A 64,026-nucleotide genomic window follows, 5' to 3' on the forward strand; every position below is an offset into this window, starting at 1 on the left:
CCCCACGGACGAAGGGCCCCAGCGCCGCGGACGAGGGGAGCCCCAAACTCCGCGGGAACGTAGAGGGCGCCGAAGTAGGAACAACACCAGCTGGCAGGCCGCCGGGGCCTCACAGATTGATGTACGTGTGAAAGCGGCCGCGCGAAATATCGCGCAGTGCCGGGCTCATTGTGCGGCGCGTCGCCGCCGGCAGATTCATGCGAGCGCGCCCCGCCTGGGGACTCTCATCTGAGCATGCGGTAAATTTACCTCCTGTCAAAACAAAGCTAAAGGCCGGGCTGCCCTTTCCACTTCCTTTAACTCTGTTGAGGAGCTCCTGCTGAGACACAAACTAACCGCAGGGGGGGGGTCCCACCATACACCGCTTTGTTGTTACACGATCTACAGTCACATGGAAACACGATATACACTTCCTGGAAAACTTATTATTTACTATCTCTTAAAGTGCAGCAATTAAAATCACACCGAAGTTAACATTTCAAACTAAAAGAATTTATCTAAGAGTAAAAAAAAAGAGATTAAAACCCTAAATAGACACGATAATCATCAAGTGTTTTCGTGTAGATGCAGAGAACCTGACTGTTGAGCTGGATTGTTATCACGGTGACTGTCAAAATAAAAGCACCAAGTCCCAGGAGAATGTGGACTCATGACACTCTGGAGGAAAACATTGCTGTTATTGTGCATCTACTGAGCACGTGCAGAAGAATCATTTCATGCATGGCGCACAAGTGCAGCAGCAGCGTTTCAGAAAAAGCTGCAGTTTCCTACATTCCCATTGGGGACGGAGCATTTTCGAAAAGTTGCATTTTGTCTCGTTTCCACGGATTCTGAGCGTTTTTCAAAAAGTTGCATTCTTCCCCCAATTTCCATGGCGATGGAGCGTCTTCGAAAAGTTGTGTTTTCGGCCATTTCTACGGAGATGGAGCATTTTCAAAATGTTTGCGGGAGTGTTCTGGAAAAGTTGTGTTTTCGCTCGGTTTTTCCAACGAACACGCAGCGTTTTGAAAAAAGATGCGTTTTCTCCCGTTTCCATGGAGACGGAGCGTTTTCGAAAAGTTCCGCCCCGGGAGCCATTCTCAGTGTTTTCAGTGACTCCGAGCACCGGCGCTGCGGAAACAGAACCCCCCCCCCAGAACGCTACAAGACTTTACCAACTGTGTAAACGGAGCTTCTATAAAGTAACTCGCCACCACTGAACTTAACCTCCCTCACCTCCATGAAGGACATTTTGCATTTGAGGTGCCAGTTTTGAACAGAACTAACGCAGCTCAAGCTGCCGTTTGCCTCTTCATTGACACCAGCGGCTAATCTCACAGTGTTTCAGTGTTTCACTGCAACATTTGGCGAATTAATTCATGCTTGTCCGTTCACAGTGGACTCGTGTGTTGCTCGCCCCTGCAGCACCACGACCCCCCCCCCCCCCACCCATCCCTCCACCCCCCCCCCCCCCCCCCCCCCTTGCAGGCTGACATGGCACGGCCTCACAGAGATGCACCGACATTATCCATTCACTGCGCAACTACGCAAAACTGCAAGTGGCCAAAAAGCCTCTTCTTCTTCTTCTCCTCCTCCTCCTCCTTCTTTTTTTTTTTTTCAGGCCCTTTGATTTGTGAATACTTCGGTTTCGGCGCAACAACTTCCAGGCGTGTATCTCGTAACCATCAAAAACATTTACATGAGAAAGTTGACAAAGGCCGGAGCAGCGGAGGAGGCCGTCGCAACAAAGAGCCCCATTTATAGCGTTACAGTGGCGGAGCGACACCGGGGAGGGAGGGTAGGAGGACAGGCTGGGAGGGGAGTCGAATTAATGAATTAAAAATGTCGGCAAACTGCGGCCATCGGAATACTTTTGGGTTGATATAGAGAGGCGTGCTGGTGGTGGCGGTTGCAGGGGGGGGGGGGTAGAGGTGAGGTAGGGGGGCCCCCGGAGGAGTGGACATCACAAGCTTCTTTAACTTCTGGACGCAGTGGTCTCTCGCTCTCTCTCTCTCTCTTTCTGCCTCACGGGCGAGAAGAAACTGTGCTCATCCCGTTACATAATGATCCAGTAACTGCGAGCCGGAACCGGTACCGCCAGTACCAGTGTGCAAGGGGGGGGACACTGGAGTGAGCGATCGCCGGGTAAAAAAAAACCGTCATCCAGGCTCTGCTTTACTTTTTTCATTTTTTTTTTTTTTTTTTTTAGAACTATAGGGGGACAACAATGTAGGAGGACCGCAACGACAGACAAACACAATGTGATGTGAGGATGAGAGGTGATGAGACACACGTGTGAGCCGTCCGCTCGTTTCCCCCGAGGAAACGTCACAGAGGCAGGTTAAAATCTCGCTTCACATGTTTGCTGGGAAAAAAACAAACAAACAAGAAAAATCCATCAGAAATCCTTGAAAAAGTTCCGGAGTGAACTTCAGCTTCGGGGTCGACGGAAAGGTAAGGGGCCGTGACGAAAGAGCTTTTATTTTGGAAGCCAGTAGTTGATGTGGATTAATCTATTTCGAACGTTCGCGTGGATCGTGGCGCTGTTTGGGATTGTGAGGACAGTGGTGAGGGCAGGCGCTCAGCCTGCAGCCACTCGTCTTGTGTTTACACTGTGGAGGGGCTTCAGTGAGCGGCGGTGAAGGCCGTCCCACCGCCCGGACCCACTCTTTCATGCCTGTATCGCCACGTTAGGGGAGCCGTCTAATAAAGTAAATTTCAGGTTATCATGCAGTTTGAATTCGCTGTTTCTCTGCAGTGTATTAAGAGTATATAAAGACGTTGATCTTCATAAGCTGAAGAAATGAATTTCTTCCTCAGACAACCTGTGATGGACTTTTTTTTTTTAATAATTCTATATTTAATTGTATATTTTAGTAAGAAACAGTAACAGTGATTCCCAACTGGGTGTGTGTGTGTGTGTGATGGCGAAGCCCTATTTATATCAAAGGGTATAAACATTTTGTCTTAGAAAATAGCCGAGTCAGCATTTATTTAATTTATGTCACACAACTGTTAATTTGAAGCACTGTTGTATCAGTCATTTAAAAAGTACTATTTAAAAGTAACAGGTAACAGGTAAGCTCGCCAAGTTGCAGAATATGACAAAGAAGCTGTATTTCACATATATTGTGTTTATGAGGTTCCTTCAGTTTGTAATAATTTTTTTTGTGTGTAGAATAGTACCCGGTGTGATGTTGGACAAACTTTCCTGAAAGTTTGTCCAACCCTAAGTGCTCCTGCCGAGACGGGAGGTCGTCCGATCACATCTCCCATGAGAGTGTATAAAACCGCCCGTTTGGAACCAAACAATCATATAACAGTTTTATTATTAAAGTCAAATCCAATTCATTTCACTTGATAAACTATAAATTAGATCGTGTTTACTTTTCACACAATTTATTTAATTGTTTAAATCATAATTATTTCTGACGGATCAGTTCAGTTTATCCTGAAGGTGAATTTGTGCTGAAATATATATAACACATAGACATACATAGAATATTTAAAAATGACAAGAGGGAGGCTGAAACATCCATTTTGTCCACATTTCGTAGAAGCTTTTATTTTGGGAGAGTCTTTTTCATCACATACTGTTTATTTTGGTGGAGAATGATTGAGCCACTTCCTGCTAATCGCCTTTTCGCTTTCACGGCAGAATTCACATTCTTTTAAATGGGACGTTGGCACCAATTGTAATTTGTTTGTGGATTTCCTGCCAATAAGGAACGATTAGATAAACAGTCCCAAAAGGCCTGAGAGTCAAAGTGTGATCAGCCAATAGAAAAACCTCCTGCCTCACCTGTAAGACGCCACTGTCAGTGATCCCATTCAGATTTTCTGGTCTTACGTGGCTCAGATCGACCTGCTAAAGCAGGAAAAAGATGCGTTCAGATATTCCGGGATTGGACACCGTCTCAAAATTGACATGTGGAAATAAAACTTGCGTCAGATATGTGCCGGAGTGTAAACAGCCTGAATGGATCTGGTCCCTCACGTCATCAAATCTGGTCTGGGGTTCAAATACCGGTCGCTGCACCAAAAACATGCATGTAAGGTTATATTGTCGACCCCAGATTGGCCCCCGGGTGAATGTGTGTGTGTGTGTGTGGGTGTCTGTCTGTGTGTGTGTGTGTGCAGATCACCGGTCGTCTGTGTCGACAAATTAAGAAACTTTAAGGAAAAACTCAATAAATCCATGGAAAAGTTGAAAGAACCTCACAACACACTAATGTACGTGTGAAATACAGTTTCTTTGTTGTCGTTGATTCTGATCAGAGGATAAACTCTTTGGGTTCACAAACCGTCTCGGGATGTTTGGTGGACTGGCGCCTCGAGCGTTTTTTTTTTTAGAAAGTCTCGTTTTCGCCCGTTCACACGACGACGGACCCCGAGCCATTTTCGAAAAGTTCCACCTTTGCAGCCGTTTCTCAAAAAAAAACCGCTCGGTTGTAGTGCAGACGGGCTCCTAAAACGCATCGCGTATTCACTTAAAGTAAAGAGGCGGTCAGATTATATTGAGGCCCCGCCCACACCACGACGCCGTTTTGTGTAACCGCATCGTTTTTGTCCGATCGTCCACACGGAGTTTTAGGAGCCTGAGAATCGGTTCCAGATCGGAGAGATTTAAAAATGCCGCCTTTGACATGTGGAGGGACAAGACACAGATCTTCTGAAAACGATGATGTCATCACCCCGCGACATCACTCGCGGACTGCATGCTCCAGGTCGAGCTGCAGAAGCTACTGATTTGTTTTAATAAGGCGATATGTTGGATTTTTCTCGATTGCAAAGATTTTTGCACGCTCCGTGTCTTCTTCTCCAGTTTTTGGTGTATTTCAGTGGCAGCGTTACAGCGCCCCCTTTAGGACTGGCATATGTACTGCATCGGTTTGAACGGATGTAGATTGCAGAAGACAGTCTGACGACGTCCTGCTCCATAAATATGAATAAAAGTAACTGTTGCTGCAGGACTGAATTAACCGAACAGCTTTAAAAAGGCAGCGTTTTTTTTTACGATGCGACGTACGCGGCAGCCCCGGCCTCACCAGCAGCACATCAGTGAGATTTACAGCACATTAAACAAAGCCCTTCTGGAGTCCAGACGGTAAAAGTCAGTCCTGAAACGATCCCCGCTGGACAACGGCCGCTGGCTTTTGTTGGCTCTCAGGTCAGAGCCGTAACTCTCCGGGCCGAGGAAGTGGGCCTAAAGGGGAGCGCTGAGATTTAGGTGGAAGCTCTCACAGGCTGCAGACACATTGAGACAAACGCCCGGTCGCCACGGCAACCATCTTACATTAGCTTCCTGTTGTCGGTTGTCCAGATGAAGATAAATCGACATGATGCAATATAAGACAGACACATTGAATGGAGTTTTAAGCAAAATCAAGAGTTCTCCTATAAGTTGCCATAAATTATAAATAAATAATAAACGATATGACTCCTGCGTAGATTTTTTGTAACTAAATGCATTAAGTCACGATGTCTTGCGCTCCGGCTGCCTGTTGTCCCAAGCTGATAATCACCTTTCTGGTTTGTTCTGATAAGATAAGAATCAATTTCAACCTATTTATAAGAATATTTTTATTCTGACTATTTCTATTTCTTGAAAACAAAAGTGTGCAAAATAGTTATATATACAAATGATCAAAAAATGAAGAATTCACCAATACTGCTTTTTTAAAGTATGAATTTTATTTTAGTTAATTGCCAATAAAGAGTACCGATATGTGTACTTATAAAATGCTATAAAGCCTAATGCATACTCCAATACACAATCGAAGATGTCCGCTGTTTAAATTCTTTAATATCAATCAGAATGAAAACAGTACGACAGACTGAGGAGGACAAAGGTCGTTCATACAACATCAGCAACTTAATGACTTAATAAGGATGAATTAGGCATTAATAAGTACTCCTATTGGTACTCGGTATTGGCAAGTAGCAAGAAGGTTAGTACTCATACTTGTACTTCATAAAAGTGTCACCGGTGAATCCCTACAGATAAGTTTGGACTTTCTTGTTTCTTGTATCTGTCTGCTGTTGACTCATTTTGTTTTGCCAGTAAAAAAAAAAAGAAAAAGAAAAGACCCCTAATGAGACTGTCTGCTGGTTTCCCCCCTGAAAGGACGGCATTGATACTGCAGCTCCCCCGTTTGTCTGGCGCTGCGCGGCGCTCCGTTTGGCTCCCGCTAAGGTTGTGGCGTTGTGTTGGCCGAAGCAGACGCCCTCTTGGCACGGCCGGTGTCGATGTTTAGACAGTCCTCCGAGTACAGTGGCCGCCGCCATTCAAGTCCTGTTGCGTGGAGTTTCTTTCAGCGCGGCGTTGCCAGCTGCTGGGGGGCTCTTTCATGGCTGTGGACAGTGGACTGGGGGGGTGGGGGGGGGTGTGGGGGGGGGATTACTATCTCCTCTGGAATACTAATGAAAAGCCTTTGTCAGCAATCCGTTTCCTTCCACCTTTACTCCACATAGCCCCTTTCCTTCACTCTCAATCCCGCCCCTCAAAACCAATTATTCTCCTCTCCTGCCCACCCGGTCTCTGCCCCCTCGCGATGTCAAGCACTGCATACTCACACACCATCAAACGCAGATCCCCCCCCCCCCCCCCCCCCCCCCCCCCCCCCTCGTCTAACTTGCTCTCTCTTTCACTTACTCGCTCACCCAGTCGTATTTTTCAATGGTGGCTTTTGTCCCTTTCATCTCGTGGAAAACAAAGGATTCTTGTGCGTGCAGGACAGAGGGAAGGAGCGGGCCTGACGGAGAGGAAGAGATCCTAACCTTGAGTGTGGTCATCCCTCCAGTGTAAAGAGTCATTCAGGAAGAGCAGGAATCCAGCCGCGGGACTCAGCGGGAGAAATACCCGTCTGGCCTCGGAGTTAACTCCTTCTGCTCCTTCTAGAAGAGACACGTCCCACTGCAGGACAGCTCAAAACTACGTAGCTGCAAGTTTTAATGTACCTTAGTAGACTTTGATAGTTCATGATTTCATAATGATAAATATCCGGGTAAAGTATGAGGACTATAAGTTCTCGCTATTGCCAATACAAAGTACTGATATGGGTACTTAATAAATGCTTTAATTCATATTCCACACAGAAAAGAAATGTGTTGCCATGAACCACCACATCATTTAGTCATTCTCATTAATATCAAAGAATCTCCAAACCGCTGGTCCTCTCATGTGTACCAGCGTGAGACGTTGCTGACGCATGACGTCATGAGGTTCTGGCCGGGAGCATGCACAGTGTTGCATGTCGAAATCGTTGTACTGTACAACTCATGTTCAAAAAATAAAGTCCTCTTTGTGAGACATTGAGTAAAAATGCAATATTTCCACGTTTTTGTTTCAGGAAAGTTTTGAAGTCCGTTCACATGACCGATGTTGTTACCATGTAGGGCCACCAGTGGGCGCTGTTGATTGTTTTTGTAATGAAACCACACACACACAGCAGAGAACGATCGCTATAAACATTTACAACAACTCATGGACAGTCGACCAAGGTGGATTGTTATTACGGTGACTGTCAAAATAAAAGCACCAAGTCACAGGAGAATCTGGACTGGGAGTCGTGACACCGCGGAGGAAACTTTGTTCTTATCGTCCAGCTACTGCGCATGTGAAAGAACAACTATTGAGAAAAGTTTCATAAAAGTTATGTTTCCCTTGTTTCCATGGCAACTGAGTCGGAAGTGTTTTGAAAGGTTCCCTTTTCCCGCGTTTTCAAAATAATAAATTACAGGTTATTTTTCACATTTTGGTTGCCATACGCCTCAAATGAGTTTAGATGGTCAGAACCCCCCGAAACACAAATGACAACCCCCCCCCCCCCCCCTCGACACCAACCAGATGGGGGACATGCGAGCCGCTGCACCATGACTCCCGATGGATTTCGGTCTGTTTGATGCAGTCGATGGCACAGGGATCAAAGAAAGGGATTCTAAAATGAACAATTGTATTATTATTGGCCGCTGCTTGGTGTGTGAGGTCTCGACTCGGCAAACCAAACATTCCTGGCAACAATAAAGGGGACTGTATCGCGTCCTGAGGCTTCAGCGGGGCTATATGTCCAGTACAACAGTGTATGTTTACTGTATGTGTGGGCTGGAGCTCTGCTGGGTTCAGGGGTCAGCTGGAAGCGTACGAGGCCAATCACATGCGGACCCCGCCCTCCTCAACCCCCCCCCCCCCCCCCCCCCCCCCCCCACCCCTTCACATCTTCGTATTCATCGCGCAGCCTTCGACACAGATCTCTATTCATTCGCTCAGTGTGAGCTCTGGCTCGGAGCGAGGAGAGACGAGGGTCAGACCAGGGTTCGGGGCAGCGTTGGCTTTACAGTTTGGAGGCGGAAGTTCGCAGGTTCGATTCCCACAGAGTCACCACCGTGAGTCCCCGAGCAAGACCCCTTGACCTCCCTCCTCCATCAACTCAGTGATGTTGACACTGGGAATAGGAAAGGCAGAAAAAGTCCATTTCCACAAGGGGATTTAATAAAGTACGTAGCGGTGAGCAGGGCAGGACGGAGCGTATCGGATCACCTCGCGTCACTGCTTTTTGTGTGACTTGTTTTGTTACATTTGCTCCGGAAAGCAGAGGCAGAGCGAGACAAAAGGCCTGTTTAGCAAACAGTGAGTGAGTGCAGGAGGAAAAAAAAGAGTGAGGGAGAGGAGGATGTGGAGAAAGACAAACGAGGGTGAGACAGTGCAAGAGAGGAAACAGTACGGTGATACTAGTTGTGGGTTGGTGGTGGTGGTGGTGTGGGGAGGGTGGGGTGGGTGGGGTGGGTGGGGTGGGTGGGGGTGTCACTGAGAGTCCCCATTATTCCATGTCAACACATGATACTTGTGATATTCTTGACAAGCTCTGTGCTCGATGAGGTTTTTGAATGAATGGCCATTAATACAACTACTACAACTCAAACGCGGTGCGTTCAGGAGTAAATGGGAAAGATCAGAACAGCGTCTTCACTTTCTACCCAGACTGAGGGGCTATGGAGTGGAGCAGGTCCCAGAACCAGGCTGAACCAGGCTGAACCAGACTGAATCAGGCTGAACCAGATTAAACCAGGCTGAACCAGACTGAATCAGACTGAACCAGACTGAACCAGGCTGAACCAGACTGAACAAGGCTGAACCAGGCTGAACCAGACTGAACCAGACTGAACCAGGCTGAACCAGGCTGAATCAGACTAAACCAGGCTGAACCAGGCTGAACCAGGCTGAACAAGGCTGAATCAGACTGAACCAGATTAAACCAGGCTGAACCAGACTGAACCAGGCTGAACCAGACTGAACCAGACTGAACCAGACTGAACCAGACTGAATCAGACTGAACCAGGCTGAACCAGACTGAACCAGACTGAATCAGACTGAACCAGACTGAACCAGGCTGAACCAGACTGAACAAGGCTGAACCAGGCTGAACCAGACTGAACCAGACTGAACCAGACTGAATCAGACTAAACCAGGCTGAACCAGGCTGAACCAGGCTGAACAAGGCTGAACCAGACTGAACCAGGCTGAACCAGACTAAACCAGGCTGAACCAGGCTGAACCAGGCTGAACTGCTACAAAATCTCTTGCCAACATCTGTCAAACTGTTAAACAACCAACACTAACTGTTGGAATACATGGTGCAATGATTTCATATCTGTGCAATAGAATCTGGGTATATATATATATATATATATATATATATATATATAGTATATAATATATACTATATATACAAACACACAAGGTCTAGGTCTCTTCTGACGAGGCCGGAGTCTCCAGTGAAAAAAGAACCGGAGGACTGAACCCCTATGGACATCACTGTCCAGTTCAAGCTCTGCTCGTAATTCCATCCTTCTTCTTCTCCGTTGTGTGGCAGATTAAAAATCCAGATTAGAGTTTGACTTTAACTCCCAGGAATGGACAGTGTGCAGGGATTTGAGGCTGTTTGGTTCTTTTGTGGAAAACAATGTCGTTCATCTAATTTCTGCTACTGGAATATGATCATTTTTATTTATTCAGTTTTCTAAACTTCATAATTTGACATTTGGAAATATTTTACTATTCCTTGCTCTTCCCCATCTCCTTGTCTTCCTTCTCTTCTTCTTCTTCTTCTTGTACCTTCTTCTTTCTTCTTGTACCTTCTTCTTCTTCTTCTTGTACCTTCTTCTTCTTCTTCTTGTACCTTCTTCTTCTTCTTCTTGTACCTTCTTCTTGTACCTTCTTCTTCTTCTTCTTCTTCTTCTTCTTCTTCTTCTTCTTCTTCTTCTTCTTCTTCTTCTTCTTCTTCTTCTTCTTCTTCTTCTTCTTCTTCTTCTTCTTCTTCTTCTTCTTCTTCTTCTTCTTCTTCTTCTTCTTCTTCTTCTTCTTCTCATCCTCCTTCATCCATTCATCATTTTTCTTCTCCTTTCTGTCCTCCTCCTCCTCCTCTTTATTAATTTTCTTCTCCTCCTTTTCTTTATCCTTCTCCTTCTGGTCCTCCTCCTCCTTCTCGTCCTCACCCCCCTTCTCCCTTTTCTCCTTCTGATCTTCTTTTCCACCTTCTCCTCCCTCCCCCTCCCCGCATTCTTTTCTTTTTGCATCTTTTCATCCTGACCTCCCCCCCTGTTCACTCCTTCCTGCTGCCTTTTAGCACCCCCCTCCTCTTTGTGTCTCCATCTATGCTGCTCCTGCTCACCGGTCCACCTCTCTTCACCTCCTGCTGTCTCCTCCCTGCCTCTCCCACCCGGTCCGGCAGCGGCGGCAGCCATGACCTCGGCCACCCCTCCGTCGTCTGAAGGCTCCTCTCCTCAGAAGGTCTGCCACTCGCAGACGCAGACGGACATCACCAAGCCGCTGCTGGGCCCCGCCGGAGGAACCGGAGGTGCTGCTGCAGGCGGGGGAGCCAAAGATGCCTCGGGGCCCAACGCCCTGAGGCGGAGGCGCCGCGTCCTCTCCAAGGACGGGCGGAGCAACGTGCGCATCGAGCACGTGACCGGGCGGGGGGCGCTGTACCTCCGGGACCTCTGGACAACCTTCCTGGACATGCAGTGGCGCTACAAGTTCTTCCTCTTCTCCGCCACCTTCGCCGGGACCTGGTTCGTGTTCGGCGTGCTGTGGTACCTGGTGGCCATGGTGCACGGAGACCTGCTCGGTAAGGAGCACGGAGGCCCGAGGGGATCTGGGAAGCACAGAGAGTAAAGAACGAAAGCAGGATAAACCGTGACACCCATTAGAGCTTCTGTTTTCCCTCAACACCCTCCAGAGTTTGACCCTCCCTCCAACCACACGCCCTGCGTGATGGAGGTGAAGACCCTGACGGGGGCCTTCCTTTTCTCCCTGGAGTCCCAAACGACCATCGGCTACGGTTTTCGGTGCATCACCGAGGAGTGTCCCGTCGCCATCCTCCTCCTCATCTTTCAGCTGGTCATCACCATGGTGATGGAGATCTTCATCACCGGCACCTTCCTCGCAAAGGTAGGTCGGATGTTGATGGACGTTTCCGTTCACGTTTTCCCCGTGGACAACTCTTTTCAAAAAGAAGATAAAAATGTAAATATTCCTGTATGATTTGTCTCACAGTGTTTAAATGTAGTTGTAAAAAGTTGTTCAGTTCACGTTTATCGATTACTGCCATGAAGTAAGTGATGCAGCTCCAGTTATTATGTTTCCCGATGACAACAATTGAGAAGCTGCGGAGTTCTCTGGGTTGTCGCTCCTCGACTTCCCCTCCTTGTGTCTGATTGTTGTTCCCTGCTCTGATGTCTTTCACTTGTGCGTGATTTTGTGATTGTCTGCACCTGGTGGCGACATTATAAAGGACTGCTTACATGGCAACAATCTCAAGTGAAAATGCAAAACTTTCTTTCCATTTTGAGTGTCGGTTTTCCGACAACGGTGCTCAGGAGCGGCTCCAAAGGAGGAATTTTGGGAAAACGCTCCAACTACGTCAGTGTAGCCGTCAAAAACTAAACTAGTTCTTACGCCCAAACACGAGAATAATAACAAACATGGCGGCCTCCAGAGTGTCACAACTCCCAGTCCATATTCGCCTGGGACTTGGTAGTTTTATTTTGACATTCACCGTAATAACAATCCAACTTGGTCGTCTGTCTATTCGAGCTTCGTGTACCTGCCAATATATGTTTGTAGCGTATTGTTCTCTGTACACAAGCGTGTGTGGTTTCATTACAAAAACAGCCAACAACACCCCCGGGTGGTCAAACATGGTAACAACATAGTTTCACATAGTTTCTAGTGTTGCCGTCTAAACACGAAACTTCTCTGAAACGAAAATACAAAAACGATGCGTCCTGACTTGAAAGGTTGTCGTGTAGACGGGACCTTCTCTCAGACTTGTACAAAACTGCATGAAGTAAATATTTCTTTCGTGTACAAATGTTCTTTAAACATTGGTATTATATGTCACTTTATTTCCAAAAGTCTCGTAAATTCATCTTTTGGCATTTATATCCTAATTTACACACAAACGTGACACTGATCGATTCATGTCACTTCCAAGCTGTGCGACAGTTCCCATTATATTGTAATCAGTGTTTATGTTCTCTTATAAATAAGAAACTCAATCTACAGTTTTTGCCGCTCATTTTAGTACACAAGCTTTCCCGTCCGACGTCCATCTACACACGTTTCAGGGTAAATCAGCGTTAAATGACCACAGGAGGAGGAAACCCGTTCAGATTGTTTCTCATAGTGAGATAAATCCTGATATATGCGTTTCTCTTTGGGCTGCTTTCCTCCTCGTTTCAGGTGGCACGTCCCAAGAAGAGAGGCGAGACGGTGAAGTTTAGTCAACACGCCGTGGTGTCCAACCACGAGGGGCGACCCTGCCTCATGATCCGAGTGGCCAACATGAGGAAAAGTTTGCTCTTGGGATGTCAGGTAAGTCAAAACACCTTTCACAATCGGATTTCATCTTGTACAGTTGAAATACTGCAAGTGCATGCATCTGGCATATACTACTAATACTTAGTGTATCACCACGCTGTACTAGTGTATAGTAGTATTTTGTGGCCAGAAATGACGACTTCATTTCCACAAATTTACATTTGGCGATTTCAAATCACTATTTCAAGGCCTCAAAATACTATTTTGTGACCAATAAATATTGTGTATGTATTTTTTCTACTTGCAACTTTATGCTACAACATCTAAAACATCCGAGACAGAACTATTTCCACTGTAGGTCTTCCTGTTATTCACAATCACCTTTTATGTGTTGCAAAGAAGTTTTTTTTATGATTCATATCCTGTCACAGAAAAAATATATCACCGGGGATTTCTGCACTTCATAACTTCAGTTTTCTTTTTTTGTTTGATTGTTACGCTTCAACAAGTTAAAAAGTGACCAGAACTGCACGTTTCATGATATATCGCTCACAAATTAATACAAATTGAGAGCAATCAATAGATAAAATGTTTTCCATGAAATATATGATGTTATTTTGTGGCACAAACACCAAACTAAACTCTGATTGGATGTTTTCTAAACCAGTTATATTGATATATTTTGGGCCTCTGGAAGGTTTCACTTGTTTATTGGAGAAGATTCACTCATACATAAGCACCCTCTGTGCTTCCAGGTGACGGGGAAGCTGCTTCAGACGTCCCTGACCAAGGAGGGCGAGACGGTGCGGCTGGACCAGCGGAACGTCCCCTTCCAGGTGGACACGTCCAGCGACAGCCCCTTCCTCATCATCCCCCTGACCTTCTACCACATCATCGACGACAACAGCCCCCTCAGAGCCTGGGCCGCTAAAGGTAAAGCACCCGTCAGATTAGATTAGATTGTACTGCATTCATCCCACAGCACGTTGGATGGATTGCACTAAGGCCCTGCTTACAGAGTAAGACGTGAAAATGGAAAACTTTTGCGTTTTGTGTCTCCGTTTACATGACAATGGTGATCGAAGCCACTGAAAATGCAACTTTTTAAAAACACTTTCACTCCGACTTCATGGAAATGGTAGAAAACGCAACTTTTTAAAAACACTTCGGCTCAGACTCTGTGGAAATGGGTGGAACTGAGACCCAGACGTGACATCTGAATCAAAACTTAAAAGTTTGGCCATACATTCATATTTTGTGGCCACAAAATATTAATTTCTTGCCATGAAATAGTAATTTGTGGCCACAAACTGTATGTGTGCGTTATGTTCAGGTCAGGAGGTGAGGACTCAGAACGCTGATGTAAATGAAAGAAAATGCATTTTAATGCCAAATGCAGGTGAAACAAAAATCCCCCAAAAGTCAAAAAGTCTTTAAGGTGAAGGGAATTCGGGAGTGGAATCCTATAGAACACCGAGACACGATGACTGGAAGGAACATAGACGGACTGACAACCAGAGCAAACAAGACAAGTCCCATATGTACTGAAGTTACCAGGTGACAACAATCACACATTCAGCCACAGGTGAAACACATCAGAGTTGCAATCAGACACACGGAGTCAAAGCAAAGGAGCCTGAAACAAGAGACAAATAAAACCCTGACATTGTGGACAAAACTGTAATTTAAGGCCATGAAATATAAATTTGAGTCCATCTGTTGTTCTACTCATCAAAGGGGCACAGACGTATAGAAACAATAAAAACAATATAGAATAAATGAATAAAGACAAAGCAAAACCTGCCTTAAAGTTCTGTCATAGTTAAAGCGCCTGTTGTTAAGCAACAAAATAATACAAAATGATCATTTTTGGCCCCAATTTAAAGTTTTATTCCCGATTTCATGTCTGAGACTAAATATCAAAGATCATTTAATAAAGAGGTTTTTCGGCTGTATACATCTCAAAGGTGTCTCCATGTACATGATGTGTGTGTGTGTGTGTGTGTGTGTGTGTGTGTGTGTGTAGGTGTGCTGGTATTTCCGGTCATGTGCTGTGAGATTGTACTGCCATGTTTTGTCCCGACTCAGTCTGGTTTGGCAGGAATGTGTGTGAGAGAGATTGCCGGAGACACCCCTCATTAGAGCACAATACGGTACAGTCCGGGGTGCTGACACGAAGCCCGCAAAGATCCACTTACAGCAGCTCCGGCCTCTCAGCGCTGGGAGACACATCAGAGCCGGCCGTTATCGGAGCGGTCGCCAGTTTTTCTTTCTAAGTTCCTTTCAGGCTCGATCGGGGTCGTTTCTTGTCATAAATCCGGGCGGTGATACTGTAAAAACCCACTATTTAATGTTAGTAGGGATGTGCTGATACTGATACTAGTATAATGTATCGGGCCGATACTGCATGGAGTACACATACTCGTGAAAGCTCCCCAACAGAACCCGGTGAGTATTAGGTGGTTTGCGGCGTCGCATAGCCTCCGCATATCGTTTGCATATGGAGTATGAATTAGGTTTTATGGAATATAATAAATACTTGTATCGGTGCTCCGTATCAGTACATTAGTACTTAAACTCGTCCTTTAAAGAAGTGGTATTGGTGCATCCGTAGTGATACTATTGCAGTATTTCAAAAGTCTTTTACAGTTGCTTTTTGATATTTATCACTATATCATCTTTCAAAGGTTTATTGTTTTGATAATTATTTCTATACTGCCAATGTGATATTTATAGTCTTTAATGTTAAAAAAGAGAAAATAATTCACGTTAACTTAATACTTTCAGGGATTGTTGTTTTCTATTATGACTTTAAGACCTAAAAAAACTACAATTATTAATACAATGACTAGAATATTTATGTTTTAAATCAACAATAAAGAAAAAAAACAACGGATCCATTGTCATACTTGAATAACTTCAATTTGAGTAAAAATACATAAATCATTGTTAAAAGTGTAGATCTTTATCTGTGTGTTAAAATCTCATAAAATCTCTTGTGTGTGTGTGAAACAGCATCTTTATCAAAAGTGTGTACTCATGTGGCTCTTCAGCTCCTCTGTAGTGGCTCCCTGAAGCTTTCAGAAAATGTCGCTTTCGTTTACCACACTATTTTTCAGAAATGGTTTAATCTCCAGTCTAAAAATTGCTGAAGAAGCCAGGAATATTAAAAACAGACAAAAAATAAATAAATAAATAAATAAAATAAAAAATAAAAATAAAATAAAAATACGGGACAAACAGCTAAAAACATTCAAAACGTGTTTTCTTTTATTTTATTGCTAATGCAGCTAAAAATGTTGTAACTATTAGGAAATGCACAGTGGAAATAAATAGCTAAAATGGCAAAAAAAATAAAATAAGGAAGAACATATATCTAAATTGTAGCTATAAAACAAACGAGGAGTTTTTAGTAGGTTAATACATTATTATAATTAACATGTTTTGTGGCTTCAGATAAAACATTTCTTGTGGAAATGTCATAAAGATAGCAGAACCCTGGACTGGACTTAAATATCTTGGTAATACAAGCGAGTTTAAAAGTCACCAGGCATGCTGTGTTTAAAATGATTTCCCCCAAAGAGGAATCTTAGTCTTAAAATAGCCCGTCTTTGTTTGGCTTTGCCTCCAGCTGAACGCGAGGCGGGACAGACTGCGGCCCGGCGGGCCTGCACAGGCCAAATGGCGACGGTCATGCATCGATAAAAAGTCTCCAAAGCACAGTCCAGAAACGGCCGACACAGAAGTTCTCGGTCACACTCACGGATGATCCCCACGACTGAGCACGAGTCTGCACTTAACAGCTTTAGAGCCCCCCCTGCGAACCGTGTCTCCAATCACAGATTAAATGGAAACTTGGCGGGGAGCGTCTTTCTTAGAGACACTGAAATTGGCTTCCAGTGGATTTACATCAGGACAGTGAAAAGCAGAGACGTCATGGCTGCAGACCACCGAGACAGAAGATCAGCACATCTGAAATCGGTGCTGCTGAACACTTTTTTGTTCCGGGGGGGGCACATACAGACCAATTTCCTCCCTATTTGTCCAAATCCGAACAAAAAATCAATTCAATATCAATCTAATGAATGGAGGATGCATTATTTTATACAACTTCAACATACACATATGAAGGTACACGCCTCATCGACTGCTGCTGCCTATTGAAGCTGACGTTCTGAAGCAGCGTGGCGGCCATATTGGATGAGGACTCGCGTGGCTGCCGGGCCAACCACTTCTATTGAGGCAGGAGATCGTTCCACAACAGAAATAATCCAATATATATATATATATATATATATATATATATATAAAGAGCAGCATAAAATGGACCAAATTCCTTTAGGTGTGCTGGATGGACTTGCACCGCCCAGGGTGGGCCGACATGGAGAATCCCTCGGCGGCGTTTCAGTCATTGTGTACGGACGGTTGCGAAACGCGGTGTTTACGCTGTGGTGGGAGTGATACAGTGTCCGGGGCAGGGTAAGAGATGTTTAGACAGATGACTGAGTGAGGCCTGTTGATGCAGGTGTGTGTGCTTGTTTGAGTGCATATGTCCTCCAGCGAGTCCTTCTTGTTATGGGGGATGTGTGTCAATGAGTGGCGACTATGAGCTGCGTTTTGTTTTAGAACAGCGTCCTTGTATTGATTCCTGCAGTACTGGGAATGACCAGTAAGTACAGCAAATATCAGTTATTAAATATCAATTCATCACATGTTTATTTGCTAGTTCATTATAATATTCATTATGACCTTTGCTCCATTTTTGTTGTCTGTGTACATGACAACAGTGCATGGAGCCACTGAAAACACAACTTTTTGAAAACGCTGTGACTTTGTCTCCATGGAAACGGGAGGAAAATGCCGCTACTGCTCAAGCGCACCAAATAGTTGTCATGCACATGCGTGAGTTTACACGATAACTTTTTAATCATTTTATGTTTTAAGTGAAACTGCAGCCACTAGGAGGTGCTGGTGTTCGTTTTTGTAATAGAACCACACACACATGCATCAGAGAACAAAACGCTTTAAACATTAACAATGTTCGTACACATACAGTCTGGAGGACAGGCGACCAAGTTGGATTGTTATTACGGGGACTGTCAAAATAAAAGTACCAAGTCCCAGGAGAATATGCAGTGGGAGTCGTGACACTCTGGAAGCCGCCATGTTTGTTATTGTCCATCTACTGAGCATGTGCAGAAGTACTATTTACTATGTCCGTGGTGCGTATATGTAGTAGTAGCATTTCAGAAAAGTTGTGTTTTCGGCACGTTGTACATTAATCTCTTATTATTTACTTCTACCGCTCTCTTACGTGATCTGACACACATTTCTGTTATTCCAAACTCATGAAAGCAAACAGCTTCCTCATGCAAACTTTTTGTAGTAGATTTGGCTCAATGTATTTGGACATCTTAGTACTTTGGCAACGCCGTAGAGGAAAGTATACAGCATGAAAGGACCATTTTCTCGTTCCCGGCCATGTTGATTCCAGCGTCTGCTCTCTGTGTTCAGGCGGTGGCTGGACAGACCCAGAACTGGCCGACTTCGAGCTGCTGGTGATCATGAGCGCCACCGTGGAGCCGACCTCCGCCACCTGCCAGGTCCGCACGTCGTACCTCCCGGACGAGATCCTGTGGGGCTACGAGTTCCCCCCCGTCGTCTCCCTGTCCCCCTCCGGGAAGTACGTGGCCGACTTCGCCTTTTTCGACAAAGTGGCCAAAACCAAAACGCCCCCCCTCTTCAAGCAGGCGCTGCCGCCCAGCTCCCCGTCGTCCCAGCCGTCGCATTTACGCAAGGCCAAGGAGAACGGCACGGACCCCGAAAAGATGAGACTGGAGGAGAGCTACAGGGGGACAGGGGACAGGGGACGCATCAGAGATAGCAGCCCTCTGAGTGTACGGATTAGTAATGTGTGAGGGAGGAAGAGGAGGCAGGGAGGAAGAGGAGGCAGGAAAGGGGTGTATCGCAAAGTCGATGTGAAACTGAGATCAGGTGGAGACAGGAAGTCAAACAGAAAAAACAGCTGCTCAAGGAGACACTTTCTCAAGCACACACACACACACACACACACACACACACACACACACACACACACACACACACACACACACACACACACACACACACACACACACACACACACACACACACACACACACACACACACAGCACTGCCTGTGTGTATTCAAGGCCCCGTTTGTGCGACATTTGGAGCGAAAACGCATCGATTTTGTGTTTTCGTTTCTGAAAACTTTCACATTTACATGGCGGTGTTCTGAAAATGATGTAGCGAGCATTCCAGGCCACTAGTGGGTGCTGTTGTTTGTTTTTGTAATAAAACCACACACGCATGCGTGCAGAAAAAAACACATCACATTATCGACGTTCTTGTAGACCAAGTTGGATTGTTATTTTTTCAAAATAAAAGCACCGAGTCCCAGGAGAGTACGGATTAGGAGTCGACGGAGGAAACTTTGTTCTGACTGCCTCTACTGAGCATGTGCAGAACCACCAGTTACTATAACTGTGGTGTGAAATGCGCAATAGCAGCATTTTCGCTACAAAAACAACAAACGGCGCCAGCTAGTGGCCTGAAATGCTAGCGCTGCTGTTTTTAGAAAATTGCTGCGTAAACGCAAAACTTTTCTGAAACTGAATATGCCAAAACGACGCGCTTTCGCTCGAATCGCGTGGCCTTGATGTCCGGATCGCAGTACTGTGTTGTCTTTTTAACGGCATTAATGAAAAGCAGCTGGGGCGAATACTGGGAACGTTCCCGTCGCCGAGGGATGTTACATCAGATTTTTTTATGTAGTTTCTAACAAGCAGAAAATACGCTCTTTGATACGACTGTCTTGTTTAACGGGGTAAACATGTTTAGTAATATTACTAAAAGCACTTTAACGTGAAGGAAACGTGGCATTTCTGACAATAACTGAACTAACTTTGATACTTAATGCACTGTATTAAACTGTGTGGTACGTTCTGGTTTGTGAGTCTGTGTTTACACCCGCGCGAGTGTGATAATACTTTTTGTATGAGCTGTTTTGAACTGTATGTACAGTTTTGTTTTTCTATGTACAGTATGTAAAAACTATTTTTTTTTTTTCTATTATGTCCGTGCGTGTCTCCTGTTTGTGCACAACTCCGCATTTTCAGTATACCATATTAATTGCTGTCAGTGCACAACGTTATTTCGGTAAAGGTTCGTATATTTGTGTTTCTAATGCTGTCATCTTTTCACACAGTGGCAATGAAAGTGGAATTCACTGTTTTTTTGTTTTTTTTAATCAGCTGCTTTGCCTCAAAATGCCCCCCCCCCCCCCCCCCCCCTCTTTGTAGGATGAATGAGTTTTTTTTAAAATATTTTACAGGGAGATAATATAATCAGACAGATAAATTGTTCCCAAAAAAGATTGTTATGAATCCTCTTTTTAAAAGAAAACGTAATTTGCACTTTTGATTGAGTGCGAGAAAGATCTGAATCTCAATTTAAAACATGTCCTGATACTTTTCAACGAAAATGTAAAGTTTCTCAAAATATCACGTCATTAAAAAAGTTATTTGGTTTTTTCATGACAGAACGTCTTTCAACATTTAAAAATATTATTCTCGGAATTATTTTGAGATAGATTGTAATTTTGATTTCACAACTAGAATGATACAAAAATAAACAAAAACTGCAGGTATAATCTAAAAGGTATCATGATATATTTTTAAATTGAGATAATATGACACTTCGTATATGAGATTCTCTGCTGCTCCAGATAAGGCCAAATAAATTAAAATAAAAGGAAACGTATCCGTGTCTATCATTGAAAGGTTGTACTTGCCGGTACTGCTTAGTCGACTGTACACTGTCTGTGGCTCATGTCCAGTACTGGGAAGCTCATTGGTCTAACTGCTAATGTACTTTTTAAGTGCCTCTTTCAATAAACGTGTTATTTGCAGCGTCTATTTGTGCCCGTCTATGAAGAATGTCCTCAGGCGGCGGAAACGCGAAATATGTTGCGTCTGTTTCCATGACAACGATGCTTGGAGCCGCTGAGAACGCAACCTTTTGAAAACGGCTGGAATGAAATTTGAGTTAAAACCCCAATAAAATCTGAGTTGAAGGAGGAAAAGCTGTTTGCGCACAAGTTGTGATGAGCTGCGGTGTGTTTAACTTCCTGCACCAAACCACAACCTCACTGTGTTTCCCTGCAGTCACATACAAACCAGGGTACAGATGCTGCATGCCGAAACTGAAACTGAAACTACCACCTCCCGCCCCCAACACAGACCCACACATTTCCACCATCAGATATTGACTCACAATCATTTTCTCAAGAAAACTTCGACATCAAATCTTGAGATAAACATGTCTGGGGATCCCCGGTTAATCAGTATGAACAGCCTCAGACTTTATAATATCACTAACCCAGTCGTATGATGATTCAGAGTTACAGTGAAAGAATCAAATCATCTCATGGCAGCAATTATTCAATTTGACTGTATTTCTATGGCGCAGAACCAGACTCAGAAGACATTCTGCAGAACCCACATCCTGGTCTTTCATTCTCCTCACACCTGTGTTCATGGCTTTGCTACTTCATGCTTCGTGAACCAGAAAAACAAAAAAACCCCAAACGTCACATGTTTCCTGTTGATGTATTTTCTCATTTGGCAAGGCAAACGGGTTACTAGAGGACTGAAAATGCTCCTTCTCCTTCTCTTTCTTCTGAGTTCTTGGATTGTTTCAGGTAAGACGAGTGAAAGTTCAGTTTGTTGTCATGTTGAATGTCAGGAGAGGTTCATCTGGGGTTTCTTCACAAATCAAGGCTGCAGGATGGAGACGGATGCACTGACGTGCAGGAAAGAAATTTGTGTTTGTTGCTTCGTAAAAATCCTGATTGATGAAGGTGTTTGTTTGTTTTTTAAGTTACAGATCAATATCTAAACTTCCCTTTATCTCTAGAATACTGGAGAAAGGTTTTTGGAAGTCGGCAAGAAAAAGCGGCTAAACTGGTTTCAGTCATATTCATCTGACAAGTTCCACTTCCCCTCCTCAGCTCAGATTCAAATTAAAGGTGTATCAGGACCCATACTTTTCGCTGTACACATGCTGCCCGTAGGAAATATTATCGGGACGCACTCCATTAATTCACGTTGTCGTGCAGATGAAACCAGATGATGCTTCATCAACTCGTCAAACTAGAAAGAGTTCTCCTAAACACATGAAAGTCTGGATGAGCTGTAATTTCCTGAACTCAGATAAGACAGGAGTTGTTATATTTTCCCAAGAGAGAAATGATCTAAACATATATCAAGACTGGATGGTTTTACTTTGACCTCCAGTACCACTGTACTGTTCCAGGTAATATCAGTGAAAGTTCAGTTTGTTGGCATGCTGAATGTCAGGTTGTTGAACATTTCCCCAGGTTGATGGTTTCTGCATTGAAAGTCTTTTTTTAGTTATTTGTTTAATCTGTATATTCACTATGAACCAGACATGAATGTAAATAAATGTGTGTTGACCAGCTGATTTTGACTGAAACTAAATGTTTCCCTCCAGGAATCACAGTGGAGGAGCCACGAGTGCAATATCATGGACTAAAAAACAGCTCAGTGTGTCTTCATGTGAAAAAAAACGTAACAATCGAGGAGCAGGTTCAGTGGGTTTTTAATGAGAATACAATTTTTCTGAATTCAAAGCTCAATCCTGCTTATGAAAAGAAGGTGGTCTTCAGTAGAGGAAACTTCTCCCTGTGTATAAACGAGCTGAAGGATTCAGACGCTGGCGAGTACAAAGTCTCAATCACCGACTCCAATTTCAAATTATTCAATGAGATTCATCAACTTACTGTACAAGGTAGGTTTTCTTTAGCACATTTGTTGTCATTGTTATACACTTATTTTCATCAGGTTGACATTTTCCCCCAAAACTCTAATCCATCACCATGTGCCAACCTTTCACTAATCCTGTCTTTTACATGGGAGGATCTAGAGAGGTTTTAGGAGAGGGCGGAGCTTATGGGCTTCCTATGGGCTTGTCTTTAATATGTAGACAAATGAAGTGAAAATAATAACTTATGTATTTAAGTTTTCTTCTCTTCCCGTGTCAACCTTAATGTTTGGTTAGAAAATAGGTGTGAACGTTTATCTCCACCTGCCTTCACTTATGTTTCATCTGGACTCACTTCCTGTGAGCCCAAATCTGGATAAAACACTATAGAAGACGGTTAATTGTCACAGAGCAAAGACTTCATATGTCTTGAAATAACTTTCAGCATCAACATTCACTTCCCTTTTCTCCCGCAATGACAGGAAATGATGGCTTGTTTCTTAGAATCGATAAAAATAATGTGATGATAAAAGTGTTTCCATCACCAATGCTTATGTTCTCTTAATAACGTGTTCTGCAGCTGGTTTTAATCTAATTTGATTTGATTTAATTCAGTTAAAAAGAAAAATATAACCAAATTGCTATGTAGTTCTGCGACCTACTATAAATGTTCTGATGAATTATGAAGTGAATACACAACATTAGAAAGCCAGATGGTGGCAAAGTGCTTCTAATTGGACTCTTGGTATCGGCATTAGTGAGAACACTTTTATTTTGCAGGGATGGTTCCTCGGCCGGTGATGGCGGTGCATCCCTCCAACCTGTCTGCAGGATCCTGCAGGTTCACAGTGAACTGCTCCATCCACGACGAGTGGGCGACGTCCCACTGCGACGCAGGCGGGTGCAATACGTCTCAGACGTCGACAAACAAGTTCAACCTCAGCATCTTCATAGAGCGGAGCGCTGCTGTCTGCAGGGGGAACAACCACGTCAGCACAAACCATGCATCTGAAAGCACCGACGTCTGTAAGTATCGGGTCCTTCAGATAAAACTTCATTTTTATTTCTACGAAATCTCCTTCGATAATTCTACAAGCTGAAGTTCAATTCTGAAGTTTAAGAATATTTCTTTAATAAAAGTAGTTCATTTCTACTCTTTCAGTCGCTCCTTTACTTGTACGACTCAAGCAATGTAAAACCACACGTCTGGATAAATATCTTCATGTGTTTCCAGGTTTCGTTGAGCCTAATGTTGAACCCAAGGAAAAATCCAAGAAGCACCTTAAATTCATCGTGATTATCATGGTGTGCTCGGTCCTCTTTGTGTGTGCCGTCATTTTGGCTCAGAGGCTCTATAACCGCTGCCCGGTAAGCTGAACCGACCACTCACAACATCATTACGCTGTTTAAAACTCCTGTAGGTGTGTCGTGTTGTGAGAACTCGATTCACAGCGAGACGATCCCCAGTCTGTGTTTTCTGGGTGGAATTTGTTCTCCCTATATACAATATGTGTTTACTCTCATCGTTAATCCAGACTCCAGTGACGCTTCAAAAATCAAGTGTTATCAGTTAACCAAATTTGTTTAATTAACCAGATTATGGGATGTGGTTGTCAGCAATATCAGTATCATTATCGTAGGTTCAGGCCTGGGTCCTCACAGTTTACACAACGTCCTGAAGACGATGTAGTTTTCACGTTGGGACACTAGGGGGCGCTGTTGGTTGGGTTTGTAATGAAATCCCACACACACGTGTGCTCAGAGAACAATACGACGTAAACATGAACAATGTTTGTACACGGGCATTCTAGCAGACAGACGACCAAGTCGGATCGTTATCACGGTGACTGTCAAAATAAAAGCACCAAGTCCCGGGAGAATCTGGACTGGGAGTCATGACACACTGGAGGAAAACACTGTTCTGATTGTAAATCTGCTGAGCGTGTGCAGAACCACGGCCACGTAGACTGAGTCGGAACACTTTTGAAAAGTGGCTCCGGGCATCGTTTTCATCGCTGAATTGATGAACGTCTGACTCCCTCAGTGACCTGTAGTGTGACTGAAAACGTGTCTGACTTCATGATTTCCATACGCAGACACCTACAGCTCGGTTGATACAGAGCCAGCCGGTGGAAACGCCGTCCCAAGGAGAGCCCAGGGCCTCCACCTCTTCTTCCTGCCAAGCTGAGCCCAGCTACGAGAACCTGGAGCAGCCCCAACTCCTCGGCGGCGCCGCTCAGCAGCCGGGCTCCTTGGAGAGCCCCACAGGCGACACTATCTACTCATACCCCAGCGTCACTGCCTCCGCCTGTAGGAGTAACAGCAGTAAAGACACGGCCGGTCAGGAGAGCGTTCCCTCAGCGTCACAGCCCGCCACTGGCCATGAGACTCAGCAGCGCTCAGACGTTGACACGGTCTACTGTCTGCTGCAGAGGCCCGGGAACGTGAAGTGACAGCGCCACCAACAGGTCCAAACGAGACTTAACAATGCGAGTGAATGATGGAGAGCAGCCGATGAACGCTGGGACACGTGAACTATTCACTTAAAAATGGAGGAGTTGATAATGTTTGGATTACTGATCAGTGAGTGGATTAATTCGCATGTAATCGATATTAACCTGAATTGCTTGAAATTTGAATAATACCCACTGACATGCAGATATCCTCACACGGGATACAGGAGTGAGGAAGCACGGGTGATGTAAGTGAGGAATAAATAATCCAAGACAGCCTGAGAAGTTCAGTCGTTCATGTGTGGAGCACAAAGGGAGTGAATGGAAGTTCATGTTTACTCACATGAGGCCGTGTAAAAGGTGTTTGGGAGTGTATTCTATATCAGCGTTCTGGAGACGGACTTCCTGCAAGCACAGCTGAGAGCTCTGAATAATATGAAGAGCATTTATTTGATACCTGTAGATCGTTCCAATTCACAGAAAATTTTAAAAGTTGAATTTCTCAACATTTGTCAAGCAGATTTATTAATTTTTTTTCACTTTCTGTGTGGAATCAAAGGGGAGACGTTATACTTCATAGCTGCACTTTCAGTTTGCTTGTGGCATTTTATTTTATTTTTTTTAACCCTGGACTTTGCTCGGGAGCCGTGTGGAAGGCGACCTGTGTTTAACTTTCTTAAGAAAATAAACCTCGCTTGTTTGAACCTGGCCGAGCATTCGGGTCGTCTTTCTGCACACGACATCAGTACAGACCAGCGTCACTAATACTGCAGCTGTCTGGACTTCCTTTGGGGGGATGCAGGGACCTTTGGACGGACTGTTTCCCAGGCTGGAGGACCTGCGGACCCCTGGAGGAGTTCGGCCACTTTTCAATCCAATCGTTCAATTTAAGGCAGATTTACAGAGGAAATTCCAATTAGTTTGCTTGAACAAGCGTTACTTTCAACAGGAAGAAACCTTTGAGGAAAAAGAGTTGGACTTCCTGTTGTTCTGGTCGGAATCAGAGGATATAAAGAGAGAAAGGGATTTGAAAAAGAGAGAGAGAGAGAGAGAACAAAGTTGTAAGTTTAAAGTTAAATTATTGATCATAATTAGACATTTATTACATCCAATGGTTGGATCAAACATTAACTAATTACAACTTCAGGGTCAAGATATTCCAAACAGTATAATATTTAAACGTAGTATAGTTTGACTTACTGGAATAACTTTAATTCTCTTACCCATATTAAATATTTACAGAATCACACATCTTTTAAACATGAAAATGTCTTGCTGCCTTCACTTTTTAAACCTAATCCAATTGAAATTAAAATCGGCAAATTATCACGAACCACAAAACCCAATGGAATTCAGTCAAGAGGAGAGACAAACTAAACTTTCCACAGTCGACCTGACGTGGGAAGTTAAATAAAGTGTCTGAGCATTTTGACGTCGAGACGCCGCCACACAAACCCGAAACCAGCCGGCACCACAGTGGATCATCTAAAGATTAACCCACAATGTCACACAACCAGTCATGTCTGTCCTAACACTGACTCTCTCCTGGCATTGGTTATTCATTTCAACCTTCCATAAACCAACACAGTTAGTTACGCCTTTGTTTAGCTGTTGTCTCAGAGCCATGAGAAGTAATCTTCATGGGTACTGAGCAGAAAACCATGGTAATCTACACACATTCATTATTTGAATGTGTGTACACCTTTGCAGGTGTTTTGACTTCATGAGCCGATGAGGGTGTGACACCAGGACTTTCCAAACCTGAACTGTTCCACAATAGTCTCATTTTCTGAGACGCAGAATTTTGGGTTTTCACTCTCTGTAAGCCATAATCATCAACATTTCAAGAAATAAAGGCTTGAAATATTTCACTCTACGTGTCATGAGCCTAGATCATAATATGGGTTTGACTTTCTGAAATGAGTGACAACAAATATTGAACATTTTCATGATATTCTAATTTTATTGGGATGTACCTGTTTTCAAATTCAAATGAATGAATGTTGTTTCTCTCCAAGTTTAGCACAAAAAAAAAAATAAAGAAAGAAAGAAACATCTTTCTCAGGCCCTATTCCTATTGCTATATAAATAAAATTGGATTGGATTGGATGTTGTGTGCGTCTATTTTGAGCCTGCTGATCATGGCAGTATATGATTTTCAAGCTCAAACCAGCTTGAGCAGGAAACAGCAACATAAATGAACAAAGTACCAACAACAAAAGAAGAACATGATTTTGACAGTTGAACTAATGATGGCAGAAAACAAGCGACATCAGCAACACATCTCATTGATGAGGAGTGGAAACGTGTGTGTGTGTGTGTGTGTGTGTGAGGGTTGCTACTGGATGTGGTCGCAATTGTTGTGGGGAGGCCCACAGAGACATCCCGGGACCCAGAAAAGTTGCCGGGGTTGGTCAAAGTTGCAGGCTGTGATCAAATCTCGGGGATCTGTTGAATTTGCGTTATTGTTGTGAAGTGAAAGATTACCAAGAAAACATTGGTTCAGCCTTTAAGAACAGTAAGTAACCATCAAGATGTAAGACAGAGAGTCTCTCTCTCTCTCTCTCTCTCTCTCTCTCTCTCTCTCTCTCTCTCTCTCTCTCTCTCTCTCTCTCTCTCTCTCTCTCTCTCTCTCTCTCTCTCTCTCTCTCTCTCTCTCTCTCTCTCTCTCTCTCTCTCTCTCTCTCTCTCTCTCTCTCTCTCTCTCTCTCTCTCTCTCGTCTTCATTTTCTTTTCATTCATGTGTGTGTATTCATGCTGCGACAACAGTATTGTTCCCACTCTGGGTTAAATCAATAAATCATTCTCTTCATCTGTATCTATGCATTGGATCTCAACAACATCAACATCATACCTTTTCATGTGTTTTTATTGTATTTCTGGACATAACTACAACACCTCGTCAATAACAACAATAATGGGTAACAAATCAACTAAACAGCTAAAAATAGGGAACAAAATAATAAAAATAAAACGTTGTCAATTCCTTTAGAAAATAAAAAAGGAATATGATGTCAATGAGTGTAACATAGTTAAAAAGGTCTGGATTAAATCCAGCTAAATGGCGCAACACTGATATCTAGTGGCCTAAACGTGTAACTGCAGTTCTGTCTCGGGGTGGACACGGCAAAGCATTGTGGGTCTGGTGGAGCCGACGCAGAGCAACTATGTCCTTATCTTCTAAACAAGAACTTGGAGGAAAGACGAAGAGAGACGACACACACACACACACACACACACACACACACACACACACACACACACACACACACACACACACACACACACACACACACACACACACACACACACACACACACACACACACAGTGTCCAGGCTATTGTAGAATCTTTGTCATCCTAAAGCCTGTGAACATTTGTTTACATTCAGACATGTCAGGACACAAGTCCATATCGTATGTCTAACTTTGTTAAAGAGTATAATTCAATGTATTTCAGCTTGTATTTTTATTTTGGGAAAATCTGTGGAGTTATGAGTATTGTAGTTAAACACTTTCTCAGTAGAAATAAATGCACTGGGGTGATAAGTGCCCTATCCAAGATGGCGGCCGCGCAATATGTCAGTTCCAATCAGCGTAAGTCAGTGGGGCGTCTCATTCTTAGAATGCCAGTGTGTACTCGCATACATCATGACTAATTACTTGCAGTACATCCTCGGAAGTAGAGAAATACAAATACGAGAATGCAGAACACAAGCGTGGTGGTGAGTCCACGGGAAGGTGGCGCCCGGCGTGGGACAGGAACCCTCTACCTTGAGATTGCGAGTCTCGTACTCTACCAACTGAGCGAGCCGGGGGCTCCTTCTGGTGATGTCATTAATATTTACTGGATTATATGTGTGTAATATACATCCTGCAGTTAAGCATAAACCTACACGGCTACACTGTCGAGCAAAGAAAGATATAAAGCAGACCCTTAAAGTAGAGACTGTTTCAGCTTCCCTCACTGAAACTGGGATCTGGTTCCAAATAAGAGGAGCCTGAAAGCTGAAAGCTCCACCTCCCATTCTACTTTTAGAAAACCTAGGAACCTCCAGTAAGCCAGCACTCTGAGAACCAAGTGTTCTTCTGGGGAGATATGGGATATGAGATATGTACAGAAGCGGTCATCACCATTGGCTTTTATCATCAACAGGCACGGCGAGCTCCACGCACTGCTACTATTCTGGGCAATACCATGTAGCACCATAAAGTCTACCTGTCTTTTAAAACAATTATGTTTGGCAGGATTTACCCGATAAGAATGTTGTTTGATAGGTCTGGCTTCACCCACCCATGTGCGTCTGAGAGGAGACATCACCAAACAGCGAGCGATAGGAATGAATCAAACCTGCCATATCAGCCTGCTCCCAATCAGAACAATGGGAAAGCAACACAGGGAGACTCTGTACTGCAACTGAATTAGCACATTTCTCCTGAGTCAAAGCCACAGTGAAGCGACCAGGCGGTGCTGAACTGGACAGCTCCTGCACGTCTGCACACAAACTGACCCACAGCCCGGAGCGTTTAGCACCAGAGCCACTGGACAGCTCCTCTGCTTCTGCTCACAAACTAATACAGGACTTGTTGATTTCAGCACCAGAGCCACTGGACAGCTCCTCTACTTCTGCTCACAAATAGGCCTTTTCCACCAAGCTGTTTCCAGGGCGTGTTTGGGTCTGGGGCCGGACTTGGCACCAGTTCTTTGTGTTTCCACCACCAAAGCCCCGGCCTAACAGGGTCTAAAGAGGTGCTAAGCTGGCCCAGAATCATTGCTGGGCACGAGGAAGCCCTGACACAGCTGCAGCTTTGGCAGAGTTAACAAGGCTGCTGCAAACAGTGAGCCGGCATGCTGGAATCAACACACAGTGATGAACCTGGTTCGATGCTGGACTCTCACAGCTCTTCACACTCAACCACTGACACTCAGCAGATCTTCAGGTGGTTCCTCCGTCACTCACTGCTGGATGAAGCTCTGCTCTCCTTAGTAGATCTTCAGGACTCACAGCGTCTTTGGTGAGTTGTGGAATATATTGCCTTTGGCTTACTCGTGCACGTTTTAGTTGAAAAGGAAAAACTTCCACAGGACACAGGAAAATTAAAAAACAAAGTCTTTAATCCACGGCTTGTTAATCGATTATACAGGATGTTTCTAAAATTAAGTTTGCCTAATCAAGATACTATACTACGGTAAGAAAGCCATTTGTCTCAGTCCTTGATTATTCCACAACTTCCAAGCTCCTGTATATCCCAGCATGCAGTTCTTTCTCTTTCTTAAAGTGACAGAAATCTTTCCACATTCATAGCAAAACCAAAATACTGCATTTTACATCTAAAAACTTTCCAAATAAACACAAATAACATCAAATGAATCTTCGCTGAATTTTAACAACTTTCTTTTTTTAACAACTTTCAAACCAAATACTGTACTTAGATTAACTTCATCTTGCATAAACTTAACTTGGCTCCCACAGCTTCCTTTCTGCTCTCAGTTCCACCACCTGTAGAGAGAAGAGAGGTGATGAGGAGAGTCTCTGTGGAGCAGCCAGGACTTCAGTCCTGTCCACAGCAGCAGCTCAGAGCTCATGAAGGACCACCACTGTCAGACCAACACAACAAGCCTGAGGCTCCTCTGATTGGCTGACTGTGTCCTCTGCTGTCCAATCCTGAAGCTGCTCAGCGTTCTCCTCTCACAGCCTCACTGAGCAGTCAAACTCTGGATCTTTGTTCTCACACTAACTGTGTTTAGTAGAAACCTGCTGGAAGCAGCATGGACTCACTCCAACATCTACTGACCTGAGAGTCTGCAGGCTGCAGTCTGGACTCTTCTGAAGACCAACAAGCTGCTGCACATCTGGATCCTGCAGCTTGTTGTAACCCAGATCAAGCTCCTTCAGGAGGGAGGGGTTGGACCTCAGAGCTGAGGCCACAGAAGAACAGCTGATCTCTGACAAACTGCAGTTAATCAACCTGAATAAAGAGAGAAAGCAGCAGAATGAATGAGGAGAACCAATCAGATGTGTAGATGGAGAAATGAGCAGCTCCACATTACTGAGTCCTGATCAATGAGCTGCTCTGTTGTTGTGGATCTTCATCACACTCATCCTCCACATGTCCACACACATCAGTAACAAGCTGCTGAGCTCAGTCCATCTCTCACTGCAGGATCAGAGTCTCACATCACCAATATTTCTCCTTCTACAACAGAAACAGACAGTCAACTGACCCCAGAGTCTCCAGACTACAGAGTGGACTCTCCAGAAAACCACACAGCTGCTCAACTCCTGAATCCTGCAGCTGGTTGAAACTCAGGTCCAGATGTTTCAGATGTTTCAGGTGTGAAGGGTTGGACTTCAGAGCTGAGACCACAGAAGAACAGCTGATCTCTGACAACCAACATCTCTTCAACCTGAATAAAGAGAGAAAGAAGTGAGATTAGAGGACAAAGTTTGATGTTGAAGTCATTGAGACTGAAGAAGGTTCAGACTGGAAGAGTTTAGAAATGTAAAGTCCAAACAGCTGAAGCCACCAGGAGGAGAAGAGTCTCATCAACATGCTGATCACTGACATGCTGCAGAGCTCAGTCCACCTCTCACTCACTTATTAAATTTAGATGTTGTGCTTTTATTTCTCAGTGTTTTAAACTATAAACGTTGTTTCACCCTAACCCTTATTTAAATGTTGTTCAAGTGTGAATATTTAATTCCAACCTCTTCTATACAGAACTCCAAATACTTCAACATGTGTTGACTGACTATTTTCTAACTTTGGTTATAAATGTGAGTTGAAATGAGCAGTTGATCATATCAAGAAGAGACTGATCAGACTGATCCTTGTTGTCTATTCATTCTTCTTAAGAAGAGTGAATCCTGGAGGAAGTGAAATAAGAACTACAGTTATTATCCTCAGTTACTGGATCTTTGTTATTTTGGAGCTGAATTGATGTGACAGCAAACAGAAGCAGTGTCCAGTGGGAGGACGAGTCAACAGCCAAGGTTACTGGACATCAAGCCGACAAGTCCAGAGTTTGATAGTGAGAGTTTGGAGCTCCAGCTGGGAGATCAGTGACTCTTCCTCCAGGAGAGATCAGCCTGCTTTGAAAGCTGAAGGTCAACATGGAGCGAGTCAGAGGTTGACAGTGAATTCTCCACTGCAGCACCTTGCTTCTTCTACCAAGCTTTGAACTGTGGAGCTCCACACGGCTCTGCCACAGTCACAGGACTAAAGCACAGAGAAGAAGTCTCAGTTTCTCATGGAGATCCTCAGTGTGGATCATCTCATATCAGCCTGATGTCTGACCTTTAGTGTCAACACAACTTTCACTGCACACAAACTCAAACATGGAGTCGGACCTCAGAGTCTCCAGACTACAGAGTGGACTCTCCAGAAAACCACACAGCTGCTGAGCTCCTGAATCCTGCAGCCGGTTCCCACCCAGGTCCAGATGTTTCAGATGTTTCAGGAGGGAGGGGTTGGACTTCAGAGCTGAGGCCACAGAAGAACAGCTGATCTCTGACAAGCTGCAGCTCTTCAACCTGAATAAAGAGAGAAAGAAGTGAGATTAGAGGACAAAGTTTGATGTTGAAGTCATTGAGACTGAAGAAGGTTCAGACTGGAAGAGTTTAGAAATGTAAAGTCCAAACAGCTGAAGCCACCAGGAGGAGAAGAGCTCTTTTCAGCCAGATCTCAGATCGACAGAGAACACAGCCTTTACACACCGAATACTTCTTCTCTTTTTCATGGACACACATGAGTTCAGTTTAACAACAAACACCAGGAAACAAAGCAAAGTTTAATGTGAATGTACAATTCTTGATTCACACACACACACATGCACACTGAACTGACCTCAGGATCTCCAGTTTACAGTTTGGACTCTCTAGTCCAGAACACAGAAGCTTCACTGATGAATCCTGCAGCTTAATGTGACTCAGGTCCAGTTCAGTCAGAAGGGAGGGGTCAGACTGCAGAGCTGAGGCGATCACTTCACAGTGGGAATCAGAAAGGTCACAGCCAGAAACTCTGTAATGAGACACAGAAAGGACAGGAAGTTGTTATGACTCTTTGTTGGACTCCTCCTATTTGACATCAGAGCTTCAGCTCATCTTCTCTGGGTTTGATTTAGGGTTCATTTTTATTTGATATTTTATACACGGACCAGGTATGAGTGACACCCTGTACTGGGCGGACACGTCACTGAACACGGACACATATTTAACTGGTAACACACCTTGATGAGCGACAACCTGCCAAACGCGAACAACGGACTGGTTTTCCTGGCAAATTTCAAGCTGAGCGACGCTGAAACGGCCAAAATACTTTGGCTTGACCCCATAATTGGAATATTCAATTTGCGGGTGATACATGATTGCCTCCATACTCCACTCTGGGTTCACTTCTTTAACGTTCCATAACGTAACTTAACGATCCCTAAACTATCTCCACTTCTGCTGCCCGGTTTTCTTTACCTTTCCTCAAGTAGTTTATGTTTCACTTCAGGAGTTCAGAGCCTCTGGCTCTTTATTTGCATTTAAATTGTGATTGTTCAGACGGAGAGACTGAGGATCTCGTCACACAAGTGTTCAGTAGCTCTGGAGCATGAGCAGTCGGTGTGTACAGGTTGCGCTGTCAACCTCAGAGGGTCGGAGCCTAGCACACTGGGTGGATGACGATTTTGACGTCACGCGTCCTCTGTGCACATGAAAGTTTAACTTTCTCTTAACAGCAGAGGACATAAGGCCAGTGGACCAAAACCGACCAAGAGGCTCCAATGGGAAGCCATTCCGTTAGAAAGAAACTTGACATCCACAGTGCAACTACAGGAAATACTTTCTACAAATAGATATTTGATCCTGACATGTGGACTCACCGAAACTTCCTGCACTTCCTCACAGCTGGGATCAGTCTCCTTCGTCCCTCCACTGACGTGTTGTACGTCCTCAGGTCCAACTCCTCCAGGACCTGGTCTGACATCTGCAGCATGTAGGCCAGAGCTGAGCAGTGGATCGCAGAGAGTTTCTTCTCTGACCTGTTCTCTGACTTCAGGAAGTCTTGGATCTCCTGATGGACTGAACGGTCCTTCATCTCCGTCAGACAGTGGAAGATGTTGATGCTTCTGTCAGGAGACATTGAATCACTCCTGATCTTCTTCAGGTTCTCGATGACTCTCTGGATGGTTTCTGGACTGATCTCTGTCTGACCCAGCAGACCTTCTAAGAGTCTCTGGTTGGATTTCAGAGAGAGGCCATGAAGGAAGCGGACAAACAGGTCCAGGTGACCGTTCTGACTTCTGAGGGATTTCTGAAGAACTTTCTGGAGGAAGTTTTCAAGAGATGTGAAAACATCATCCTCATCATCTCTCAAGAATGTCTCCCGTATGTCTCTCTTCTTGTTGGTGAACCAGTAGAACAAGTCGACTGCAGCCAGAAACTCCTGAACACTCTGATGGACGAAGCTGTAGACGGGTTTCTGGAAGATCGCAGACTCTCTCTTGAAGATCTGAGTACAGACTCCAGAGCACAGCGAGGCCTCAGTCACATCCAGACCACATTTCTCCAGGTCTTCTTGGTAGAACACAATGATTCCTTTCTCCAGATGTTCCAAGGCCAGCCTGCCCAGCTTCAGAAGAACCTCCCTGTCAGCCTCCGTCAGCTCCTGTGGACCCGTCTCGTGTCCTCCATGGTACTTGAGCTTCTTCCTGTGTGTCTGAACCAGCACAAAGTGGGAGTACATGTCAGTCAGGGTCTGGGGCAGCTCTCCTCTCTGCTCTGTGGTCAACATGTGCTCCAGAACTGTGGCAGTGATCCAGCAGAACACTGGCATTCCACACATGACGTGGAGGCTCCTGGATGTCTGGATGTGGGCGATGATTCTGCTGCTCAGCTCCTCATCACTCAGTCTCCTCCTGAAGTACTCCTCCTTCTGGGCGTCAGTGAAGCCTCGCACTTCTGTCAGTCTGTCCACACATGATGGAGGGATCTGATTGGCTGCTGCGGGTCGGGAAGTGATCCAGACCTGAGCCGAGGGCAGCAGATTCCCCCGGATGAGGTTTGTGAGCAGCAGGCTGACTGAAGACTCGCGTGAGACATCGACCACCAGCTGGGAGCTGCTGAAGTCCAGAGAAAGTCTGCTTTCATCCAGGCCGTCAAAGATGAAGAGCAGCCTGCAGACAGCCAGCTGCTCTGCTGTCACCTTCTGTAAGGCTGGATGGAAAACATGGAGCAGCGTGAGAAGACTGTAGGGCTGCTCTCTGATCAGGTTCAGCTCCCTGAAGGAGAGCACCACCAGCACACTGACGTCCTGGTTCTCCAGGCCCTCGGCCCAGTCCAGAGTGAACTTGTGCACCGAGAAGGTTTTTCCACTGCCGGCCACGCCGCTGGTCAGAACCACTCGGATGTGTCTGTGCTGCTCAGTCGAGGCTCTGAAGATGTCCTGACACCTGATGGCCGTGTCATGGAGGCTCTCCTTCCTGGAAGCTGTCTCCAGCTGCATCAGCTCCGGTTCCCTCTGAAGCTCCTCACTGTGTCCCTCTGTGATGTGGAGCTCAGTGTAGATCCTGTTGAGGAGGGTTCCTCCTCCTGGTTCATCACTTCCTTCACTCACACGTTCACACCGGCTCCTCAGACTCTTCTTATGTTCCTCTAGAACCTTCTGCGGACCAGCACCTGCTCAAAGACAACAACAACAATGAGACTGACCACAAACAACCAGCTTCCACGTCTCTACAACACAAGTCCAGTGAAGACAGACGAGTCCCTCAGCAGACACGTGTCCACTCTTACTCTGTGCAGCTCTGCTTCTGGATCTTTCTGCACTCTGAGGACAGCAGGAAAACTGCTGCTCCTCATCACTCCTCTTCCTCTTTCTGTGGACACAAAGCAACATTTACTCTGAGCAACACAACACACAGCAAAGACACAAAGATCCAGCTTCAACTCTCACTCTGCTTCAAAATACTGGAACTTTAACTGGAAGTCAGCACAACTTCTCTCACTCTGGTTTGGAGGAAATAAAAGGAAACAAAAGAGTTTCTTACTTTGAGGTTGAAGGTTCAGCTTCACCACTGAAGTTTGGTGGTTTTTCTTTAGACCAGTCACTCTTCATAGACAAGCTGCTGGATCCTGAAGACTCTGCAGTGTGTCTGAGCTTCTGACGTCTACACACACACACACACACACACACACACACACACACACACACACACACACACACACACACACACACACACACACACACACACACACACACACACACACACACACACACACACACACACACACACACACACACACACACACACACACACACACACACACACACACACACTGTATTCAGATGATGTAAATAACTTGGGTTTTGAAGATTTTTATTGGATTTCAAATTCTGCATTAGTTTATTTGTTTTGTCTGCAGCACAACTTCTCTCACTCTGGTTTGGAGGAAATAAAAGGAAACAAAGAGTTTCTTACTTTGAGGTTGAAGGTTCAGCTTCACCATTGAAGTTTGGCGGAATTATTTCTTTGGACTCGTCACTCTTCATAGACAAGCTGCTGGATCCTGAAGACTCTGCAGTGTGTCTGAACTTCTGACCGCTACACACACACACACACACACAGACACAGCTGTTTCAGCATCATGTTAGAACTGTGTGGTCTCAGAGTAACAGTGACTCTCAAAATCCTTTTCATCTATTTTTATTTTTTAAAACCGATTCAGAAACAGAAGTGGATTTATTATTATTATTATTATTATTATTATTACATTTACAATGGACTGAATTACCTTTTTCCACAGGAAATCTATACATGAGTTGAAAAAGACCTTGGAACTGAAACTGAAACTATTTGATCTGGTCTTGATTGATTGTCATTATTGTGATCTATGGCTTGTGGTGTGTTTCCTGACAACAATAAACAAAATAAGAGTTGGACGTGAGTTCAAAAACTGGCAAACCAAACTTTAAAAGTGTTCCAGCTGAAGCGACAGCAGTCAATCAAACACCCTGAGACGGAGTGTGAACCCAAAGAGATCAACCGCAGAGAACAGGAAGTCATTGTTTCAGGGTAGAACAAAGAAGCTGTATTTCACATGGTGTGTTAGGAAGTTCCTTTAACTTTTATTTGTAATTGTACAAGGTGGTGGAGGGTCGTCTGGGTTTACTATGGTAAAGGTGTAAAGGTTTGGGTTCCTCAGGAGAAAGGTTGTGAATCACTGATCGAGAGGAAGATTTCCTGGATGAAATTGGACAAATCAGAGATTCATTAAGGTGAACACCTCAGCAAGGTCACTGCTGAATCTTGTAAGAGGCAGAGGACGACAGTCGGTGTTTCCAAATGTCGACACTGAGACTATTTGACTTTACCTGTAACCTCTGCCAGTGGGGGGCGCTCATTCTCTAAACTTTAGAAAATTAAACTGAGCTCCACAATGAGTGAAAACAAACTGAATCACCTCTCTGATGGATATTGAGTCTGATGTTCTCAGAAAATTGACTTTACCAGCTTCACCAAAGACTCTCAGTCAGGAAATCCAGACAGACCGTCTGTAAAGGTAAAGTCTGTTTATTGGACTGCTGTTGCATTGCTGCGGTTATGATAATTATATCTGCTGCTGCTGTGTGACTGTTTTTGGTCAATTAGTTTTTGCCAATCTGCTTGATTTATAAGATTGTGTTGAGGTTTAAAAACTCAGGCTGGCCTGGGCTGCTGAGGAAGATGCGTCTTGGTTGAGATGAAATCTGGTTGAATATCTTTTAGTAGGTTTTTGTTACAATTGAATTGTTGAAGTGTCTTCAGCTGCTGCTTGTTTAAAAAGTGTATTGGTTGTCCTGTGTCTTTCCCACGGATACTCCGGTTTCCTCCCTCAGTCCAAAAACATCCATGTGGTCAATTGGAGACTCTAAGTTGCCCCGAGGTGTGAGTGTGTGTGGTTGTGGTATGCTGTCCTCGACCACAGTAACGTCTGTCAACTCTCACACTGACTGAAAATACTGGAGCTTAAACTGAAAGTGAGCACAACTTCTCTCACTTACTTTGAGGTTGAAGGTCCAGGTTCACCACTGAAGTTTGGTGGTTGTTTATTAGACCGGTCACTCTTCCTAGAGAAGCTGCTGCATCCTGAAGACTCTGGAGAGTGTCTGAGCTGCTGACCGCTACACACACACACACACACACACACACACACGAACACACACACACACACGGACAGGGTGGGGGTGTGGGGTGGGGGGAGAGAGAGACACACACACACACTTTGTATTCAGGTGATGTAAATAACTTGACCATATCATATTTCTTCAGAGTGTTTTGAAGACTTTTATTGGATTTCAAATTCTGCAGAAGCATTAGTTTATTTGTTTTGTCTGCAGCACAACTTCTCTCACTCTGGTTTGGAGGAAATAAAAAGAAACAAAGAGTTTCTTACTTTGTGGTTGAAGGTTCAGCTTCAAGACTGAACTTGAGTGGTTGATCTTTGGACCGGTCACTCTTCATAGACAAGCTGCTGGATCCTGAAGACTCTGGAGATTGTCTGAGCTGCTGACCTCTACACACACACACACACACACACACACACACACACTTTTTTATTACTGTGAATGACTGTCAAACCCTTTTGAAATTAAATATCATTTATTAAAATACTAATTAATTTTATGTAAAAGACATGGATAATTCTTTCACTATTTAATGACTTATTTCATTGCCTAGATGAGCCAAAATTCAATAAATAAATACAAAATTCAATAAGTATATATGTCATTAATTAATTAATTAGAATATGAATTAATTTTTATGTAAAAACAAACAAACATATTTAATCATATCACTATTTAATTAATTATTTCATGGTCCAGTGTTGCACTGCTTCATGATTTAATTTTATCTAATTAATAACTTTTATTTGACACATTTATATATTTAATTCCAGTTTTAATTGATTAATCACACATTTAGTGAATTATTTAATGAGTTAATGACACATTTATATATTTAATTCCAATTTTAATCAATTAATGACACATATAATTAATTATTTATTGGTGTATTTAATTAATTTTCACACAACCAGCCCTCCATTCTTAAAATCAATTTAGTTTTTTTTTAAGTTTTCCTTTATAAAGAGGAAATCTCCTCTTGAGTGGAAATAGACCTGAAACTATTTGATCTGGTCTTGATTGATTTGTTAGATATTGTATTGTTTCCAGTGGCGTTTCTGTAAGTCAATACTTGGTGGGGGAGGATTTTATTTCAGGTCTACTGACAGCAGAGTTCAACACCACTGAATGCCAAAGTAAAGAGGCTGCATAACTTTTAAGCAATGACATTAAGACAACCATATAGGCCAAGAGTTCCCTGCAGTTTCTCCCCTAAAGTAAGAGTTTCTAACTCGCACGCTTGTAAATAATCGACCCAAATCATTTCGACTCCTAAACATTAGCTCTAGCTGCATTAGCTGGCCCCAACACCAGTCCACATAAAAATCCCATGATCTGAATGAATCTGCATGCAAAACACACGTCACTGTGGGAGAGGGGCGAGTCCCAGTCATGCAACCTTCGGTGTTCATCAGGAGAAAACATCCTGAAGTGGCAAGAGACCGAAAACCAGGAAGTGAAATCCTCGCAGATTGTATGCAAATTAGAAGGAGGCTTTATTGACAGACAAGAAAATGTTGTAAAGTATATTAACATACGTTTCAGGTGACACAAAGAGTTGCTCAACCTAAATGAGCGTCTCCCCTGATCCTTTCATAATTGTCCTAATAACAACAAACAATACTCTTGATGATATAATGACATATACCTCTTACAGTTACCACGCCGATCCAAACACCTTCCAACCACCAACTATTATGAAACTAATCAAACCTGAACAGCACTTTCCAGATACAAACATACATTTCTAATCAAACAAACAGGTACATAAAGAAGCGAGGAAACAACAAGAGACACAGGTGTGTGTGTGTGTGTGTGTGTGTGTGCGTGCGTGCGTGCGTGCGTGCGTGTGTGTGTGCAGAGCATCACGCCACACCCATTCCCACAGAAACCATAATCTAGCCTTAAAGACAATAAAACACAAAACAGTATATGTCCACTCCTGTGTTTGACATTTAAAAACTTTCTCAAGCCATAACCTTGGTTGATAAATGTGCCGACATGAATACGGAAATAGAAAAATACCTTTCCGACATCATGGTCTCTGCTTAAAGTTGATAAAGTGGCGGGGATCTGTTGAGTGTGCTGGAGCGTCTGTTCTCTGTGTTCAGGCGGTGGCTGGACAGACCCAGAACTGGCCGACTTCGAGCTGCTGCTGATCATGAGCGCCACCTGCCAGGTCCGCACGTCGTACCTCCCGGACGAGATCCTGTGGGGCTACGAGTTCCCCCCCGTCGTCTCCCTGTCCCCCTCCGGGAAGTTCGTGGCCGACTTCGCCTTTTTCAAACAAAGTGGCCAAAACCAAAACGCCCCCCCTCTTCAAGCAGGCGCTGCCGCCCAGCTCCCCGTCGTCCCAGCCGTCGCATTTACACAAGGCCAAGGAGAACGGCACAGACCCTGAAAAGATGAGACTGGAGGAGAGCTCCAGGGGGACAGGGGACAGGGGACGCATCAGAGATAGCAGCCCTCTGAGTGTACGGATTAGTAATGTGTGAGGGAGGAAGAGGAGGCAGGAAAGGGGAGGCGCAAAGTCGATGTAAAACTGAGATCAGGTTTCACAGGAAGTCCACCCACACACACACACACACACACACACACACACACACACACACACACACACACACACACACACACACACACACACACACACACACACACACACACACACACACCCACACCCACACACACCGTATTCAAGGCCCCGTTTGTGCGACATTTGGAGTGGAAACGCATTGATTTTCTGTTTTCGTTTCAGAAAACTTTCACGTTTACATGGCATCCCAGGCCACTAGTGGGTGTTTGTTTTTGTAATGAAACCACACACGCATGCGTGCAGAAAACAATACATTTCATTATCTTCGTACACGGACGTTCTGTGTACTTTTTAAGTGCCTCTTTCAATAAACGTGTTATTTGCAGCGTCTCTTTGTGCCCATCTATGAAGAATGTCCTCAGGTGGCGGAAACACGAAATATGTTGCGTCTGTTTGTTGCTGAAATTAAATTTGAGTTAAAACCCCAATAAAATCTGAGTTGAAGGAGGAAAAGCTGTTACACAAGTTGTGATGAGCTGCTGTGTGTTTAACTTCCTGCACCAAACCACAACCACACTGTGTTTCCCTGCAGTCACATACAAACCAGGGTACAGATGCTGCATGCCTACGCTGAAACTACCACCTCTTGCCCCCAACACAGACCCACACATTTCCACCATCAGATATTGACTCACAATCATTTTCTCAAGCAAACTTCCACATCAAATCTTGAGATAAACATGTCTGGGGATCCCCTGTTAATCAGTATGAACAGCCTCAGACTTTATAATATCACTAACCCAGTAGTATGATGATTCAGAGTTACAGTGAAAGAATCAAATCATCTCATGGCAGCAATTTTTCAATTTGACTGTATTTGTATTGCTCAGAAGACTTTCTGCAGAACCCACATCCTGGTCTTTCATTCTCCTCACACCTGTGTTCATGGCTTTGCTACTTCATGCCTCTTCGTGCTTCGTGACTAAGAACCCCCCCCCCCCTGCAAACATCACATGTTTCCTGTTGAGGATTTTCTCATTTGGCAAGGCAAGCGGGTTACTAGAGGACTGAAAATGCTCCTTCTCCTTCTCTTTCTTCTGAGTTGTTGGATTGTTTCAGGTAAGACGAGTGAAAGTTCAGTTTGTTGGCATGTTGAATGTCAGGAGAGGTTCATCTGGGGTTTCTTCACAAATCAAGGCTGCAGGATGGAGATGGATGCACTGACGTGCAGGAAAGAAATTTGTGTTTGTTGCTCCGTAAAAATCCTGATTGATGAGTGTAACATAGTTAAAAAGGTCTGGATTAAATCCAGCTGAATGGTGCTACACTGACATCTAGTGGCCTAAGCGTGTAACTGCAGTTCACAGTTTCACATCGAGAGAACTACTGCAGGTAAAGTGGCTGAAATGCCTGTGAGAATATTCACTTAAGTCACCATAAATCCATAAAATAATCAACTTGACTGTACTTAAGTTGTTGTTTATACGTTTAACTTAATTTTCGCCATGTTTTGGTAAAGTTTAACCCTTGTTTTTGTTGGGTTTTATCACTTTAAAAGGACGGCTACTATGCGCTAGCTGGCCGTTAGCATTGTGCTGTTTGTGTTGCTACCATGAGAATTCTCCATGAGACCATGTTGCTCTGTTACACATGCAGGAAAACGCAATAAACAGCTGTTACAACCAACCTGAGCGACTCCACACGTTCTTCTAGAGCAGACGACCGGCGTCACACAGGTCACTCTAGCACCAGGGTCTGGTGGAGCCGACGCAGAGCAACTATGTCCTTATTTTCTACACAAGAACTTGAAGGAAAGACGAAGAGAGACGACCAGTGGACCTTTCTCAGTGTTTCCCTGAAGGTGAAGCTCAGCCCGGTGATGTGAGTACACGTGTTGTCAGTCTACTTTGAAATCACTAACTTAGAATCAGTGAGAGGTTCACAATTTGTCATTGTCAATTTTGACAGTCCTGGAATTTCTGAGCATTTATATTTTGTGACTTTTCTAGAGTTCTTGAGGAGTCGAGCACATTGTGGTGTTCGGCAGTTTTAGATGTCGTGATTTTGATTTTGCCATCAGTTTCGTCACCACACAGCGAGCCGACTGACTCATCAGTAATGTTTCTCTACACATGACACACATCTGTGACTTCAAACCACTGAAGAGGGAGTACTTTTTACACTTATCACTTCACTTCATTGTTCATGTCAAAATATTACAGCACATTTATGGAACGGTGAAACAAAATAGTTAAATGAAATACATTTTTTTTTTTTTTCATTAAAATTTGCAAATTAATTAAAAATTTTAGATTAACATCAGTTCTGTTGCACCCGCAAGATGATGGAGGAGGAGGATATACAGTGTATGTCAGGTCCAACCTCTGAACATTTATTAATTCTGCAAGGAAGAACACACACCGAGTTAAGATAGTTTTACTCGCGAGGAGAACAGACAGAGAGGGTTTCAGTTACAATCTCCAACCCGCTCTGAAAAACCTTCTATTAGGGTTCCTCTTATCTGATTTCAAAGCACTTCTCATCTGCAGACCACATTCCTCCTGACCATAAAAGATCACAGTGGAGAAATACAAGTCGTAATAGATGAGAAAGAATGTTGGTACAATGAATGTGATAACTTTTCGTAAGATTATTCCAACAGTGTACACACACAGTGATGAAGCTGGTTCGATGCTGGACTCTCACAGCTCTTCACACTGAACCACTGACACTCAGCAGATCCTCAGGTGGTTCCTCCGTCTCTCACTGCTGGATGAAGCTCTGCTCTCCTCAGTGGATCTTCAGGACTCACAGCTTCCTCTCTGCTCTCATTACGTCCAACTGCGTAGAGAAGAGGGGAGATGAGGAGAGTCTCTGAAGCAGTGAGGGCTTCAGTCCTGTTCACAGCAGCAGCTCACAGTTGTATTGTATTTTTGTATTTAGGTATTTATTCCAGGCAAAGCGTTCCACAGTGGAGCACAAGGGAGATAAAACCATCACATGGTTTGTGACATATCTACATACATTTGACATAACAATAAATAAGCTCCAATTTGGCCTGAAAGGGGGTGAGAAGAAGAAAACCTATTTAACCCCACCCACATTTTCAATTAATATTCTATATAATGAGATTCACTGTTACATCTTCCATTTTTCTGTAAATTATGGACTCAAGACTGATTTGCCAATCATCTATACAACAATATGAATAAATCATACAACCAAAAATAAACATATCAGCAATGGTAATAAAGAAAGTACCAACGATGTTAAGGACACAAAAGTACTTATCAACACTTGTAGATATAAAATAAAATGAAGACCCTCTCTCTATATTGTGACCAGACCTGATGTTTATATAATAGTTTGAATCTGTGAATAGTTTGACATCGCTGGATTTGTATTTCCAATCTCTTCCAAAGTTTTACTCCACATAAAGACACACAAAAACCTTTCTGAGTGGATTGAGCTATCAGCAATGTAAAATCTCCATATTCTTTCAAATTACAAACTCTCTGCAATTGTAGAGACGTCAATTAGAGTGTAATAATTTATTGAATGCTTTATATAGATATCTTGATGTATTTATTATAGTTGACATGTTAACAACTTTCACTGAATAAACAAGTTATGAGTGTGATCTAAAAAAACGCTCATTTCTGTAACATGATTAATGGATTCATTGTGTTCAAGGAAGTATTTCTCCACACTTCAATACTACGTAAGGTATGGGAGAACCAAGATCCAGTATTAAGTACTGAATGCATTTCCATCAAGGTATAGTTTTGCTTTATTTAAAATTGAGGCGTTAGAAGATTCTTGTTTTTATGTGTCTGACGTGGGGTTTCCATGACGATTCATGATCAATTAAAACTCCCAAAAATGTATTCTCCTATTACATTTTCAGTTGGGGTACCGTCAATAATTATATACATTTCTGAATTCATTTTGAGACTGCTGAATATAATTGCATTATTTATTTGTATATTTAAAAGATAATTCATTGATATCATCCACTTTTTTATCATATTTAAATCCTTGTTCACAGTATGCACAAGCTCATTGTACATATTACTACTGTAGAATATATTCATGTCTGCAAAGAAAATAAGTATTAGAACCTGAGATACATTAAAATATCATTGATATACACATTGAACACTTTAGGCTTCATGAAGGACCACCACTGTCAGACTAACACAACAAGCCTGAGGCTCCTCTGATTGGCTGACTGTGTCCTCTGCTGTCCAATCCTGAAGCTGCTCAGCGTTCTCCTCTCACAGCCTCACTGAGCAGTCAAACTCTGGATCTTTGTTCTCACACTAACTGTGTTTAGTAGAAACCTGCTGGAAGCAGCATGGACTCACTCCAACATCTACTGACCTGAGAGTCTGCAGGCTGCAGTCTGGACTCTGCTGAAGACCAACAAGCTGCTGCACATCTGGATCCTGCAGCTTGTTGTAACCCAGGTCGAGCTCCTTCAGGAGGGAGGGGTTGGACTTCAGAGCTGAGGCCACAGAAGAACAGCTGATCTTAGACAAACTGCAGCCCCTCAACCTGAATAAAGAGAGAAAGCAGCAGAATGAATGAGGAACCAATCAGATGTGTAGATGGAGAAATGAGCAGCTCCACATTACTGAGTCCTGATCAATGAGCTGCTCTGTTGTTGTGGATCTTCATCACACTCATCCTCCACATGTCAGCCCAACATTCCCACTCCTTCTCATGTCCACACACATCAGTAACAAGCTGCTGAGCTCAGTCCATCTCTCACTGCAGGATCAGAGTCTCACATCGCAAACATTTCTCCTTCTACCACAGTAACAGACAGTCAACTGACCCCAGAGTCTCCAGACTACAGAGTGGACTCTCCAGAAGACCACACAGCTGCTCAGCTCCTGAATCCTGCAGCTGGTTGTAACTCAGGTCCAGATGTTTCAGGAGGGAGGGGTTGGACTTCAGAGCTGAGGCCACAGAAGAACAGCTGATCTCTGAAAAGCTGCAGCCCCTCAACCTGAATAAAGAGAGAAAGAAGTGAGATTAGAGGACAAAGTTTGATGTTGAAGTCATTGAGACTGAAGAAGGTTCAGACAGGAAGAGTTTAGAAATGTAAAGTCCAAACAGCTGAAGCCACCAGGAGGAGAAGAGCTCTTTTCAGCCTTAATGAGGAAGAAAAAAATCCAAAGCTACATGGACCTGTGTGAAAAAGTGTTTGCCCCCTAAAACAAATAACTGGTTGGGCCACCCTGAGCACCAACGACTGCAATCAAGTGTTTGCGATAACTTGCAATGGGACTTTTCCAACACTGTGGAGGAACGTTGGCCCACTCATCTTTACAGAATTGTTGTAATTCAGCCATATTGGAGGGTTTGAACATGAGCCTCCTTTTTAAGGTCCTGCCACAGCATCAATAGGACTGAGGTCAGGACTTTCACTAGGCCACTCCAAAGTCTTCATTTAGTTTTTCTTCAACCATTTAGAGGTGGACTTGCTGGTGTGTTGTGGATCATTGTCCTGTTGGAGATCCAAGTTCTCTTCGACTTGAGGTCAGGAAAAGATGGTCGGACATTCTCCTTCAGGATATTTCAGTAGACGGCACAATTCGTGCTTCCATTTGTTGGGGTTTATGGTTGGTTATTAGCATATAATTACTGTAAGTAATAGATTACTAAAAGTAATAAATCACTGCAAGTAATAAATCACTGCAAGTAATTTATGAAAAATTGAAATTATTAATGGAAGTAAACGGTCATTTACTCATTAACAACTCTTAAAGTAATTGAATAATTACTTTAAAAACAAAAAAAATGAAAAATTATCAAAAATAATTTTTAATAAAACAATTATTAATTTGCATAAATTTGTTATTTATGTAGTAATAATAAATCGGGGCACCACCAGATAAACTGGAAATAGCTAATACCAAAATATCAGTCTCGTTTGTAAAAAGTTTATTTAAGTTAGTTAATATTTCTGCATAAAATATAACAATCTTAAATAGATTGGAAGGTGTGAGATCCGAGCACAGACTGTTACAAACCAGTGAATTGTCAACAATAAATACACAATAATCACCAAGAAGCGTACAATTCAGCTAACAGGCGTTTATTAATAAAAATGTATTAATTCAGAAATAATTCGGAAATCATATCATAAATCAACACATTCAAATAGCAAACGACATCTAACACGGAGATCTAATCTATTAAACAGCAAACACTATGTACAAAGTGTGTGTGTGTGTGTGTGTGTGTGTGTGTGTGTGTGTGTGTGTGTGTGTGTGTGTGTGTGTGTGTGTGTGTGTGTGTGTGTGTGTGCGTGCGTGCGTGACGAGGGGGTGTGATGACTCACTCTTTCTGGGGACGCGGCGGTTGCTTAGCGGCCAGATAAACAAGACGTCCGTCGAGCGCGCGTGCGCGAGGGCGGTCTCGGAGCGAGTTAGTCTACCGAGGGCGTAACAAACGGGCGGTTCCGTTGGCCCGGTTCTGATCACCAGAGTCCTAAGGGGAGGTCGGGTCCTGCAGTTAGAACTCCTGTGATCAAAACCGATCTGCTCTGCAGCAGCTGACATGCAGTAGTGTGTGACCTTATCTCGATCTGATAAGCGGGGTGCTGCGGGTTAGTGAAAGAGGAGGGAGAGATGAGAGAGGATGAAGACAAGAGAAAGACAGAGAATTCTGTGAGGCTCGGTTCTGAACCCTGGTTCCTCCACACAGAGCTCCCAGCGGGCCTGGAGCTCACTTGGACCTCTGGTTCTGAGGTGGAAAACCAGCGTTCTGGACTTAGTGCGCGTGAATGCGCATACACAAACAACGTGAAAGGCTGCTGCCTTCTGAGCGGCACATGGAAACACATTGCATTTTCAACAGAACATCATTCTAACTATTCTCTGCCCAGACAAACGCTCTCACCCTGATAGTTCTTTGGTTCTGGACAGCACCGTCCGTGGTGCTGTTGGTTCTGGGAGGCGGTGGTAACTGGTTGTTACCGGGTCTTAATTTCAGCGTCCTGAAATTCAGAGGCCTGGCTCCAGCTGCAGGAGTGCAACTGAGAGGATGATCTTGGGAGGAGACGACACTGGCTCTGGTCTCCAGAATCTCCCAAAAACAGGAAAAATAGCGGAAAACAGAAGATGTAGTCCAAACTGGGTCCTGCTCATCCAGCGGGCTGGCGTTGGTTCTGTCTCTTTGTTCCTGCTTGGTGCTCTCTTTACCCTTCTGATGAGGGAGAAAGATGTCTCTCCCTCCATGGCTAGTTGAGAATCGCTGAGAGCGTTGTAGAACGTGAGTGTCACCAACTTGGGTTTGGACCCCTGTGGTGATTCAAGCGTCCTCATTGGCCACTTCCGGGGTCTGGCTCGCTCCCCTGCTCTTTTATGGCCTATCCATTGTGGCTGGCGTTTAACTTTCGGGGGAGCAACTAGGAGAAACAGTTCACTGAATCTACGGAGGAGTTCATGGAATCCTCAGGCCCCAACACAACACACACCAAAGACACAAAGATCCAGCTTCAACTCTCACTCTGCTTCAAAATACTGGAACTTTAACTGGAAGTGAGCACAACTTCTCTCACTTTGGTTTGGAGGAAATAAAAGGAAACAAAGAGTTTCTTACTTTGAGGTTGAAGGTTCAGGTTCACCACTGAAGTTTGGCAGAATTATTTCTTTAGACCGGTCACTCTTCATAGACAAGCTGCTGGATCCTGAAGACTCTGCAGTGTGTCTGAGCTTCTGACGTCTACACACACACACACACACACACACACACACACACACACACACACACACACACACACACACACACACACACACACACACGCACGTAGCTGTTTCAGCATCACGTTAGAACTGTGTGTTCTCAGAGTAACAATGACTCTCAAAGTCCTTTTCATCTATTTTTATTTTTTCAAACCGATTCAGAAACAGAAGTAGATTTTTTATTATTATTATTATTATTATTATTACATTTACAATGGACTGAATGACCTTTTTCCACAGGAAATCTATACATGAGTTGAAAAAGACCTTGGAGCTGAAACTGAAACTATTTGATCTGGTCTTGATTGATTGTCATTATTGTGATCTATGGCTTGTGGTGTGTTTCCTGACAACAATAAACAAAATAAGAGTTGGACGTGAGTTCAAAAACTGGCAAACCAAACTTTAAAAGTGTTCCAGCTGAAGCGACAGCAGTCCATCAAACACCCTGAGACGGAGTGTGAACCCAAAGAGATCAACCGCAGAGAACAGGAAGTCATTGTTTCAGGGTAGAACAAAGAAGCTGTATTTCACATGGTGTGTTAGGAACAGTTCCCTGCAGTTTCTCCCCTAAAGTAAGAGTTTCTAACTCGCACGCTTGTAAATAATCGACCCAAATCATTTTGACTCCTAAACATTAGCTCTAGCTGCATTAGCTGGCCCCAACACCAGTCCACATAAAAATCCCATGATCTGAATGAATCTGCATGCAAAACACACGTCACTGTGGGAGAGGGGCGAGTCCCAGTCATGCAACCTTCGGTGTTTATCAGGAGAAAACATCCTGAAGTGGCAAGAGACCGAAAACCAGGAAGTGAAATCCTCGCACAAATTGTATGCAAATTAGAAGGAGGCTTTATTGACAGACAAGAAAATATTGTAAAGAATTAATAACATACGTTTCAGGTGACACAAAGAGTTGCTCAACCTAAATGAGCGTCTCCCCTGATCCTTTCATAATTGTCCTAATAACAACAAACAATACTCTTGATGATATAATGACATATACCTCTTACAGTTACCACGCCGATCCAAACACCTTCCAACAAGCAACTATTATGAAACTAATCAAACCTGAACAGCACTTTCCAGATACAAACATACATTCCTTATCAAACAAACAGGTACATAAAGAAGCGAGGAAACAACAAGAGACACAGGTGTGTGTGTGTGTGTGTGTGTGTGTGTGTGTGTGCGTGTGCGTGTGCGTGTGCATGTGCATGTGTGCGTGTGCGCGTGTACGCGCACGCGCACACTAGGAGTGGCCGAAATTGGATTTGGGAGATATTTAAATAACCAAAGCAGCATGAACACCATTTACTCGGAGGAGTTGTGGAGTCTTAAGGCCACAGGAAGGAACAACAATGTTTTTATCCATTTTCTCAGCAGTTTTGCATTTTTCCTGCTATTTTTAAAGCTTATTTTCCCCTTTTAGAGTCAGTTCTTCAAGACCAACACATCGTTTAGGAGCAGCCACCGCGCGGAGCATAACGCCACCCCCATTCCCACAGAAACCATAATCGAGCCTTAAAGAGAATAAAACACAAAACAGTTTACGCCCACTCCTGTGTTAGACATTTAAAAACTCTTTAACTTTCTCAAGCCATAATCTTGGTTGATAAATGTGAATACGGAAATAGAAAAATACCTTTCCGACATCATGGTCTCTGCTTAAAGTTGATAAAATGGCGGGGATCTGTTGAGTGTGCTGGAGGGTCTGATTGTTTGTGTCTAGTTTTCATAATTGTAATCTGTGGCTTGATTTTACCTTGGAAAAGAGTGTAAGACAGTTAACTCAAAGAAACTGAGAAACCCAAATAGGAACAACCTGCTGAACTAAAAGACAAGACGTCTCTTACCCGTCCGCAGACTCTGACCTGAGCTGCTCTTCATCCAGAGCAGACATGTTCAGTCAGGCTGAGAGAGAAAGAAGCAACAAGAATCAGGACAAACCTGTTCCACACACACACACACACACACACACACACACACACACACACACACACACACACACACACACACACACACACACACACACACACTGGGACATTAGAAGACAAAACATCGACCAACAATCACCTGATTCTTTTCCAACGCAGTCGAATGTCAGTTTGACTGTAAACTCCCGCAGGACTTCGTGCTTTCCTGTAGCGATGGTCCGTTTGAAACTGGAGCACTGGAGAGTGTGTCACAAGGACGGCGCTACATAAGGACCGTGTCAAGCCTTGATTTGCTGGGAAAGAGTCTCGTGATCAGTGACGTCGGAACTGAATATTTTGCGGGATTGGAGGCATAGACATATACACTAGACGCCTCAGCGACTTGCAGGAACATACGTCAGTGCGTCCGCCATCTTGTGAGTGGAATTTGTCAGGACTTCAGCAACGATACCGCATCACTGTTCTGCTTTTGGTTGTACAAACAGACCAAATCAGGACAATGGACTGCGTGGGATTACCTTCCACAGGTAGGAAAAACATATTTTTTGTTGTTGTCGTTGTGTTTAGCTCATATAACATTAACTTGGGACATAGATGAGCTGGAGCCGTGATAAATGCTCTCTATTCCCTGGCTTAAGCTCGCCCTCAAACAACAACAACAACATCAACGTCTATTCGGTTCATCTAACCGAGGATATTTTAGTTGCAGTGTGTAGAATATTACAGTTCAAAAGAAATGTGTTGGTCAGAACCAGTCAGTGTACTGTTCCCCGCCGGTTCCAGCAGGAGAACCTCAGCCTGATCCCAGTAGGAAGTACTGTCTGGCTGTGCTCAAACAGCTGAGCAACATGTCACACCTCACTCCTTTTAGACATACTGACATGTACACAAACATTATTATTATATATATTGATTAGGATAGCAGATCAATTGATTGCACGTTGCACAAGCAGTGAATTAATGTGATAACACAGGACTCTGAACATGTCCATCTGTTTTTCTCACTAGGACCTCTCCTATCACTGCCCACATGTCCTGATGCTTTGACAGCCAGACTCAGTGAAGCCATGGCCGAGGTGGAGAGTCTGAGAAGAGAGAAGAGGAATGAAAAGATGGAGAACGGAGGGCAAAGAGCACAGTGGGGGGTCTTCTGGAGGAACTGAGAGTGAAAAATCTAATAAATGAAGAGCTGAAAGAGAATATGCCATATAATATGGAATAATAGATAAATGTGTCACAATAAATAAATATGTAACTATTATTTTCTATGTAATATTAAAGGTAACTGTAAAAATAAATGAAAGTATAATAGGTAAATATGTTATTGTGTGTAAATATTAACTAAATAGTAACTACACAGGGTTGGGGGAGGGCGGGAGATGTGGCTCCCCCCAGCACCTCCCGCTGGGGTCCCACCCCGGCCCGGGGTGAGTGCGGCTGGAATGCGGGGGGCGCGCTCCCTCGGGCGTGGCGCTCGTGGGGTTCTGGGGTGCGGTGCTCCTTCCCTATTCGCTGTTGGATTACTGGAGGATGGGATATCGCGGTGGCCGGGTGGGGGGCCCGGCTGGCGGCCTCGGGGGCGAGAGGCATCATCCCTCCCCCCCCAAGTGTGTGAGCGTGTGAGTGTCTGTGTCTGTGTCTGTGTCTGTGTCTGCGTCTGTGTCGGGGTGGGGATGGGGGTGGGAGTGGGTGTCTGTGGGGGGGGTGGGTGGTGGTGTGGGTGTATCTCTCAAGATCGGGGGGAGAATCATGGGGTGGGAAAGTGGGGGGTGGGTTATGAGGCTCCTGGGGGTGGAGAGTTTACTGTCCTACGACCGGGGCCTATTCGGGCCTTTGCTTTTCCTGGTCTGGGGGCGGGGCTGGTCGGGGGAGCGGCGGCTGCGGCCATCTCTGCCTTGCTGGGTTGGGGGGGGGGGGGTGGTGGGTGGGCCGGCTCCCGGGGGTGCGGCGGGCCTCACCGCTGGAGTTGGGGGGGCTCTCGGCCCGCTCGGCCTGGGGGCCCTGCTCCGGCCTTTTCTCGGCTTGGCGGCTTGGGTCGGGGCCTGGGGCCCTTTATCCTTCTCTTGTGGGCTCCTCTTGCCTGGGGGGGATTCCTCTCTGCATTCTCCATCTGGTGCTTTCTGGGCGGGGGCATGGCTCTCTGGGGTGGTTCGCTGGGGCCTCCCCAGGCCTGGGGGGCTGCCGTCTGCCGGAGTGGCGATGTCCGGGCCCGATGGCCTCGGGCCCCGGGGTGTCGCTACGAGTCCCCGCACAACAGTTCCAGCCACACCCTTCTGGAGTTGCTTGTTCTCTGTCATCATTTGCTTAAACTCTAAAAATAATGTTCCTCTTTTGTTGTTGCTTCTTTGTTAATTCATGTTCCTGCTTCATCTTACTGTCTAGATAAGAGCTGCTCAGGCTGGTTTAATCTAAGAAATCATCTTACTGTCTAGATAGAGCTGCTCAGGCTGGTTTAATCTAAGAAATCATCTGACTGTCTAGATAGAGCTGCTCAGGCTTCTCTTCTCTTCTCTTCTCTTCTCTTCTCTTCTCTTCTCTTCTCTTCTCTTCTCTTCTCTTCTCTTTGTGCGTTCCCCCCCGGTCGTGTACGGCAGCCATGCCAACTTCTGATGGAGGAGGCAACAGGGGGAGACTCCAGGTCTCTCCCTGTTGCAAGAGCAAAAACTGTTCTGACTCCGAAGGCTCTCAATCACATCATATTGTTGGCCCAAGGGCAAAAGAAAAAATAAGTGTGTAAATATGTTAAAAAAATCTAATTTTGTTACACAGAAAAGTTATAACTTGTGCCCTAATGTACGTGTTCATTGTACATAAATGTCACATTGTGTGTAAATAAACGCTTTTGCATATATTTGTCATGGGCTCCATCATGTTGCTGCTCTAAAAGGAGAGTACAGCGTCCCAATGTCCCATTTGCAAACTTCTTTCATTTCCTCTCAATACTTTCTATAAGTATGCTACATTAAATAAATAAATAAATAAATACATGAAATAATTTTTTATTCAAAAAATAAAAAAAATGAAAGCAATGATTCTTCACAGTCAAGTAAATGTATATTTGCGTGGTTTTCTTCAGAAAACACATCGCGGTCACAGAGACTTGTTTAGGCTGACGGGTCAGACTTGCCCCTCACAAGATGGCGGCCGCTCTGACGTATCGGAGCGGTAGGCGGACACAGGCTGGGCGGCGTCTCGTGGGTACGTCTGTGGTTACGCTGCTCCGGACGAACGGGAGCAGGAGAACGGCGTTCCTTAGTTTTTGGGAGAAAAAATAAACATACTTCAGAACATTAGAGCAGATAAGTCGACCTCTTTGGAGCTGCGAGGGACAAACGAAGAAGCAGGCTGAAGACTGGGAACATTTGGCAGGTATGTTTTTATTTTTGCATCCATTTCCTGCCTCCCGTCCATATTCCTTTCACGCACATTTCCTAGTTTCTCCCACGTAAAGACCACCGTTATCGCTGCAGATATTTCCGTGAAATTCCGCCTGTGTCTCCCTACGGTTCTCTGCACCACGGAAGAGTTTTAGGGCCACTGAAGGAAAAAAAAAAATTCGGACGCTGAAAAAAACAAAAAAAAACAACCTTCGTGCGCTTCAGAAAAAGTCGAAAATTAAAGTGGTTTTTTTGTGTTTTTTTAGCCTCCAAATTTCTTTTTCTTCAGTGGCCCTAAAACTCTTCCGTACTGCACCGTCGAGACTCGACGAGAGGAAGGAAAAAAAATTGCGTTTTTATGAGCCTTGTGTCACTGCGTCACGCGCATTTTAGCATTATAGTGTCGTTTAAACCGAAACTCGACGGAAGTCATTCGTTTCATGCTTTATGTTGCACATTTGCTCTGAATTGCCATGTTTGTTTTCCTTTATCTACATGTTCTGGCGGAGGACTGTCGACTCACTGAAAGTGAAAGTAAAAAACTAAAAGCACTTTAAAATAATAAAACTGTTTTGTTCTTTTTTCCTATAAGTAGATGTGATTGTTTTCTTTGGTTCTGTGAAAGTTTCGGCTGTTTTTCTTCATGCAGTTGCACATTTGGGCTCCTTACTGCCTGCACCAACCCCACCCAGTTCTCAGCAGAAACATTGCTTGAGAGGAGCTGGTTTGTCCCTTCCCAGCACCCGTCCACACCAGTGAGAAGAGCCACAAACATTTCAGTGGGTTGGCTAGAAAATAATCAGCAATATACAAGATCTGGACAACTAATGTCTTTGAATTAGATAGAATGTGCAGATTTGATCACAAAAAAAAAAGGTTTTTAAAATGTTTTCACAGTTGAAAACATTATTATATTACCTGATTCCAACAAATAAACATTAGTCTTGAGAACTGTCTCTCTGTTTGAGAGTCCAAAATACCCGCAGATAAAAGTCTGAGTCCTGTGTCTGAGAGTTAAAATGTTAATGTACTTATTTCATTGTGTTTCTTTCCTTGATTTAACTTCCAGAGGACGTTCATTGTTTCTGTGTTGGTTTCAGGAGATAAAATCTGGCGACACAACCTGTAATGTTCATTGATTCAGACATCAAACTCATTCAGAATTCAGGGTTTTATCAACCCTTTAAAGCCTGACATTTCAAACACAGAAGATAAGTTTTACTTGTATTACTTCAATAGTAACTCTATAGAAAGAACCAAACTATTAAATTAGCAAAGTTCATGTGTTAAGTACATTGTAATAAATGATATATTATCTTTACCATTGTTAATGTAAATCATAATAATGCTAAACTAATCGTTTTTCAGTTACTGTATTTCGACACTTAAATTATAATAAAGTTTCAGACATTACTTTAAGGTTCAGTTGTTATGATTATTTCTGGTGAAAAAAATCTATATTTTGGATTTTCCCTATTATGAAGAATAAAAACAAGCTTCCAGTTTATGTGTGAAAATTGTGACGGAATCGGCGTGCGAGTTTTTCACTGTCTTCTGATTTCCGTGGGGTTTGTCTTGTATGAGGGGAAGCACACTTTGCCTCATTAAGTGTTTTGATGAAACGTTTCTCTCTGGCTTCACTCTCCAGGCCAGCTCAGAGGACGATGTTGGGCTGGGTGGGATTACTGACTGTAGCAGCGTGCCTGCTGAGTTCTTCAGCGGGTGAGTAGCTGTTTCAACAAAGCTTCAAGTAGAATCCCTAATACCGTAATCTCTGGATGACAAGTCACACTTTTAGTCATTTGCTTGTTCATACAAATTGAATGTGAAAATATGGCGGCACTGACCCTCTGTGACCACGAGATGTCACTATATGACCACAGATTGCTGCGACAGCACCACAGAAAAACCTCCAAGTCGACTGGAACTTCACTTAAGTAAAATTAGAAAGTATACTTGTGATAAAACCTACTCGTGTGGTGAGCAGTTTCTCAGTAACTTTGTTGAAGTAGTTGATGAAGGATGTGTATTCTCAGATAAAATTAAACAATAACACTTGTTGACATTGGACAAAATATCACATTAAGCAAACTTTAGCCGTAATTATTCATCCACAGTCAGATGATAGTAACAATGAAAAGATCGAATTGTTTTCCTTACAGTAGCTACTTGCCGATGCCGCGTTGCGATACCAGTACTAACCTTTAGCTACTTGCCAATACCTAGTACCGATACGAGTATGGACATAAAGTGCCATGAAGCTCAATTATTCCTTCCTACACAAAGGAATTGTGAACCACCTTCACACAGCCTCTGCGCTGGCGCACGTCCGAGATTCTTGAAGGTTCTGGTTTTTAAAGCTGTGAGCTTCTGGTCCAAAGTACACTTCTGGAACCGTTCCTCCAGCACTGCCCTTCTACACACCTCTGCTTATACCTCTTGTGTCGCCTGTAGGTCGTCATCTGCTCACCGTGAATGTTACTCAGGAGAGCTACGAGAGGGAGGAGCAGCAGAACATCACGTTGACATTCCAGTTCCTCGCTGACTCCGATGGGCCCCCTCCGCCGCTGGACATAAATCTGATGCGCTCCGCCCCGGTGCAGAGTATCTACCGGCACCACAGTGGGTCTGGGGCCGAGCCGTACGTTCACCCTCAGTACAGGGACCGGCTGCAATGCTCCCAGGTTGCCTCCAGGAGCCAGGTGGAGTGTTCCATCACTCACCTGAAGCGCAACGACTCGAGCGAATACGTGTGCCTCATCGTTGCTGGCAAAGAAAGTTACATCAGCAGGTGTGGTGTCATGGTTACAGGTAGGTCGACGTCACCGCCAGCTCCTTCATCGTTCTAAAAGACGGTGTCCTCCAGATCGTTATGTCTCAACTTAAAAAAATGAGCATGCATTGTGCGATAACGATAGGATTCATAATATTCATAGATTTATTCGTTTTTGGCACTTAAAAGCAATTCTTTTGTTCCATGTCGTTGGCTATAATTGAATCGCTCTCATTACATCTCGATCCAAACGTACTGCTGTATTATACAGTTACACCAGCTTTACAATTTGGAAAACACACGTATGCAACAAGTGCACTATGATCAGGAGAAAACATGATCAGGCGATAGATCGGATGTAATTTCAAGTCCCATACTTATAAACTTTATAAACTATCAAAATTCCAGTGAGCTACAGGGCCATTAGTCCTATTTTGTTTTTATATGTGCTAGTTCTCTGTCAATAAACTACAGCATTTTCCAGACTAAAACTCACATTTGTTTTAGTTGTCTGGTGATACGAGTTATTTTTTAAAAAGCAACTCACATATCAAAACATACCGCTATATACAATCGGTGAACGCTGTACGTCACTGAATGGCAACAGAAGGCTTCGACAGAATAACTGTATCTGACTGTCAAACCCCCACAGTAGAATTTAAAGTCAAAATAGTGACTGAGAAGCATGTGAGGAACTAAAAAAAGAAAGTGTTACTCTGGTGAAGAAAGCCAGGACAGCCAATTGTGGGCTCAAAGCTGAGAAACAAATTCCCAGAAGATTTTTGGAACAGAAGCTGCTGGACCTGGATGATCGTCAGTTACATCTGGGCACGTACAAATAAATCAGACTTGTACACGTTTTTCCCTCTCCATGACAGAGCAATGAATATTGTAAAGCACTTTGAGGGCTTGAGGATCTGTGGAAAAGTGCCACGGATATGAACTCCATTTAACATTTACTGTCTTCATGACGGCTGTAACTTGTCCTGTAGGTGTGATCTGGAGTCTGGAAAATACGGTAATCACAAATAATCACACTTTTCTTACACGTATAAAAGTCTCATTCCCAATCTGCAAAGAATGAAGACACAGCGATATGGAGACGTCATTTATTACACTTTAATCAGTCTTTTGCGATGTGTCTATTGATACATTTGCAAAACATATTGTGCGGCCATCTTTGAGTAATGGAGTGTCATCAGGGGAAGAACTGAAGACCTCCAAACTACCGACTTTGTGATTGTGATCTGTTTTACTCTATCAAACACAAAGCTGACTCTGTTAGAAAAGAAAAGGCTGAAATTATTGAAATGAGGAGTTTGTTTGAATAAAAATCAGACTAATGGAGCATAAAAGTCAACATTTCTCTCTCTACAGCCACATTTGCTGGTCATTTTGTTGATTATCACTAAAAGTACTGATACTTTATTGAGGACGATGGAGGAATTTGGACCAGTCCAGAAACACTGCTCTAGATCACTGGTCAAATATTAATCTGGCCTTTGAGACCCACCGTCACCCCTGGATGAAAGCTGAGACGCAAATCGAGAAACATTAGCTTTTTTTCCCCCCCAATTCAAAATGGGAGGCAGTTTGGGGGTTGGATAGATACACGTTAAAAAAACAACAACCATCAAATGAGGACGTAGACAGAAACATATTAACTCTGGGGCTCAAATAGCTGCATTACAATTACAAACAAATCACTTCAGTCTTTTTTTAGGGACGCATCGATACCACTTTTTTTAAAGGACGAATATGAGTACGAGTACTATCCTTTAGCTACTCGCCGATACGATACTTATTTAATGCCATAAAGCGTGATTCATGCTCCAAATGGAAAGCATGCGCAAAGGCTGTGCGCTGCAGCGAACCCCCTCCAACAGTCTACCGTTCGCATAGCGCAGCTCACTGTTCAATGTGTATCAATCAAACTTTAATCATGTGTAGCTTTGCTGGTGTTCGCGCTCCGAAACTCTTTAGCATGTAGCACGTAGCACGGCTCGGAGTCACTGTTAAAGTACTGAGCGACATCGAGCTAACTCTGCTGGTCCATATGTCTCTCCTGATCAAGTTGCTGGTGTCGTACCAACTATCTTTTATGGCATGTCTTACTTTTGTCATTCCGATTAACATTAAAGAATCTCCAAACCACGGCTACCGCTTGTGCTCGCTGACGCGTGACATCACGTATTACTCGCCTGGTTGCATCGGGGAGCTTTTCCAAGTCGTAGTACTCCATGCAGTATCGGACAAAACGTCTGTATCGGTGCATCTCTCAAGTTTTGCAGTTAGTGGAGAAACATTTGAGGTTTCTGGTTGCATGAAATGTCTTCTTTCTTCTCTGCAGCCGTCCAAGGTCAACCTGAAGAAGAGGAACCAGAGCCAGCGAGCCGGGAGCGAATCTGGCTTTTCGTCAGTATTGGTCTGTTCACAGTAGCAGTTGTAGTTCTTATAATACGTGATTTCACTCTTAATACCTGCTGTTAGCGTAGCAGGTGCACATTAGGGGCCCAGGTTTTTAAAATTAGAAATCCAAAAAGAATACAAAGAAACTAGACTTGGGCATCTACACATTAGTTAAAATTTAAGATATAGAGTTGAATTAGGCTCTGACAAGAGGGCCTCTCTTCGGTTTTGTTGGTCTGCACCCTCATGCTACAATGAAAGCATGAGTGTTGGGTTAGCTGCCCGTTACAGACCACTACACAGTCTACCTCCGTTTGTTACAAGACTGCTGTAAGTGGTCGCCAGTTAAAATGCTGCCAGTCTGAATGGTGTGCAGTTTGAAATGCAATGTCATTTCACCGTGAAGCCAGTCCAATGAATTTAAGCTTATTAAATCATTCAAGAGGCTTCAATGTGGCTGCTACACAAAGCTAGCAGCAATATGAAAGTGAGGAGAATGAGAAGTGGGCATATTGCACCTTATTTCAATTCAAGTCTCCTTTAAGCACTTTATTAGATTGCGGGCAGATTGTCAATTTTTCACTATGTGAAAATCCGCTGCAATCTAACTGCTGTCTGATTTATATAGACGTGCCTGAGCACGTCTACAATAAGCACTTTAAGGCCTCGTTTACACCACTACCACAACAATTGACTGAAAGCAGCACCGTCTTTGTGCTTTGGTTTCCAGAAAGTGTTTTGCATTCAGACGGCGTCCTTTTGAAGACGACGTTGCTTGTTTGCAACACGACCACTCGTCCATGCGCGCCGAGAGCACGACGACGTAAACACTGAAGTGCCTTTCTGCCGATGGTAATAAATGCGTCTTCACTTATGCAGATGATGTAGTGAATGTGCACATTGAATTCAAAAGAGCAGCACAATCACTCTGGTATCCTCCACTGTCAGACCGCATTTACACCGTCAGCGTCTTGTCATCCAATTCCAATCTTTTTGCTCTTATGTGGCACAGGTTGGATCTGCTTTTGGACAATAAAAGCAGGAAAGAAATGTCTCAACATTGCGTCTCTTATCGTCATCAAATCTGTGACCATCGAGCTCTTTTGGTAGCATTAATAGTGAACACGCGGTAAATGGATGAGAAACATGGAGGCGATCCGACGGGAGGGAAAAGCGATTGCTTTCTGGAAACAGCACAGCTGTTGCGTAAACTCACGGCTTAAAACGCAAAGACCGTTTTGTCGTTTTCACGGGAGAATGTTGTGGTGCGAACGGGGCCTCTGGGTTGTGTTCACACTTGGGATGCAGTTCACCAAAGACGAAAGATTAAAAAAAGGGAACTTCACAGTTTACTTTGTGTTTGCCACGACACAAATAAGTGTTAAAAAGAAATGTGACCGGTGCATTAATGCTGCGTTCTGGATTAAACGTGGCATAATGCACGTTGGAGTGAGATTTTAATTTTTTTACAAGAACTCACCAACATTTTCTAATGTGAAAAAAGGCATCCAGTCAGCAACAGGAATGACTTTGCTGTGAGAAGACGGAGCTTCTGAAGCCCGTTACATCCTGTGTTGCCTGCCCATTTGGAGCCCCTCATAGTTGTATATGTTGACTAGATTTGGCGTTGCCAGGCCAATCTCTATTGAGTGGAATACGTCAACACGGCCGCCATCTTTGGACGTTGCTCCAGAGGTGCACAGATGAATCAAATACGTTTCTCAACAAATACGTCTGATCGTCGTTGCAAGACGGGTACAACACAATGATCATTGTTAGTTGGTGATCATTTATTTAAAAAAATGTTATTGTAAAAAAAAAATAAGATATTACAGTAATGGTTAAATCATGACAACTTGTATTGTCTTATTGATAACATTTCAACTTCCTTTTATTCTTAACAATGATATAACACTATAACAATGAGGGAAACGAGTCCTAAAATGTGGACGTCGACCAGACTAGAACATTACATATCTGTCAGGACAACATTTCATCAGGTTAAATATCAGTTTCTCCCTTGTGAAATGTTATTCCTTGCCGTTTGGTCTTTTGATTTCGTTGGTCGGAAAAACCGTTAGCAGCACAAAAGTCTGTCCTCTTTAATGACTGCCTGACTATTAAACTACTCCAGCGTCATAGCAGGACACACCGTCCCAAGATGGCAACGCTGTTGACGAACGCTGACAAGTGGCACGCGGCATCTAGTCGGTATAGATATCTATGGCAGCTCTTTGGGTTCCTGCTGCGCTCAGGCTCACATCTGACCAGCAGAGAGTAAACTGAAACCCGATCAGAGGGTGAACACCCAACAAAGGACTGCAGTAGCAAAACACCTGTGCCAGGGTTGGTTATTCTTGCACAGGAACATTTGAGGGTGAACACAGCCTTAAAATATAAGGAGACTACTATGACTGAAGACTTGGTCGTAGTGCGATCACTTTATGTTAGATAAGGAAGTAAATATGCAGAGAATGCACTTAACTCTACCTCACTGTAAGACCAACACACACATTGGTATCGAGTGCTCACTGTGATTCAGTAGCAAATGCACTCATGCACAAAGGTGTTGGTCTGAACCCAGCAAAGAATTGGTGCTCTTCTTTGCACTGGGTGCAATAAACAATTCCTCATTGTTACGATGGGAATTTTATTAGACATTTCTCTTTTATGCACTGAGCTCATAGAGAAATGACACTAATGCAACCAAGAGCAGAGCGTTCCGTGTCTCTCGGTAGAGGATCCCGTTGATGTGTTTGTAGTTTGAGACAAAATCCTGGTGCTACTTTGGACTCAAGCCAAACATTTAGCTCCAATGGAACTAATCCAGTTGCTTCTCACTTCAGTGAACTGTGGAGGACAGCACTGAAGGAGAAATGAAACAAATATCTTCTCAATTGTATTTGTTGAATGTAAAGTCTTTCGCACACTGTTCAATTTTGGGCTGTTCGAGATGAAATATTGGATCATGGCAGAATCTGTGGTCGTGGCTCCAATCGGTGGCCGTAACATCGCACGGTGTGGTAAGGTTCACCTGATGGCCGAGGTGGTGCTCGTAAGCCTGTTTGTTTGGTTTGTTGTTTGACCACAACAGTAGATGCTAACGTAAAGTGCTAGTAGATGCTAACAGGTACTTACTTCAAGCTCCTGTTGCAACATTACCATCCAGGCTGTCCTCTCTAACTCTCTGAGCCACGACCATGTCCAGATTCTCTGGATTTCTTTCCAAACACATAAATGTCACACTGCCAAGGCTCCAATCATGTTTCTGTTTAGGACCTGTTATTCTTCTGTGATTGCGTATTACATGATCTGTTGACGTTGTTACGCCATACACGATTGCGCAACCACGCCGGCTGCGAGTCATGGCTGGGATTATGTCGTTAAAATCGCACAGTGTGTGGAAGGCTTAAAACCAGTGTTCTACGAAGAGAAAGTCTGGTTGTTTACAAGCCAATCAGGTCGGTTGAGTTCTGATATTAAACACAATGATCTCACACAAGAATCTGATTGGGCGAGAGACAGTCCATTGTTAAGCTTAAAGATCTAACAGAAGAATCGGATTGGACGAGAGACAGTCCATTGTTAAGCTTAAAGATCTAACAGAAGAATCTGATTGGACGAGAGACAGTCCATTGTTAAGCTTAAAGATCTAACAGAAGAATCTGATTGGACGAGAGACAGTCCATTGTTAAGCTTAAAGATCTAACAGAAGAATCTGATTGGACGAGAGACAGTCCATTGTTAAGCTTAAAGATCTAACAGAAGAATCTGATTGGACGAGAGACAGTCCATTGTTAAGCTTAAAGATCTAACAGAAGAATCTGATTGGACAAGACACAGTCCATTGTTAAGATCCAACAGAAGAATCTGATTGGACAAGAGACAGTCCATTGTTAAGCTTAAAGATCTAACAGAAGAATCTGATTGGACGAGAGACAGTCCATTGTTAAGCTTAAAGATCTAACAGAAGAATCTGATTGGACAAGACACAGTCCATTGTTAAGATCCAACAGAAGAATCTGATTGGACAAGAGACAGTCCATTGTTAAGCTTAAAGATCTAACAGAAGAATCTGATTGGACAAGACACAGTCCATTGTTAAGATCCAACAGAAGAATCTGATTGGACGAGAGACAGTCCATTGTTAAGCTTAAAGATCTAACAGAAGAATCTGATTGGACGAGAGACAGTCCATTGTTAAGCTTAAAGATCTAACAGAAGAATCTGATTGGACGAGAGACAGTCCATTGTTAAGCTTAAAGATCTAACAGAAGAATCTGATTGGAAAATCGACGGTATACGAGCTCTGATATTAAGCACCACGTCATCCTGTGGTGTTGCAGCTAAAACAACCAGTCAGAAACAAGATCTTTATTCAGGTCCACCTTGTTGACAGAACGGGGCCTGAGGCACTCAGATTCGGCTGACAAGAAAAGTCAATTAGCAGCTCTGTGGTACCAGTTATCAAGAGTAAGGGTCTGTCGAGCATCTCGTATAAACAACCAGGCTTTGCTGAACTTGCTTCGTAGGACACCACCTCGGGTAACTAAAGTTGCTTGAATTACCCTGACAATGTGGATATCCCTGACTGGACACATATATTTTCATTGGATGTGCACCAATGTCAATTTCTAAAGGACGAGTACAAATGCTAACCTTTAGCTACCTGCCGATATAGTATGCCAAATGTCTTTCTGCAACCTCTTTTGTACGTTTTTATAGGTATGACTCAACAATAATTGTAAGCCTTCATTGTATATCGCCCTGTTTGGGGCGTATGCAAACTTGTACTTCGATGTTGAATGTAATTTGGTCTCATTCTTGGATTAGATTGATGAGATGGGGGGTGGAGGGTCCCAGCAAAAGACAAAACAGCTTTATCAAGTAGGAAACTGAATGTTTCCGTACTGATCCTCATTGTTACCAGTGTAAAATAACACAAAGTTGATGTCTAAATGTAAATATGTCTTTTAAAGTGTGGGACGGTCTTCTTTAAGCCAGAGAG

At 43.8% G+C, this 64,026-nt stretch overlaps 5 protein-coding genes across 10 annotated transcripts; 3 read left to right on the top strand and 2 right to left on the bottom strand.

The window, feature by feature from the left end:
• Window positions 1–10,720: 10,720 nt before the first annotated feature.
• Window positions 10,721–18,717, top strand: kcnj10a (potassium inwardly rectifying channel subfamily J member 10a; the record flags this gene model as incomplete). The annotated part of the gene is made up of 5 exons (XM_080486403.1): window positions 10,721–11,105; window positions 11,217–11,428; window positions 12,722–12,853; window positions 13,555–13,732; window positions 18,314–18,717. The coding sequence occupies 5 exons, from the start codon at window positions 10,721–10,723 to the stop codon at window positions 18,715–18,717; spliced, it is 1,311 nt and encodes a 436-aa protein (XP_080342529.1).
• Window positions 18,718–21,454: 2,737 nt separating this feature from the next.
• On the top strand, window positions 21,455–25,786 carry LOC308123893 (uncharacterized protein). Of its 2 annotated transcripts, none has more exons than XM_080486617.1 (5): window positions 21,455–21,543; window positions 22,356–22,652; window positions 23,406–23,651; window positions 23,860–23,993; window positions 24,722–25,786. In XM_080486617.1, the coding sequence occupies exons 1-5, from the start codon at window positions 21,498–21,500 to the stop codon at window positions 25,076–25,078; spliced, it is 1,080 nt and encodes a 359-aa protein (XP_080342743.1). In that variant the 5' UTR covers window positions 21,455–21,497; the 3' UTR covers window positions 25,079–25,786. The 2 variants fall into 2 exon arrangements, with proteins under 2 accessions (XP_080342743.1, XP_080342744.1); XM_080486618.1 differs by having other exon boundaries at window positions 21,462–21,543; window positions 22,496–22,652.
• Window positions 25,787–30,173: 4,387 nt separating this feature from the next.
• On the bottom strand, window positions 30,174–40,727 carry LOC308123614 (NACHT, LRR and PYD domains-containing protein 3-like). Of its 4 annotated transcripts, XM_080486175.1 has the most exons (12): window positions 40,255–40,727; window positions 38,499–38,618; window positions 38,107–38,226; window positions 36,545–36,667; window positions 36,113–36,232; window positions 35,859–35,941; window positions 33,947–35,741; window positions 32,926–33,099; window positions 32,430–32,612; window positions 31,304–31,486; window positions 30,874–31,047; window positions 30,174–30,578 (listed from the first exon to the last, which is right to left on the bottom strand). In XM_080486175.1, the coding sequence occupies exons 1-12, from the start codon at window positions 40,266–40,268 to the stop codon at window positions 30,566–30,568; spliced, it is 3,102 nt and encodes a 1,033-aa protein (XP_080342301.1). In that variant the 5' UTR covers window positions 40,269–40,727; the 3' UTR covers window positions 30,174–30,565. The 4 variants fall into 4 exon arrangements, with proteins under 4 accessions (XP_080342301.1, XP_080342303.1, XP_080342304.1 ...); XM_080486177.1 differs by lacking the exon at window positions 38,499–38,618 and having other exon boundaries at window positions 40,255–40,705; XM_080486178.1 differs by lacking the exon at window positions 36,545–36,667 and having other exon boundaries at window positions 40,255–40,705.
• Window positions 40,728–42,859: 2,132 nt separating this feature from the next.
• LOC308123618 (ribonuclease inhibitor-like) lies at window positions 42,860–50,746 on the bottom strand. The gene is made up of 6 exons (XM_080486184.1): window positions 50,599–50,746; window positions 50,379–50,436; window positions 48,377–48,499; window positions 45,603–45,776; window positions 45,146–45,319; window positions 42,860–43,603 (listed from the first exon to the last, which is right to left on the bottom strand). The coding sequence occupies exons 2-6, from the start codon at window positions 50,423–50,425 to the stop codon at window positions 43,594–43,596; spliced, it is 528 nt and encodes a 175-aa protein (XP_080342310.1). The 5' UTR covers window positions 50,426–50,436; window positions 50,599–50,746; the 3' UTR covers window positions 42,860–43,593.
• Window positions 50,747–53,641: 2,895 nt separating this feature from the next.
• LOC308123617 (uncharacterized protein) lies at window positions 53,642–60,339 on the top strand. 2 transcript variants are annotated; one of them, XM_080486182.1, is made up of 4 exons: window positions 53,642–53,828; window positions 55,485–55,558; window positions 56,291–56,647; window positions 58,960–60,339. In XM_080486182.1, the coding sequence occupies exons 2-4, from the start codon at window positions 55,501–55,503 to the stop codon at window positions 59,097–59,099; spliced, it is 555 nt and encodes a 184-aa protein (XP_080342308.1). In that variant the 5' UTR covers window positions 53,642–53,828; window positions 55,485–55,500; the 3' UTR covers window positions 59,100–60,339. The 2 variants fall into 2 exon arrangements, with proteins under 2 accessions (XP_080342308.1, XP_080342309.1); XM_080486183.1 differs by lacking the exon at window positions 53,642–53,828 and adding an exon at window positions 54,486–54,615 and having other exon boundaries at window positions 58,960–60,332.
• Window positions 60,340–64,026: the final 3,687 nt, after the last annotated feature.

This window comes from Lipophrys pholis (assembly GCF_963383615.2).
Source record: "Lipophrys pholis genome assembly, chromosome: 18".
In the NCBI taxonomy this organism is placed as follows: Eukaryota; Metazoa; Chordata; class Actinopteri; order Blenniiformes; family Blenniidae; genus Lipophrys; species Lipophrys pholis.

Bases quoted from the DNA above. Each gene is read 5' to 3' on its own strand.
- LOC308123618 (XM_080486184.1), bottom strand. From the start codon at position 50,425: ATGTCTGCTCTGGATGAAGAGCAGCTCAGGTCAGAGTCTGCGGACGG. The intron at 45,777-48,376 runs GTAAGAAACTCT...CTCTTTATTCAG, and splicing joins CCTGAACCTTCAACCTCAAA to GTTGAGGGGCTGCAGCTTTT. The intron at 45,320-45,602 runs GTCAGTTGACTG...CTCTTTATTCAG, and splicing joins TGTAGTCTGGAGACTCTGGG to GTTGAGGGGCTGCAGTTTGT.
- LOC308123614 (XM_080486175.1), bottom strand. The intron at 36,668-38,106 runs GTAAGTGAGAGA...GTGTGTGTGTAG, and splicing joins CCTGGACCTTCAACCTCAAA to CGGTCAGAAGTTCAGACACA. The intron at 33,100-33,946 runs GTGAGTCCACAT...GTCTCATTACAG, and splicing joins AGGAAGTGCAGGAAGTTTCG to AGTTTCTGGCTGTGACCTTT.
- LOC308123617 (XM_080486182.1), top strand. From the start codon at position 55,501: ATGTTGGGCTGGGTGGGATTACTGACTGTAGCAGCGTGCCTGCTGAGT. The intron at 55,559-56,290 runs GTGAGTAGCTGT...TGTCGCCTGTAG, and splicing joins CCTGCTGAGTTCTTCAGCGG to GTCGTCATCTGCTCACCGTG. The intron at 56,648-58,959 runs GTAGGTCGACGT...TCTTCTCTGCAG, and splicing joins GTGTGGTGTCATGGTTACAG to CCGTCCAAGGTCAACCTGAA.
- LOC308123893 (XM_080486617.1), top strand. From the start codon at position 21,498: ATGCTCCTTCTCCTTCTCTTTCTTCTGAGTTCTTGGATTGTTTCAG. The intron at 21,544-22,355 runs GTAAGACGAGTG...GTTTCCCTCCAG, and splicing joins GAGTTCTTGGATTGTTTCAG to GAATCACAGTGGAGGAGCCA. The intron at 23,994-24,721 runs GTAAGCTGAACC...TTCCATACGCAG, and splicing joins GGCTCTATAACCGCTGCCCG to ACACCTACAGCTCGGTTGAT.